This window comes from Zea mays, chromosome 5, assembly GCF_902167145.1.
Source record: "Zea mays cultivar B73 chromosome 5, Zm-B73-REFERENCE-NAM-5.0, whole genome shotgun sequence".
Classification (NCBI taxonomy): Eukaryota; Viridiplantae; Streptophyta; class Magnoliopsida; order Poales; family Poaceae; genus Zea; species Zea mays.
Window position 1 is genome coordinate 129,298,622 of NC_050100.1, and position 71,601 is coordinate 129,370,222.

At 51.9% G+C, this 71,601-nt stretch overlaps 1 protein-coding gene and 2 pseudogenes across 1 annotated transcript; 2 read left to right on the forward strand and 1 right to left on the reverse strand.

Annotated features, from left to right (window-relative positions):
* Positions 1–1,491: 1,491 nt before the first annotated feature.
* On the reverse strand, positions 1,492–22,788 carry LOC103628446 (tubulin beta-3 chain-like; annotated as a pseudogene).
* Positions 22,789–23,487: 699 nt separating this feature from the next.
* Positions 23,488–23,996, forward strand: LOC118471954 (uncharacterized). The gene is made up of 2 exons (XM_035958890.1): positions 23,488–23,795; positions 23,882–23,996. Exons 1-2 carry the CDS (start codon positions 23,488–23,490, stop codon positions 23,973–23,975), a joined length of 402 nt encoding a protein of 133 aa, XP_035814783.1. The 3' UTR covers positions 23,976–23,996.
* Positions 23,997–24,903: 907 nt separating this feature from the next.
* On the forward strand, positions 24,904–28,293 carry LOC103628448 (DNA-directed RNA polymerase 3B, chloroplastic-like; annotated as a pseudogene).
* Positions 28,294–71,601: the final 43,308 nt, after the last annotated feature.

Below are 71,601 nucleotides of genomic sequence, written 5' to 3' on the forward strand. Positions count from 1 at the left end.
CTATCTCAATTACATCCAACGGTCATAAATTTATGGATCATTCCTCATCATCACTCAATATCATCATCCGTCATAATTTAGAGAGCACCCCCAACCTCCAAGCCCCCGACGACATGATTAATGACGTCACATGATCAGTGCTGGAACTTGCCTGCACAAATCCCCAAGCCACGGCGGCGTCGGCCTTCGGATTCGACCCCCCTTTACCAAGTCGATTCGATCTTGACCGGCGGAGCCGGGGCACCAGCCACCATGTGGGCGGCACCGTGCCTGGCGTCGTGCTGCGTGGTGTGCGCGTGCGAGGCGTGCTGGACGGCAGCCGATGCTCTGCCTGCATCGCCTATTGTGGCTACTTCACGTTCTCCCTCTTCGCCTTCTGGGCGCTCCGTGAGGTCGCCGCGCCCCTCCTCCAGTTAAATCCCATGGGCACGGCGCTGACCCGAATCCCCTTACTTTCCCTCGGTTCGATTTGTCAATTCAATTCATCGAAACATTCATGGAAGGGAAGACGAAGACCTCTCTGCTTCCGTAGGGATTAACCACTTCCACAAGACCCCCGACCGCAAGTGGTTCGAGACCGACGAGGTGCTTAGGGTCAGCCTTGAGTAACTTCCTCTTCTTCACCATCCTTGCCATCATCATGGCCGGGATAAAGGACCAGAAGGACCCCCATGACAAGATCCTCCAGGGGCAGGTAGATGGCCAAAATCTTCTACTAGACCGTCATTGTCTTCCTCATGTTCTTTGTGCCCAACGACATCGTCAGCTTCTTGTCACGACCCTTGGCTACCAGCGTGCGACTCCGGGGCGTGAGCACGAAACGAGCGCGACGGCGAATAACGACGCCGAAGAAGAATGCACACACGCAAACACAATTCATGTTTTTGTTGCTAGTTTTGTCAGCCTTTCTCCATTCACAGGAAAATCGTACTTATAGCTGCTACAAAAGGTTGGCCCAATTCATTCTCAATTCGGCCCAACACCACACACGCCTATCTTTAAATCCTACCATTTCCCAGCCACCGTACTCGTCTGAAAGCCTGCACACTAAACACCTTCTTCAGAGTTCAGACAGTAACATCTTCAGTCTAGACGCTCCCCCTCGCCAAATGTTGCTTGTCCCCAAACAAGGGCATTAGAAAACTAGGCACACACACCACATGATACTAAAAGAGTAGTCTTGGAGTTGCCCAAAGAATCGCATGATCTTCGTCAAGCAAACATGCACAATTCATGTTACTCTCTACCTCCGTGAACTCCATCTCATCAAGGTCGATGTTCTCGCACAGCTCCTGGCCGTTGATGAAGTCCTGGAGCAACTACTGGACCTTGGGGATCCTAGTGGGGCTGCTAATAAGGACCACCTCATGGACGCTACTCTTGTCCATCTTTGTATCTCTTGGACATTTCTCAACATGCTCCATGCACTTCCTGAGCAGGTCATAGTGAGCTCCTCAAACCTGGTGCATGGGAGCAAGAAGACAATCCTCCTTAACATGCAGTGAACTACTCGTCGGTGCGATAGAACATCTCCTGAATGGAGGTCAAGTTGTTGATGATTGTGAAGGACATCTTCAGGCTAATGGTTGGAATATCGCACACACTAAGAGCATCTAGAGGGGGGGGTGAATAGGTGATCTTGCAAAAAATCAACTCTAAACAAGACAAACTTGGTTTATGATGAGTGTTAGTGAAAACTAAAACTAAGTTGTTATGAGTAGAGGTGGAGAGGAGAAGAGAACTCTTCACTTGATTGTTCCTTGTATGTGTGTATTAAACTTAGGAACAACAATGCAAGTGAAATATGAGAACTCTTGGAAGACAACAATCGCAATAAGGAAAATGCACAAGAGACACGACGATTTTATCACGTGGTTCGACCAATGCCTACTCCACGTTGTGGTGACCTCCTTCGGTCAAGGGTTGCACTCAACCCTTCTCAAGTGATCCAAAGATCAAACTTGAGTACCATGTTGTTCTTCCTTATATCAAATCCCTTTTTGAGGAATCTCCACAAGTTGGAGTATCTCACGCCTTACACGAATGATCTTAATCAAAGCACAAGAGTAAGGAGGGAGTAGAAACACACACAAGAACTCAATCCGCAACAACAACACACACACGAGTCAAGAAAGGAGCGCAAGAAACAAAACAGCGGAGTCACAGCTCAAGAATGCACTCAAACCTCTATCTAATGAAACAACAACGTGGTCACATAGTCTTGGAATTGTAGTATGCTCAAAGAATGCTTGTGTAGTGCTCCATGGTGCCTAGGGGGTCCTTTTATAGTCCCAAGGAACCTAGGAGCCATGGGAGCTCTGTTTAGAAGGCTCTGGTTGCCTTTTGTCCGCGGGTGCACCGGACACTGCATAGTGCAACGACTACATATATTTTGATTGGTTGTTTTTCGCTTCTAGGGGGCACTGGACCATCCGGTGGGTGGCACGGACTGTTTGGTGAACCAGTTGACCGTTGGCTCTGGCCGACGTGTCAACTATCCGTTGGTCGGCTGGCACACCGGACTGTCAGGCACTCTGCATGGACTAACCGGTGATTTATAGCCAACAAAGTCTTGATTTTCCCGAGAGTGGCCTGTTCGGCAGACCGTGCACCAAACTGTCCAATGGGTGGCACCAGACCGTCTGGTGCTACACAGACCAGTCCAACTTGCTCTTTTTCATTCCTATTCTCTTTCGCTCTTTTTGACTTGACTTCATATAGTCTCTAGCACTTAGACAAATATGATTAGTACCCAAAACAATTGAGTAAGTGTTTGGAGCTTACTTTTTTCACTTGGTACCATATAGATTTGTGGTATGCCCACTTCCAAGCCTAAAAGTGCCTTTTTTTCTCAATTTTCTTTAACTACATGTACTCATTGCTCATACAAGATGATGTTAGTCCGAACACAATGTGTTGAGCATTTAATCACCAAAACAGAATAGAAAAGGCCCAAGGGTACATTTCCCTTTCACACACGTGACTTCACATTGTTGGGGATCCACTCCACGATATATGAAGAGTTCTTGTTCTACACTTTCAACATTTTCCCATCCACTTCCTTGGTGCTCATCCTTCCACGGAACATAGCAAACGTTGTGAGATAGGGATCATGATGAGAGTCAGCAGCACACACAATGTTCTTGGAGTCCCACATCTGCTGGGTCAGCTCGGGCATAATGAGGGCACGGTACTGCTGGGAGCCCCATGAGGTCAGTGAAGTGAATCCCACCATGAAGAAATGGAGATATGGGAAGGGAATCAGGTTAATTGTAGGCTGCTGAAAATAAGAATTCTGCTGACCAGATAAACGAAGGCAACACACCACACCATTCATTGTTGCAGAGATAAGGTGGTTGAGATCACCAAAAGTTGGTGTGGCAAGCTTGAGCGTGTCATTGTGGAGCACCATGCACTCATCGACACTCTCAATGAGCTTGTGAATAGAATATATAACTGAAAGTCGCCTAGAGGGGGGTGAATAGGCAAATCTGAAATTTACAAACTTAAGCACACACTACAAGCCGGGTTAGCGTTAGAATTAAATGTGAGTCCAAAAGAGAGGGCGAAAACAAATCACAAGCAAATAAGAGCGGATGACACGATGATTTGTTTTACCGAGGTTCGGTTCTTGCAAACCTATTCCCCGTTGAGGTGGTCACAAAGACCGGGTCTCTTTCAACCCTTTCCCTGTCTCAAACGGTCACTTAGACCAAGTGAGCCTTTCTCTTCAATCAAATAGGACACTAAGTCCACTATAAGGACCACCACAACTTGGTGTCTCTTGTTTTGATTACAAGTGAGATGAACACAAGAAAGAAGGAAGAAGAAAAGCAATCCAAGAGCAAGAGCTCAAATGAACACAAATGTCTTTCTCTCTAGTCACTAATTTGGTTGGAGTGATTCCGGACTTGGGAGAGGATTTGATCTCTTTGGTTGTGTCTTTGAATGAAGTCTAGAGCTCTTGTATGAGGTTTGAAGGCTGAAAACTTGGATGCAATGAATGGTGGATGGTTGGGGTATTTATAGCCCCAACCACCAAAAGGACAGTTGGTGGAGGCTGCTGTCGTATGGCGTACCGGACAGTCCGGTGTGCCAGCCATGTCACCCGACCGTTAGGGTTCGACCGTTGGAGCTTCTGACTTCTAGGCCACCGGACATTCACTATTCACTATCCGGTGCGCCTTCTGGCGCTGCCCTGACTTCTACGCACGCAGGCGCGCACTGTTCACTTTTACTGTTCCGTTGCAGACGACCGTTGGCGCTGTGTAGCCGTTACTCCGCTGGCGCACCGGACAGTCTGGTGCTACACCGGACAGTCTGGTGAATTATAGCGGAGCGGCTCCCAGAATTCTCGAAGGTGGCAAGTTTGGAGTTGGGTTCCCTGGTACACTGGACACTGTCCGGTGGCACACCGGACAGTCCGGTGCGCCAGACTAGAGCACACTTCGGTAGTCTTTTGCTCTTTTTATTTGAACCCTTTCTTGGTCTTTTTATTGGTTTGTTGTGAACCTTTGGCACCTGTAGAACTCATAATCTAGAGCAAACTAGTTAGTCCAATTAATTTGTGTTGGGCAATTCAACCACCAAAATTCATATAGGAAAAGGTGTAAACCTATTTCCCTTTCAATCTCCCCCTTTTTGGTGATTGATGCCAACACAAAACAAAGCAAATATAAAAGTGCAAAATTGAACTAGTTTGCATAAGGTAAGTGCAAAGGTTTCTAGGAATGAAACCAATAATTATTTCTACTAGATATGCATGGATGGCTTTCTTCTTATTTAAAATTTTGGACCACGCTTGCACCACTTGTTTTGTTTTGCAATGTTTTGGAAATTCTTTTTCAAAATCTTTTGCAAATAGTCAAAGGTATATGAATAAGATTTTGAGAAGCATTTTCAAGGTATGAAATTTTCTCCCCCTGTTTCAAATGCTTTTCCTTTGACTAAACAAAAACTCCCCCTTAATGAAATCCTCATCTTAGTGTTCAAGAGGGTTTTAGATATTAATTTTGAAGAGGGTATACCAATTTAAAATTATATAAAAAATAAGATACCAATTGAAAAATCTTTTCTTAACTCAAATTTGAAAGACTACATTTTTGAAATTGGTGGTGGTGCGGTCCTTTTGCGTTGGGCTAATACTTTCTCCCCCTTTGGCATGAATCGCCAAAAACGGATACTGGTGATTGAAATATATGCCCTTTTTCAAACTTTCTCCCCCTTTGGTAAATAATATAGGAGTGAAGATTATACCAAATTGGAGAGCGGCGCGGAGTGACGGCGAAGGATGAATAATCGATGGAGTGGAGTGGAAGCCTTGTCTTTGCCGAAGACTCCATTTCCCTTTTCAATCTATGACTTAGCATAATATTCACTTGAAAACACATTAGTCATAGCACATGAAAGAGAGATGATCAAAATTATAGAAATGAGCTATGTGTGCAAAATATCAATCAAAATTCCTAGAATCAAGAATATTTAGCTCATGCCTAAGTTTGGTAAATGTTTTCTCATCTAGTGGCTTGGTAAAGATATCGGCTAATTGTTCTTTAGTGTTGATATAAGCAATCTCGATATCCCCCCTTTGTTGGTGATCCCTCAAAAAGTGATACCGAATGGCTATGTGTTTAGTGCGGCTGTGCTCAACGGGATTATCCGCCATGCGGATTGCACTCTCATTATCACATAGAAGAGGAACTTTGGTTAATTTGTAACCATAATCCCTAAGGGTTTGCCTCATCCAAAGCAATTGCGCGCAACAATGGCCTGCGGCAATATACTCGGCTTCGACGGTAGAAAGAGCTACATGATTTTGTTTATTAGAAGCCCAAGACACCAGAGATCTTCCCAAGAACTGGCAAGTCCCTGATGTGCTCTTTCTATCAATCTTACACCCTGCCCAATCAGCATCAGAATAACCAGTTAAATCAAAAGTGGATCCCTTGGGGTACCAAAGGCTAAACTTAGGAGTATAAACTAAATATCTCAAGATTCGTTTCACGGCCCTAAGGTGAACTTCCTTAGGATCGGCTTGGAATCTTGCACACATGCATACGAAAAGCATAATATCCGGTCGAGATGCACATAAATAGAGTAAAGAACCTATCATCGACCGGTATACCTTTTGATCTACGGATTTACCTCCCGTGTCGAGGTCGAGATGCCCATTTGTTCCCATGGGTGTCTTGATGGGCTTGGCATCCTTCATCCCAAACTTGGTGAGTATGTCTTGAATATACTTCGTTTGGCTAATGAAGGTGCCCTCTTGGAGTTGCTTCACTTGAAATCCTAAGAAATACTTCAACTCCCCCATCATAGACATCTCGAATTTTTGAATCATGATCCTACTAAACTCTTCACAAGTAGATTTGTTAGTAGACCCAAATATGATATCATCAACATAAATTTGGCATACAAACAAATCATTTGCAATTGTTTTAGTGAATAGAGTAGGATCGACTTTTCCAACTTTGAAGCCATTAGCGATAAGAAACTCTCTTAGGCATTCATACCATGCTCTTGGGGCTTGCTTGAGCCCATAAAGCGCCTTAGAGAGTTTATAGACATGGTTAGGGTACTCACTATCTTCAAAGCCGGGAGGTTGCTCAACATAGACCTCCTCCTTGATTGGTTCATTGAGGAAGGAACTTTTCACATCCATTTGATAAAGCTTAAAGCCATGGTAAGTAGCATAGGCAAGTAAAATGCGAATTGACTCAAGCCTAGCTACGGGTGCATAGGTTTCACCGAAATCCAAACCTTCGACTTGTGAATATCCTTTGGCCACAAGTTGGGCTTTGTTCCTTGTCATCACACCATGCTCATCTTGCTTGTTGCGGAAGACCCACTTGGTTCCTACAACATTTTGGTTAGGACGTGGAACAAGATGACATACCTCATTCCTCGTGAAGTTGTTGAGCTCCTCTTGCATTGCCAACACCCAGTCCGAATCCCTTAATGCGTCTTCTACCCTGTATGGCTCAATAGAAGACACAAAGGAGTAATGTTCACAAAAATGAGCAACACGAGATCGAGTGGTTACCCCTTTATGAATATCGCCGAGGATGGAGTTCACGGGGTGATCTCGTTGTATTGCTTGGTGGACTCTTGGGTGTGGCGGTCTTGGACCCTCATCATCTTCCTTGTCTTCATTAGCATCTCCCCCTTGATTATTGTCCTCCTCTTGAGGTGGCTCCTCTTGATCTTCATCTTCATCATCTTGAGCTTGATCCTCATCTTGAGTTGGTGGAGATTCTTGCATGGAGGAAGATGGTTGATCTTGTGCTTGTGGAGGCTCTTCGGATTCCTTAGGACACACATCCCCAATGGACATGTTCCTTAGTGCGACGCACGGAGCCTCTTCATCATCTAGCTCATCAAGATCAACTTACTCTACTTGAGAGCCGTTAGTCTCATCAAACACAATGTCACAAGAAACTTCAACTAGTCCAGTGGACTTGTTAAAGACTCTATATGCCCTTGTGTTTGAGTCATAACCAAGTAAAAAGCCTTCTACAGCCTTAGGAGCAAATTTAGATTTTCTACCTCTTTTAACAAGAATAAAGCATTTGCTACCAAAGACTCTAAAATATGAAACATTGGGCTTTTTACCGGTGAGGAGTTCATAAGATGTCTTCTTGAGGATTCGGTGAAGATATAACCGGTTGATGGCGTAGCAAGCAGTGTTGATCGCCTCGGCCCAAAACCGATCCGAAGTCTTGTATTCATCAAGCATGGTCCTCGCTATGTCAAGTAGAGTTCTATTCTTCCTCTCCACTACACCATTTTGTTATGGCGTGTAGGGAGAAGAGAACTCATGCTTGATGCCCTCATCCTCAAGGAAGCCTTCTATTTGTGAGTTCTTGAACTCTGTCCCGTTGTCGCTTCTAATCTTTTTGATCCTTAAGTCAAACTCATTTTGAGCCCGTTTCAAGAATCCCTTTAAAGTCTCTTGGGTTTGAGATTTTTCCTGTAAAAAGAATACCCAAGTTAAGCGAGAATAATCATCCACAATAACTAGACAGCACTTACTCCCGTCGATGCTTATGTAAGCTATCGGGCCGAATAGGTCCATGTGGAGTAGCTCAAGCGGCCTGTCAGTCGTCATGATGTTCTTGTGTGGATGGTGAACACCAACTTGCTTTCCTACTTGACATGCGCTAAAAACCCTGTCTTTCTCAAAATGAACATTGGTTAGTCCTAAAATGTGTTCTCCCTTTAGAAGCTTATGAAGATTCTTCATCCCAACATGTGCTAGTCGGCGGTGCCATAGCCAACCCATGTTAGTCTTAGCGATTAAGCAAGTGTCGAGTTCAGCTCTATCAAAATCTACTAAGTATAGCTGACTGTTGGAACTCGCTCTCAGCAGCAAGAAGGCCAACAAGGGTGAACGGTGGTGACAACAGGGTTATGTGCACGGGGGCAATAGCTCTGTTGATCTAGCCTCTCACGGGCACTGTGCGGGGGTATTTATAGGTATCTGAGTGCCCAGCGTCCTGTGTTAAGGACGCATGTGCCCTCAGACACCTATTTTATCCCCAGAATATTCCCATAAAGCAGGGTTACAGACCGTAATTACAAGTATTCCTTTACAAGTTAGGCCCGTAATACAGAGGCGGCCACGCGGGGCCCGTTACAATGGGCCAGATCGCACGTGGGCCTTGGGACTGAACGAGGACGCGCCGTGATAGGACGTCGCCGCAGGCCTTCGTCAAAGTGCCGAGTCCTGCGAAGGGTGTCCCTGCCCGCTTTGTCTCTGTCGGACCAGCGGCTGCAGCGAAGGCCTCGAGCGAAGGGTGGCGTCTTTGCCTTCGCCCCAACATTTGCCCTCCGAGGGACCAGTTCGACAAAGTCACCTGGTGCCGAAGACGTCACTAGATGGCGGAGACGCTGCCCTCGCTCGAAGTGGTTCCGCAGGGGTTTTTGATGTGACCGTTGATGGACGGCGTACTGTTGGATTGCGGGTTTCCCGAAGCGTCGCGGCCTGTCGGATTGCGGGTTTCCCGAAGAGCCGCGCCCCGCCTATAAAAGGGGGCGGGGGCGGCGCTTTTTGAACTCTGCCTTCCGCGCTCCGTAAAACCCTAGCCGCCCGCCGTCTTGCTGCTCCTTTTCCTCCGCTGCTCCCTTAGCTCGCCGGCGTTCTGGCTCGAGTGAAGCAGACCGTCCGCCGCCGACGACGGTACGTAGCAATGCCATCCTCTTCTTCCTCCGCCAACGCCGCGTCGTCGGCCGCCGCCTCGTCTGAGAAGACGTTGAGTAACGTGGAGGTGGAGGAGTTGCGCGCCGGCGACTCTGTTGAATTTGGTGTGTCACGGATGACGTCAGCCCGTATTGAAGATATGCAGCGGTTGGGCTACTTTGGCGGCGGGGTCGCCCGTGCTCCGGGGACGGAGGAAGTCCCCGAGCCGGAGGGCGAGTTGGTTGTTTTTGAGGCGTTCTTCGTCGCCGGACTCCGCTTGCCTGCGCACCGTTTTGTCAGCGAAGTCCTGGGTAGATTCAGCGTTCAAATACATCAGCTGACACCGAACGCCATAGTGGCGCTGGCGAAGTATGTCTGGGCGACGACTTCGTACGGCGGACAGCCGTCAGTTGAAGTTTTTGCGAAGAATTATTGTTTGCATTGGCAGAAAAGGATGGTTGAGGACGGAGTTGCCCAGTTCGGGTCGTGCACATTCACGCCGAAGACCGGCAAGACCACAATGCCAGTGGTGGAGTTGGTCCCGTGCGCCCGCAACAAGTGGGGCAATTGGAATGAATTTTGGTTTTATGTTGCTGAGGCTACTGTCGAAGGCCATGAAGGGCTCCCCGTGTCCTTAATGTGCTCTCACTATTACTCTGCGTATCCACCTTATGAAGTGGCAGAAGAGGATGCAGACGAAGGGGCCCTTCGGTGCGCCGCCGGTCAGAGCAGCGGTCGGGATTTAGTTGAAGAGTTCGTGGCGTACGGGGTCTGGCCCTTGGCGCACGGCTGGGCGCTGGGCGAAGTATGCCCTCGCCAGATGCCCTTTCACGGAGGAAGGGTGGTGCGAAGTCCTGCCTTCGCACTGAATTTGCGAAACCGTGACCCGGCCGCCTTTGTGCGTGATGCGGAGGGCTTGGCGGTGCGGCTCGTGGGGCGTTACGTGCCGAGGACGGAAGGCCAGCGCAGCTTTGACATCCGCGGGTCAAATGAACGTTTGAACAGGGTCTTCGAATTAAATCAACTACCGTACGACGGTTACCCTGGTCAAGACGAAGCGGACCGCCGTGGGAAGAAGCCGGCGGTGGAGACTGGAGGCGACCCTGCGATGGTGGCCGCCGCCTCCTCGAAAAAGAGAAAATTAGGTACTGCGATGGGAAGACTTGGGGTGTCTGATAGTTTCGCTAGAGATTTAATGAGGACGTGTGCGGCCCCGGGGGAGAGGATGTCTTCGCCCGAGCTCCGGGAGTCTTCGGCTCGGATGCTGAGGGTTACCGGGGGTTGTTGGCCTAAAAACATTCCTATCCCCTGCGCGGCTGAGGAGGACTGTTTTACATCTCGTATGGTTCATCGGTGGAAAGTTTTTCCTTATGGGCGAAATATCGGTCATGTTGTGTGGGCAGTGATGGACAAGGATCGCCAAGGCGCGGCGCGAAAACGCCAGGCGACTGTGAGGGTTCACGAAGCCCGGCCGAAAAGGCATCGGGGAACGGCGAAGGCTGAGGCCTCTGGCGGAGGCAAGCCGCCGCTGCCGACGAAGGTGGGCGCCTCCGCGCCTGGCAAGGCGCCGGAGACGACGGTGGGCGCCGGAGGCCCCAAGCTGTCGAAGGTGGTGCCGTCTGTCAGCGGGGTGGCGGAGGCTGCGAAGGCGGCCCGATCGCTACCGCCGCCTGGCAAACGCGTTGCCGACTTCGGCACCGAGATTGATGTGGATGATTATCTTGGGGGTAAGTCTATATGAATATATATATACCCCTTTTTTTTAATTTGTTGACGCGTTGCAGGGTCGGACGAGGGCCCGCTTGCTCTAGTTGTGCCTGGCGCGGCGATCGCGACGGCTGAGCCAGCGCCGAAGGCGGGGGGAGAGACCCTTGGCGCCGGAGGCGAGGTGTCTGCCCTCGCGCTGGTCAGAGACGAGGCGGGCGTGGCGACCCGTCGGCTGAAGAGAGCGACGGAGGCGCTGAGTCGAGCGACGGAGGCGCTGAGTCAGGTCCGCCGAGCTATGCATTTTTTTTTACACAACGACCTTACGTGTGTTCTGCAGGTGGCTGACTTCACCAGCCGCACTGCGTCGGGGGCCCTTACGGCAGCGTTGTCTGCCGAGGTCGAGAGACTTCGGACACAACATGCGGACGCTGTCCGTGAGAAGTCGGCCTCCGACAGCAAGTGCCGCAAACTGGCGGAGAAGGTGGCCGCCCTTGAGAAGGAGAAGGCTGACCTCCGGCGCCAGCTGGCGGGGGAGAGGAGGGAGGCCAACGAAGCCATCGCCAAAGAGCAGGCTGCGCAGGCGGAGGCCAGGCTGGCGTGGGCGGAAGGCAATATCGCCAAGGAGCTCGCCGGAGAGCTGCAGCGGCGGCTTACTGCCCAGGAGAGCCGCGCGGAGGGGGCCGAGGCCGCGATGCGAGCGGAGGCCGAACGGACGCGCACGCAGCTCATGACTTCATATCGCGAGCTGGGTGTGCGGACGGGTGACTTCGAGGTGCCGGAGCGAGAGGCCGGGCTTCGCTGTCTGGAATGGGTGCAGGAGGAACTGCAGGAGCTCCCCACTGTCTTGGCGGGGTTGATGGCGTTCACCTCCCTGGTCACCTGCGAGGCAGCGATGAACGCGCTCTCTCGCGAAGGCTGCCGGCACTTTGAGGCCCTCGACCAGGTGGATGAGGATTTTGGGCGTGATATCTTTGAGGTCGAAGACCCCGTGGTGAAGGAATCCGCCGGGGCCCTCTATGACCGGATGTGGGGTTCATGCGGTCGTGAGGTGGTCCGGACGCGGGCCGAGGCTGCGAAAGCTCAGGTAACGTTGTCGTTTGCCCGGCGTGTGCTGGATGCGGTCTGTGCGTGTGTTTGCTGAGTTTTTGTGCGTTTTGTTTTAGGCGGAGCGCGGCGAGCGGGTGGACGACTTCGGGGCGCTGAACAGCGTGCTGCCTGAGCCGGAGACGACCCCTGCGGAGGCCGCGACTGGAGTCGCCCCGGGACCGACCCCGGAGACTGCGGAAGATGCACCGGGCGCTCCTGCATCTGCCGCGGCCGGCGAAGACCTTCCCCCAAAGGTGGCCGAAGGCGCGCCAGATGCCCCCGCAGCTGCTGTGCCGAGCGCTGAGGATCCAGCAGAGGCAGCGGCGGAGGCTCCCGCAGCGGCCGGGCCTTCGCAGGTGGCATAGGTGGTGTTTAGGGTTGAGGGATTTTTGGATGTTGTACTGAATTTTGGTTGCTGCGCAGGTTCAAGATTTTGGGCCTGCGCACGCAACCGCTACCACTGAGTTTTTGGCGGCTTCGACCGCGGAAGATGGAAATGAATGTGGTGGGTCTGTTTCTGAGTTTTTTGATGTTACTGACTCTGGGAGCTCGGTTGAGTGGACTGAGGAGTCGTCGTCGGAGGACTTGGATTATTTTGCGGCCTTGGACGTGGCTGCGGCGGAGGCTGCACCACATGCTGCGGACGCGCCAGGCGTGCCCGGTCCTAGCACCGGGCACCGACGACGAAGGGCGGTTGCAAAGCGTAGGATTAGTGCGGAGGAAGGGGCTCGGCTTCGCGTTAGTAGGGCTGGCCGGCAGGAGCTGCTGTCTTTGCCGGCCGCCTCGGGTGTAGGGGAAGGGGAGCTGCGAAGCCTTTTTGCGGGTGAGGAGCTTAGGATAATGTTATTTAATTATAGAGAGATGGGGATTATTCCTAAGGTTGAGCCGATGTAGGGCGTGGTGCCCTCGCTTGTGTATGTGTAAAGGCTTGTAAAATGGAGTTGTGTGCCCTCGCGTGCCTGTGCCTGCGAGGGCGCTGTGTACTTTGTCTGGTGTGATTGATTGATTGGTCTTGCTGTCGTTTCTGCTTTTTGTTATACTGTGCTGGCTGCGCCCTTAGGCGGTTCCTGCGATAGACTTCGGATTTTTGCGCGTTTGTGCTTGGTCCGGCTGCACCTTTTAGGCGACTTCTGCGCGGATAGTCTTCGCGATGGACTTCGGATTTTTGCGCACTTGTTGTGCCGAGTCCGGCTGCACCCTTAGGCGACTTCTGCGCGGATAGTCTTCGCGATAGACTTCGTTTTTTGCGCACTTGTTGTGCTGAGTCCGGCTGCACCCTTAGGCGACTTCTGCGCGGATAGTCTTCGCGATAGACTTCGTTTTTTGCGCACTTGTTGTGCTGAGTCCGGCTGCACCCTTAGGCGACTTCTGCGCGGATAGTCTTCGCGATAGACTTCGTTTTTTGCGCACTTGTTGTGCTGAGTCTGGCTGCACCCTTAGGCGACTTCTGCGCGGATAGTCTTCGCGATAGACTTCGTTTTTTGCGCACTTGTTGTGCTGAGTCCGGCTGCACCCTTAGGCGACTTCTGCGCGGATAGTCTTCGCGATAGACTTCGTTTTTTGCGCACTTGTTGTGCTGAGTCCGGCTGCACCCTTAGGCGACTTCTGCGTGGATAGTCTTCGCGATAGACTTTGTTTTTTGCGCACTTGTTGTGCTAAGTCCGGCTGCACCCTTAGGCGACTTCTGCGCGGATTGGTCGCACGCGAGGGTGGCTAGCGCTTAGCCTCGCGGTGACTTCGAATTGGTCGAATGCCGAAGACCGTTGTTGCGGTCTTTTTTCGACACATGCTTTTGCGGGGGATTTTTTCTCACATATATTACATGGCTCCGCCTCGTTAAAAACCTCACCCCCCGGGAGGAAAAGAGTGCGGGCCGGTACAAGATTGTTTGCGGCGAATTACAAGGGCGAAATCGGCCCTAAATGGGTCAAACAAGAAATTTGCGAAGGTTGTCGACGTTCCAGGAGTGCTCTAGGTCCTCGCCGTTTGGCGTTGTGAGCCTGTAAGCACTGGGGGAAGCTTTTGACTTGACTATGAAGGGGCCCTCCCACCTGGGCTCCAATTTGCCCTTGGACTCCGTCCGAGCTGTTCGGATGAGTACGAGGTCCCCCTCGCTGAACTCCCTCGGGATGACTGCACGGTCGCGCCATGCTTTGGTCTGGGCCTGATATTTGTTCAGGGCCTGTAAGGCGAAGACCCGGTCTCCGTCAATGAGATCTTTTGAAGTTGGCTCATCCACGTCGGGGACGGCTGACGGAACTGTACGCGGGGACCCATGCTTTATTTCTTGCGGGGTCATTGCCTCCGATCCGTATAGAAGGCGGAAAGGAGTGAACCCGGTCGCTCTGCACTCGGTTGTGTTTAGCGCCCAGACTGCCTCTGGTAATAAATCGGTCCACCTGCCTTTTCTTTCATCGAGGAGCATCTTTTTGACAGCTGTGAATATTTTCCCATTGGCGCGCTCCACGACCCCGTTGGACTGCGGATGATAGACTGAAGCGAAGGCAAGCTTGGTGCCGATGGAAAAACAAAAATCCTTGAAATCTTGGCTGTCGAACTGTTTGCCGTTGTCGACTGTTAGCTCGGACGGTACTCCGAAGCGGCAAACGATGTTCTGCCAGAAGAATTTTTGGGCAGTCTTTGATGTGATTGTGGAAACAGCCCTCGCTTCAATCCATTTAGTGAAGTATTCGACAGCCACGAAGGCGAACTTAAGGTTCCCCTGAGCGGTGGGCAGGGGCCCGACGATGTCCAGGCCCCAGCGCTGGAGAGGCCATGTATGGGCAATCAGCTTTGTATATTGCGAGGGGTTGCCTGACCGAGGGGAGAACTTCTGGCAGGCTTCGCAGGACCTCGTGACCCGATTTGCGGCGCAGATCATTGCGGGCCAGTAAAACCCTTGACGGATCACCTTGGCAGCCAGGGCCCTTGGCCCTGCGTGCGAGCCGCACGTGCCGCTGTGGACTTCGCGTAGGATCTGCATGCCTTCGGTTTCGGTGACGCATTTGAGCATTGGCAGACTGACCCCTTTTTTGTACAGTTGGCCCTCGATCAGAGCGAAGTCCCGGCTTCGGTGTCTGAGGCGCTTTGCCTCACTGACGTCGGCTGGATGATAGTATCCCTGCAGGAACAGGGTTATTGGTGCCCTCCAGTCTTCTGTCATGATTAGGTTGACTATACGGTGGCCTTCGCTATCATTAGTTATCTGGAGCCCTTCGGGGCTCCGGACAGCTGGGGTGCCGATGGTGTGGAAAAACACGTCGGAGGGCAGGGGCTCGCCCCTGGCGGCGGCCTTGGCTAAGGCATCGGCCTCCTCGTTTTTGGCCCTATCCACATGCTGCAGGGTGAATCCCTTGAATTGTCTCTCGAGACTTCGGATAGCCGCGAGGTATTGCATGAGGGCGGGGTCTTTTGCTGCATAGTCCTTCTCGACCTGACCGGCAACTATCTTGGAGTCTGTTTTGATGATACATGTGGTGACTCCGAGGGCCCTTAGCTTGCGGAGGCCGAGGATGACTGCTTCATACTCTGCTATGTTGTTTGTGCATTTGTCGGATTCCAGAGCGAAGCTGAGGCGTGCTGCATATCTGTGTTTGACTCCGGCTGGCGAGGTGACAACTGCAGCGACGCCTGCCCCCGCATGGCACCATGCACCGTCGCAATGGATGGTCCAGACCTTTTCTGTGGATGGGTCCGGTTGCGTTACTGGCCCAGTCCAGTCGACGACGAAGTCTGCCAGGACTTGCGACTTGATAGCTGTTCTGGGCTCGAAGCAGATGTGGTAGCCGGAGAGTTCGGCTGCCCACTTGGCAATCCTCACTGATGCCTCCGAGTTCCTGAATAGTTCGCCGAGCCCCCTGTCTGAGGTGACTCGGACCTTGAATGCTTCAAAATAATGACGCAGCTTGCGCGAGGACATAACAACTGCGTAGGCTATCTTCTCCAGCTCTGTCATGTTGCATTTGGACGGTGTCAGGACTTCGAAGACATAGTAGACAGGGCACTGTCTGACTGTGCCCTCGACTGTCTGCTCCTGTACCAGTGCCGCGCTGACTGCGTGCGGCGAAGCCGCGACATAGAGCAATAAGGGGAGCGAGGAGTCGGGGCTCGTGAGGATGGCCAGCTCCGACAGGTACTGTTTTAGTGAGGCGAAGGCCGCTGCTTGCTCCGGTCCCCAAGCGAAGTCCTTCGCTCCGCGGAGTGTTTTGAGGAAGGGGAGACTTCGCTCGGCGGACCTGGAGATGAATCTGTTGAGAGCTGCCATCCTGCCTGTCAGGCGCTGGACGTCCCTGGCAGACTGCGGAGGCGACATATCGACGATGGCCTGGATCTTGGTTGGGTTGGCCTCGATGCCGCGGCGGGACACCAGGTAGCCCAATATCTTGCCCTGGCGAACACCGAAAACGCACTTTTCCGGGTTTAGGCGGAGTCGTGCATCTCGCATGTTCGCGAATGTCTCTGCTAGGTCGGCGAGATGGTCCTTCTTATTCTTGCTGGCGACGACGATGTCGTCCACATATGTGAATATGTTTCTGCCGACCTGCCCCTCGAGCACTGTTTTGGTGAGTCTGGAAAAGGTGGATCCGGCATTCTTGAGACCCTCCGGCATTCTGACAAAGCAATAAGTGCCGAAGGGTGTTATAAAGCTGGTGCTAGCCTTGTCTTCCTCCTTCATGTATATCTGGTGATAGCCGGAGAAGCAGTCGAGGAGGGACATGACCTCGCATCCGGCCGCGCTATCGACTATTTTGTCGATCCGCGGCAACGGGAAATTGTCCTTTGGGCAGGCCTTATTGAGACTGGTGAAGTCTATGCACATGCGCCATTTTCCGCTTTTTTTCTGCACCATCATGACATTGGAGAGCCACGTGGGGTAGGCCACTGGCTCGATGAATTTAGCCTCCAGGAGGCGATGCACCTCCGCCTTGGCGGCCTCTGTCTTTTCGTCTGACATTTTGCGAAGCTTCTGCTTTTTGGGTCGCACCGAAGGGTCAATGCCCAAGCTGTGCTCAATTATGGCTCGGCTGACTCCGACCAGATCGAGGGCGGACCAGGCGAAGACATCTTTATTCTTGGCCAGGCAGCAGAGAAGTTTCTCTTCTTCAAGTGAGGTGAGGTCTTCGCTGATGGTTACTGTCTGCTTGGGAGTGGCCTGATCGAGGGGGACAGTCTTGGTCCCGTCTTGGCACTGCAACTGCGCCTTGTCGTGCTGCTTGTCGGTTGGGCTGGCCGGCGCAGGGACCTCGCGCTGGGTCGAGAGACAGTGTACGTTTCTCTGACCGGGCACGAAGTCCCGCTCAATGTTGCGCGCCGTCTGCTGGTTGCCGTAGACTGTGATGGCGCCTAGCGGGCCTGGTATCTTCATACATAGGTACAACCCGTGGATGGCAGCTTCGAACTTGTTGATGGAGCCCCGGCCCATGATGGCGTTGTATGGATATACCATGTCGACAATGTCGAAGGTTACTTGCTCACTTCGGGCATTGGGCGCTACACCGAAGGAGAGGGGCAACTCTATCTTGCCAACTGGAAAGGTGCCCTTGCCGCCGAAACCATACAACGGGTTGTCCGAAGGCTTCAGCAAGCTGTGGCTTATACCCATGCGGTCGAAGGCGTGGAGGAAGATGATGTCCGCCTGACTGCCGTTGTCGACTAGGACTTTGTGTAAGTCCCAGCCTGCCACGCTGCAATTGATGACCATAGCGTCGATGTGGGGGGCGCTGCGCAGGTCGACGTCTCGTGCGTCGAAGGTTAGCGGTATGTGAGACCACTTCGTCTGCACGACTGGGCCAGTGACGGCGACATGGTTGATGCTGCGGTAGTGGTCCCGCTTCTGCCGCTTGGTGTCGAAGTCAGTGCTAGACCCCCCTGTTGTCATGTGAATGACTCCGCGATATGGTTGATCGGCGAAGTCTTCCTGCTTTGGGGCATGGGGGATGTTCTGATGTTGCTGGTGTGGTGGTGGGGGTGGAGGAGGTACGATTTGTACTTCCTGATGGTGTTGGTAAGCGTGGTGCGGTGGATGCGGAGCGGGAGCGTGAATATATGGTGGAGGGGGTGGCTGGTAGTTATGCGCGACAATTCTGGGATTGTCGGCTGGCTGCGCCCGCGCCATTCTGTCTCTGGTGGCCTTCGTCTCGGGGCAGTCTTTGGTCTGGTGGGCGCAGTCTTCGCCGTGGAAAAGGCAATAGAATCGGCGCGGCGGCTGTTGCGCCCGCCCTCGACCCCTGCCGCGAGTTCCGTTTCCGCGGCCCTGAGGGGGATATTCCTGGCGGCGAGGGGGATCAGCAGCAGGCTGTTGGTTGATGATGTTGTGCACTTGCTGTTGACTGCGGCCATCTCGGCCGGAGTCTGGTTGCGGAGTCCTCGTCCAGGTGCGGCTGGACTGCGGGGCATCTTTGGGCTTCCGCTGTGACTCAACCTTGCGCTGGTGGAGCTCTTCGGATTTGGCATATTTTTCGAAGAGCTGATATAGCTCCTGCAAGCTCTTTGGTGGATCTCTGATACAATGGCTGTAGAGGACGCCAGCCCGAAGGCCATTGATGGCATAGTGGATAGCGATCTGATCGTCGACAGAGGGCAGCTGTGACTTGAGTGTTAAGAACTTGCGGTAATACTCACGCAGAGTCTCTTTTTCCAGCTGTTTGCAAAGCGAGAGCTCGGCCAAAGCGTCGGTGTCTGGACGGTAGCCTTGGAAGTTGAGGAGGAACTTGTCCCTGAGACTTCTCCACGAATCAATGGACAGCGGAGGCAATCTGGTGAACCAGGTGAGTGCTGGGCCCTCTAGTGCGATGATGAAAGATTTCGCCATTGTGGCGTCGTCTCCTCCGGCTGATGCAACGGCGACCTGATAACTCATGATGTACTGCGCCGGGTCGGTGCTGCCGTTGTACTTGGGGTATGCCCCCGCTCGAAAGTTAGCCGGCCAAGGCGTCACTTGTAGGTGTGGCGCCAGGGGACTTCGCTCGTCGAGGTAGTTGACCCCTTGGAATGGCGCGCCGTGCTGGGAGACGTAGTCATGCTGGGGGAAACGCGGGTTCTCCGGCTGCGCCCGGTGTTGCAGGGGTGGGCCATGCTGCCGGCCGAGGTGGCCTTTGCGCGTGTCCTCCGGTTGTGTGCGCTGTTGTAGGGGTGGCTCTTGCTGTAGACCGAGGTGGCCTTCGCGCTGCATCAGCGCGATCTCGCGCTCGAGGTCTTGGGCTTTCTGCTCCTCGTCGCGTATCATTTGCCGCACTTTGGCTAATGCGGACACACGCTGGCGCTTGGCCTCCAGTATCTCTTTCTGCCTCTGGAGATTGCGGTTCCTGAGGCGCAGGGCGCGCAGCTGCAGCTGTTCTTCTGTTGAGACGCTGAGGACCTCGCCGTCCTCGGTGAGGTCCGCGCCTTCCAGTGGGGCGAAGCCTGGGGGCAGCTGTGACTGTCCTTCGGTTCCGCGGGTGCGGAAGGTGTCGTCTTCGCCGGTGTGGGGAACATTGTCTTCAGTGGGCTCTTGGTGGGTGGATTGGGTGAGGATGAGGGCCTTGCCCTTTCTTGCGGCCAGCAGTGCTGCCTTCGCAGCCTCGTCAGCCTTGGGGTTAGCTCTCTTGGGTGCCATCGCGGGTGGTTTTGTCGTAGCACGAACGGTGGGCGCCAAATGTTGGAACTCGCTCTCAGCAGCAAGAAGGCCAACAAGGGTGAACAGTGGTGACAACAGGGTTACGTGCACGGGGGCAATAGCTCTGTTGATCTAGCCTCTCACGGGCACTGTGCGGGGGTATTTATAGGTATCTGAGTGCCCAGCGTCCTGTGTTAAGGACGCATGTGCCCTCAGACACCTATTTTATCCCCAGAATATTCCCATAAAGCAGGGTTACAGACCGTAATTACAAGTATTCCTTTACAAGTTAGGCCCGTAATACAGAGGCGGCCACGCGGGGCCCGTTACAATGGGCCAGATCGCACGTGGGCCTTGGGACTGAACGAGGACGCGCCGTGGTAGGACGTCGCCGCAGGCCTTCGTCAAAGTGCCGAGTCCTGCGAAGGGTGTCCCTGCCCGCTTTGTCTCTGTCGGACCAGCGGCTGCAGCGAAGGCCTCGAGCGAAGGGTGGCGTCTTTGCCTTCGCCCCAACACTGACCCTCTAACACTCCCTTAAATGCTTCTGAAGCATCACTTCTTCTAAAGACAGTAACACCTATATCCGTAAAAAGACAGTAACACATATACAATAACAGAGTGTATAGAGATAAATGTCGTAAAACATCAGAGTATTTATTACATAGCGGAAGACTTATTACAAAATAAAATAATAATTATAAAACGAACTAAGGATCGTCGGCGCCAATGTCAACTGAGAAACGCCACCTAGATCAGATCATACTCCTCGCCTTGTGGCTCCTCCTGAACCACCTGTTCTTCTCCTGTGGGGGGTGTGAGACAGCAAGAGTGAGCTCACATACGTTCATCGCTCAACAAGTTGTGGGGAATAATGTGGCATGAACTCACCAAAGGTGGGAGTTCATGAAGTGTAAGGCTGATCAATGAAATAAAGGCTGAAGCTGAGCATTGCTTTTAAGTTGGTCAAAATTTTATTAGCAATTACTAAGTACAAGTAAATACCAACCCTTAGAAATAATAAATAAAAGTAATAATGAAATAATCCTAGATGCAATGAAATGACAGATTGAGTTTAAGTTCCATAATTTAATCATGTGAGTGTCCGAGCCGCTCATGACCGTGAGCACGGCTAGTATACCAGTTTTACACTCTGCAGAGGTTGCGCATCTTTACCCACAAGTCGTGTTACCCATTTGCCACGGAGTTGATCAGACCCCATACACCTCTACCAAGGAAGCGAGGCAGGGTACCACTACGAGGCCTTTACAAAGTTCCACTAGCTTCAGACTACCCGCTACAGTTTATAGGAAGCTCCAGTGCAGGGTTCTTGTCTGACCGCCATCGCAGCAAAATCAACCCAAGGACCTCCCTACACTGACCACTCCCCTACTGCCCTTGCCCCTTTCGGGTAAGGTAGCCCTCCACTAGCTTTCCTAGTTAATCAGCCAAGGGCGTCCCATTAAACCCTTGTGGTAGCACTGTTTTCCCGGGTGGTTCTCCATGTTCCCATTAACATAATGATCTTATCATGAACATAGAATAATGAACAAATAATAACAAGTGTAATCACGAGTAGTGAATACCTCTATACCCAAAACCATATAAAGCAATAGCATGTACTACCCAAAACCTTAGTAGTAAAACCAGTGGTGAATCAAGGTATAAAGATAGTCAAAATCTAGGGTATCCTATTGGGTCCCAGCAAAATTATCCTATGCAGATCATTATGAATAATAAGAACATGAATGGGTAAAAGAAGTGATCAAGGACACAACTTGCCTTCAACGAGCTCCTGCTCAGCTATCTCTACTTGTTGAACCTCAGATTCCACAGTGGCTTGCTCGTCTACTCGCATCAACACAATACATACATAGCATAGCATAAATTAACATCACATCAAACATGCAAATATAATATACAGTAATAAACTAGACATTAAAATAAGATCACAGGAACTGGAATCATAATTTTTGGAGTTATAGATTTTAAGATATGAATTCTTAAAGGTTTTATGTGCTTAAAATAGGATTAAGTGAGAGATTAAATTTCTTATTGTTTTCATGATAAAACAGAGACTCTAAGTGGTAGAGAATAAAATTACAAAATTTTAGAAACTGAAATGGAGTAATTTGGAGCTCATATGAATTTTCTATGAATTATCAAAGTTCTAGCATATATTTTCACATTAAAAATCCTTTTATAATTCAATTTCTCGGATTTTATAATACTCTGGACTAGGCCTCAATAATTGCGAAGCATAGGGGTCCCTGCGCAAATTGTACTACGACTCAGACGACATACTCTGTAGACAGCGGGTTGATAACTTAATAACGGAGGGGCTCATGTGCAAAAAGGCCTGGGCGAAGGGGTACAGTGGGATATCAGCCGCAGGATCCAGAATCGAGGGCTAGGATTAGATTTCTTTCTAAACGAAACGGTACGCGTTCTGTGCCGCGAGATCGTCATCCAACGACGCAGATGCCTCCACGAACTACTCAAGCGATCTAACCATTGATAGTAAGGCCAGCGGCTCAGATTCTATCTCCTACTATCAGATAGTCCCCCCACCATCATGGCCGTTGCTGAGTGGATCAACGGCCCAAATGCTTAGCCCGAGAGATCCCAGCGCTCTTCCCCCCGCACAGAGCGCACGGCGGCGGAACACACAGCAACAGTGGCGAGGGACACCGTCGACACGATTCTGGTACTCCGGTTCCCATTAACCTAACCAACTCCCTAAATCGCAGCGGAATAATACGAAATACAGTAGGGAGGGATTTTTACCGGAGGTCTACGTAGCGATAACGGCATGCGGCGAAGAGCGGGTCCGCAGCGATTGCGTCGCGCCGGTGAGAAATTCGCCGATGCCAGTGCACAATCCTACCAGCCCCGGACGCGAGCACCTTCCCACTAATCCAGCGGAGCACCTGGAGCTAGCAACGCAGAAATGGTGGTGGCGGTATGGTGAATTTGGCCAGCGACCGATCTCTCTCTCTCTCTTCTCTCGCTCCGCAGGTATAACCCTTTCTCTTTTTTTGCGCTAATGCACGACGGTCTCCAGGTCACGGGTAGGCGACAGGTCATATGGCCTAGGTGAATCAGGATCCACAAATTTGTTGCAGCGGTCTCCACGGATTTCGGCGGCAGGGCGCGACCGGTGAGCCCGTAGCGGCGGAAGGGGCGGAACAGAAGACGCCGAGACAATGACCAACGGGCCCATGTTGTCAGCCGCAAATCCCCCGGTGTAGCGCAGACTTGGTCCGACGTGGGCGCGGGGAAAAGCGGCTGCCAAGTGGGGACCACACGTCGGTGTGAAGGGAGTGGGCAAGCTGGCTGGCGCCCCGGCCCCAGCTGTCGGCGCACGGACAGGGGTGGGCTGCGCGGATGGTGCTAGGTAGTGGGCCGAAAGTCGTGGAAGCGAGCCCAATTAGGTTTTAGTCTTTTTTTTCTTTTCTCTCTCTTTTCAAATTCAAGTTGTGTTCAAATTTAATTCAAACTCTTGTGACCAAATATTCTCAGATGATATTGTGCCATAAGCAGTACTACTTTGAAGATATATTATTATTTATATTATTTTTATATCTTTTCTCTTTTTGGTTTCACTTCTAGAATTTCTTTTCCAAACTCTAGAATTTCTTTTAGGATTTAACTTCCCATTGGGGTATTAACATAATTAATAATATTTTTTTTGTTTACAATATTTTTATATCATCACAAAATGCACACAAAGTAAGATCCAACATGATGCACAAGTTATTTAGGTGTTCTTGGCTCTAATTACCCACTTTTAACTAGTGTTGATCACATGCAATGAATAGTAGAGGCCACAAACTAATGGGTTTAACTCTATCCACTTTTATTACACTTTTGAGTATTACATCGTGCCTCCCAAATCTTCCCATCGCTGTCCCACCGCGAAATGCCACCTCCCTTCCTCTCGAAGCTTTGTCTGCAGACGAAGTCGCCGGCTCTTCCCTCGGCGCTGGTGTCGGTGGGTTGCCAGTGGCGGTGGGTGGGTGGCCGGGTGGTGGTGTTGCTGGGATGCCCGCCGCGACGGCGACCACAGCCCGCCTTCGCGTGCCGCTGCCAAAAGTCGCCCACCACTCGCCCTGCTCGAGCCAGCGCCACCCGACTGCCGCCGTCGCTGACGAGACGAGCGGCCACACGCTTGGCGCACGCCATGGACGCCTTGTCCCGCCCTACTGTCGTCATCGACAACGGCACCGGGTACGCCCCTCCCTCTCCCTAGATCTGCGCGTGGAGGCTCGACGGCGGTGAGCCACGCTGCTGATCTATTCCGCCTCTCGCGACAGGTACACGAAGATGGGGTTCGCGGGGAACGTGGAGCCCTGCTTCATCACCCCCACTGTCGTCGCCGTCAACGATTCCTTCTCCGGCTCCGCCTAGCCGGCGGCGAGGGGCACCCCCGCCAGGGGAACTGGTTCGCTTAGCACAGCGCCGGCGTCATGGCTGACCTCGAAGCGCTGGCTCGATCCCGCGCCAGCAGCTCGCATAGTTTGAGCTATCCCATCCGCAACGGCCAAGTGTGTACTGCAGGTGTGTACTGTCGTGTCCAGTTGCTGGTTTTTTTTCGCGACCTTACTTATGATTGATTTGGGCTGGAGCGAACTCTTTCAGGTGGAGAATTGGCATAATCCTTACTCTATTTTCTTTCCCATTCTGTTTCTTCCCTTTCGCAGCATAATCCTTTCCTCATGTTGGCATTGGATAATGACTCACTATATTATGTAGCTATCTATAAGGTACAGACAAAGATGTGGTATTTGAATCCAAAGTAATTCTTGTATACGAACTACTTTTTGTAAAAACAAATACTACTATCAACCTTCCTGTAGAGCCATCTAGGTGATTCTGGCAGCATTAGCATCAATACGAACTGGACCAGGGCAGGAACCCCTGCAATGCCAAGCATCCACCGCCAGGTCCCTGGCACCTAACATAGGCAATGGATGTAACATCAATTATTCCTTTTTCTTAATGAAAAGACAGGAGCTCTACCGCTCAATTAAAAAGAATAGAAGTTCAGATAAAGATGTGACACAGACTTTGCAAAACAATGTTTTCCAAATTTGTAGAAGATGGCAAGAGTTGAATGTTTAGTTGAGTGGGTACCTTAGTGAAGGCTAGATTGATGAGGTAGGCCAAGAACTGGCCACCAGTGATGAGAAGCCCATTTGTGCTCACTAGAGCACCTCTGATCCTAGTAGGGGAGGCTTCAGAGATGTACAGAGGAGATGTCATGGAAGCCATTCCAACACCAAGAACAACAAATACCCTCCCAACAATGATAACTCTAGGTGTCGGGGAAAACGCCATGATAACGGCACCTCCAAAGAACAGTGCATCAGTAAGTATGATGGAAGGCCTCCTTCCAAACTTGTCATTCATCCAGCCACCAAATGCAGCTCCAAATATAGCTCCAGCAACAGCCATACTGACTATTGTCTCCTGTTATTTGGACTAAACAGTGAGTCCGTGACATCAGATATCAACCTTGCTAGAATGTTAGTATTGTCTGAAGAAAATGTTAGATGAACTGAAGTTAAACTTGAACCACCGTGCATAATGGGAAATATTGTCATGTACCCTTAATACAGTGCTCTTTTCCACCGCAGCAAAGTCGTCTCTAATGTACAGGAGGGCTCCCGATATGACACCTGGCAAGGAAAATGTCAATAAGGTGATAAATCAATCAGCTATACTCCACTTCTTGAGTACATAAATGAGATGATATGGCAGGCGGGAAGTAAGGATGTCAAAACATTTTTAAGCACAAGCACAACATGCAAGATGTACTACAGGATTAATATCATCATGATAGTTGTAAATAAAAAGGAAAATCTTCTGGATTTTCATCAGAATTTCAGGGTGTTGGATAAAGGTTAAAAACAATTCCTCTTGATTTCTTCAGTAATTTTAAGAAAGATATATTGAGCAATTGGTGATTCATAGTTGAAAATAGAACATTTTGCCCTTCAGTATATATTCATGTCATTTGGCAGGTTTATTGTGTCTCAATGCAGTACTAAAATCTCAACTATGAGAAAACCAATCACAGGAGTGGATTGAAACATCTATATATACCAGCTATTGCTACAACTAAATGCCTTGAAACAAAAGTCCAGCTGACCTCAAAGCGCTGGCCCGATCCCACGCCAGCAGCTCGCATAGTTTGAGCTATCCCATCCGCAACGACCAGGTGGGTGCTCCAGGTGTGTACTGTCGTGTCCAGTTGCTAGTGTTTTTTTCGCGACCTTACTTATGATTGATTTGGGCTAGAGCAAACTCTTTCAGGTGGAGAATTGGGAAACCATGGAGAGGTTCAGTGCATCTTCAATTACCTCCGGTGCGACCCAGAAGATCATTATTTTCTTCTAACTGAGAGCCCTCTGACTGCCCCTGAGACCCGGGAGTACACCAGAGAGATCATGTTCGAGACGTTCAGTGTGCCCGGCCTCTATATTGCAGTCCAACCTATCCTTGCGCTGGCTGCTGGGTACACTACAACCAAGGTTAGTCATTGGAGCTTAGCCCTGCACTTTTGCATAGGAATCGGCGGCACCGTGTCACACCGGGAATACCAGATTGAATTATTACTAAATTCAGCATTTGTGCAGCCACCAGCTGATCAAACACCAGATAGTTCTCCACCTGCATTTAAGCATGTGCTACGTTAGCCTATAATAGAAAATGGGTAGGGCTGTGTTTTTTCTTTACAATCGTATTGCACTGTTCCATGTGCTGTTGTTGCACTGGGATGCCTTGTTTCATCACCATCCTATGCTTGTGCAGATGCATGAAGGGTCCTTTTGTGATATTTCTCTTTAACCTGCAGGAGGCTAAAGAAGAAGCATTGGGTGATAGACCATCTTGTGCATGAGGGGTTTGAAAGCACTGTAAGTTTACTTTGCTCTGCCAACCACATCAGTTTTTTTATATAAAATAGATTTATTGATCATGGCAACCAAAAGATTAAATGGAGAACAATTCTATCATCTTCTTTCTGTGGGCATTGTCTCATATGCCAAAAGCAGGGATGGCAAATTGCAAATTTCTTTTTCTAATCGATACCTTTTTTTAGTTTGCATAAATGGAATTTTAGGATTATTTTAATTCAAACTTGCAGGCTCGGCATGTTGATATACCCTACCTCCCTATGCTGGTACCTCCGAAGAAATGGAAATGGTATGTTGGTGTTCATTTTTTGTACCTTTCCAGCAAACTCCTTACATGTTGAGACTGTTTATGATTGTATTAATTCATAGAACTTACTGCTTGTTGCGGGTGATTTGAATGTGCCAACCATAATTTGCTGCAGTTATGATAAAGGCGGTCACCTTTTTCTACCCTCATACATTATGAGGACACATGGTGTGAAGGACCAAAAGGATGCAATTAATATTGTTCCTAGAAAACAACTGCGAAAAGTATTTGAGGTTTACTGATCTCCCATCTATTTCACAATGTACATTTATATTTATTACTGTTGTTCTCTGCATAAAAAGTACTTCACATGGGTTCTCTGTTGCTCTACCGAACATAAGCCTGGCAACATGAGGTGTTCTAAACCATGATAACCATCGTTATCTTTACCAAATTCTTTTTTATTTTGTTCAAAAGATAAAACCATCAGGACTATGGATGCACTCCACGCTTCACAAGTTCACATGATGTTTAACGTGATCATATCCCTTTGACCATTATTTTTTTCAAGCTTGCTTAAGTATTAGCATGTTGCCAGGCATAAGATATCCTTGGGAGTACTAAATGGAGGGTGAATAGAAGAGTTCATGATGTTGTTGAGACTATCTGGAGTCAAGGTGGAGGCATTGCAGGGCTGGTGGACAAGGCAAATGTGAGTTCCTGCGTATGATTAATATTTTTGGATCTTGATATTTGTACTCTATTTTCTTTCCCATTCTGTTCATTCCCCTCGCTTACCTTTTTGAACATACTGTCTATTTATTCTTATTTTTTATAGATTCCTTTGCCTGAACGACCAGAATCAGAGGACCCTGATGAAATGCAGAAATTGAAGTACCAACATAAAGAAGGCAAAGAAAACTAACCATGAGCTGCATGCTGAGAGATGTGACACTAAGTTCAAACTCTCGGTATGCAGCATAAATAATTACTGTTCATTCTTGCTGAGATACTGTGGTGCAGTTTATATGCTATTGCATTGCTGGAATTATACTTGTTCCTTTTCTGTAAATAGGTTGCTCGTAAAATGAGAGAGGAGGATGAATTTTATTACCCTCACAATTTAGATTTCCGTGGGCGTGCATACCCTATGCATCCTCATTTGAGTCACCTAGGTTCAGATCTTTGTCGGGGTGTTCTAGAGTATGCTGAAGGGTGACCACTAGGAAAGTCTGGGTTGTGCTGGTTGAAGATACACTTGGCTAACAAATATGGTGGTGGCATTGAAAAGCTTTATCACGAGGGCAAGCTAGCTTTTGTGGAGAACCAACTGTTTGATATATTTGATTCAGCAGCAAATCCTGTTGATGGGAACTACTGGTGGACGAATGCTGAGGATCCCTTTCAGTGTTTAACTGTATGAATGGACCTTTCTGATGCCTTAAGAAGTCCATCACCTTACCATGCTGTCTGTCACCTGCCTATTCATCAGATATTGATTTTTTTTGCATGTCCTAGGACTGGCCTTTCACAATATTATTTTTCTTGGCATCGAAAATGAGACATACAATCTAGGATTTTAGTATTAATTAATCACTTCTTGTGTGGATAACTATTAAGAGGGTACTATAGACTTGCCCCCACCTCCCTACCCCGCCCGCCTGCCCGCGAACGCCAGGATTTTCGCATCGCGCCTCCGCCTCCCAGGATTGTCGCGCCGCGCCTCCACCATTTTCGCTGTCACGCCCTCGACACCACCTCCTAAGGATCCTCGTGCGTCACATGGAAGATTGGAGGAGGCAAAGGAGGTGCGGAGGTGGATGATGTTTCGGGAGTTAAGGAAGGAAAAGGGATGTAGTTTAATCAACAATTGAGAACCAAATCTGATGCTTATGTGCCGATTCAACGAGGCTAAAGCCACGCATTTCATGCAACTCTGTACAAATTGTAAGTTTGTTTTGATCATGATTTTCATGGATGTTCTGGTGTAAATTTAATATATATTTTTTCTCTATTAATTTCTTGAGAATTAAAGCTGGAGGTTTTTCTTGTTTGTCCTTAATAGTTTATATTTGTCGGGGACCATAATTAGGGGTACCCTCAAGACACCTAATTCTCAGCTGGTAACCCCCATCAGCGTAAAGCTGCAAAGGCCTGATGGGTACGATTAAGTCAGGGATCAGTCCACACGAGTGACTCGATCATGCTTCGCCCGAGCCTAGCCTCGGCCAAGGGCAGCCGACCTCGAGAGACTTCCGTCTCGCCCGAGGCCCCCCTTTTTACGGCGGACACATCACCGGCTCGCCCGAGGCCTTGGCTTCGCTCAGAAGCAACCCTGACTAAATCGCCACACCGACTGACCAAGTTGCAGGAGCATTTAACGCAAAGGTAGCCTGACACCTTTATCCTGACACGCGCCCCCCCGGCAGAGCCGAAGTGACCGCCGTCACTCCACCGCTCCACTGACCAGTCTGACAGAAGGACAGCGCCGCCTGCGCCACTCCGACTGCGGTGCCACTCGACAGAGTGAGTCTGACAGGCAGTCAGGCCTTGCCAAAGGCGCCACAGCGAACTCCGCTCCGCCCGACCCCAGGGCTCGGACTCGGGCTAAGACCCGGAAGACGGCGAACTCCGCTCCGCCCGACCCCAGGGCTCGGACTCGGGCTAAGACCCGGAAGACGGCGAACTCCGCTCCGCCCGACCCCAGGGCTCAGACTCGGGCTAAGACCCGGAAGACGGCGAACTCCGCTCCGCCCGACCCCAGGGCTCGGACTCGGGCTAAGACCCGGAAGACGGCGAACTCCGCTCCGCCCGACCCCAGGGCTCGGACTCGGGCTAAGACCCGGAAGACGACGAACTCCGCTCCGCCCGACCCCAGGGCTCGGACTCGGGCTAAGACCCAGAAGACAGCGAACTCCGCTCCGCCCGACCCCAGGGCTCGGACTCGGGCTAAGACCCGGAAGACGACGAAACTCCGCCTCGCCCGACCCCAGGGCTCGGACTCCACCCTGGCCTCGGCCGAACGACCTCCGCCTCGCCCGACCCCATGGCTCGGGCTCGGCCTCGGCAACAGAAGATAGACTCAACCTCGGCTTCGGAGGAGCCCCCACGTCACCCTGCCTAGGGCACAGGCCCGCCACGTCAACAGGAAGCGCCATCACCGTCCTACCCCGAATCGACTCGGGTTACGGAGAACAAGACTGGCGTCCCATTCGGCCAGCTCCGCCGGATGGGCAATGATGGCACTCCACAATCTCTGTGACGACGGCGGCCCCCAGCTCTCTTACGGAAGCAGGGCGACGTCAGCAAGGACTCGACCGCTCTAACAGCTGTCCCTCCGCCAGGCTCCGTCGCACCTCCGACAGCCACGACATCACGCCAGCAAGGTGCCAAGACCTCTCCGGCTGCCACATTGGCATGTACCTAGGGCGCTAGCTCTCTCTCCGCTAGACACGTAGCACTCTGCTACACCCCCCATTGTACACCTGAATCCTCTCCTTACGACTATAAAAGGGAGGACCAGGGCCTTCTTAGAGAAGGTTGGCCACGCGGGACCGAGGACGGGACAGGCGCTCTCTTGGGGCCGCTCGCTTCCCTCACCCGCGTGGACGCTTGTAACCCCCCTACTGCAAGCACACCTCTCTCACGCTCGGCTCCGGCCACCTCGCCTCTCCCCCCTTCGCGCTCGCCCACGCGCTCGACCCATCTGGGCTGGGGCACGCAGCACACTCACTCGTCGACTTAGGGACCCCCCTGTCTCGAAACGCCGACAGTTGGCGCGCCAGGTAGGGGCCTGCTGCGTGCTGACGAACAGCTCCCTGTCAAGCTCCAGATGGGCAGTCTCCAGCAACCTCTCCGGCCCGGGACGGTGCTTCGTTTCGGGACTCTTGAGTTCATGTCCTTCGACGGCAGCTACGACATGATACTTCTTCCACCGCCGCGCGACAACGACAATGGCGGCCAACAACCCGCCCGCCGGCGGCGGAATCGACGACATCTTCCCCGCGTGGTGGAAGAGCAACATTCGAGCTCGCTCCGTTCTCTCCCCCGCCAACGGAGGAGGAGGCGGGGCCATCAAGGCCAAGCGGGAGGCCGCGCTTCGTTGGCCGTCGAGCGAATCGACGCCCCCGACGCCCCGACGGAAGGCACGCCGGACGTCGACCTCGCGTTCAAGACGGAGGCAAGCGCCGTCCCCCCGCGACACGCTGACCCCGAGCAAGAAGACGACGCCGGCGCGCTCGCGGAAAGCCTGCAGGACGTCGCCCTTGTACCTGAGATGACGGTGCAACCAGTCCCCGATGTGACTACGTCGCTCCTCGTCGACCAAAAGGTACCGACTAACTCCCATCTTGCGTCATTTCGACTCGGCCTCAACCCGCCAAACGACCTCGCTTTGGCGGGCGCTCTCATTGAGGCGAGTGCAACCCCACTGGGGTTTCGTATGCGGTCGCCTTGGGACCGGCTGACGGACGTCTCGACCTACGGGCCCTCTGGGTCCGAGGAAGATGACGATCCCAGCATCTGTTGGGATTTCTACAGACTTGGCAACCCCAGTGCCGTGCGGGACTTCATGACCGCATGTGACTACTGCCTCTCCGACTGTTCCGACGGAAGCCGCAGCCTTGGCAACGAGAGCTGCGGCCCAAGCCGCGAATGTCTCCACATCGAGCTAGGGGATCCCTCCGAAGGCAACCATCTCGGCATGCCGGAGGACGGTGATCTTCCTAGGCCGGTGCCTCGCGCCGACATCCCACGGGAGCTAGCTGTGGTCCCCGCTCCGGCGGGGGGTTACGACCCACAACTCGAGCAAGTCCGCGAGGCGCAGGCCAGGCTCAACGAGGGAACAGGAGCGCTTGAGCCGATCCGTCGGGACGTCGGGCAGGTATGGGCGGGCCAACCCCTGGCCGGAGAAATACGTCACCTGCCCCAAGGTCTCCAGCACCGCGTCGCCAACGATGCCGGGGTCAGGCCGCCGCCCGCATCCAGCGGGGTTGGTCAGAACCTGGCAGCCGCAGCGATGCTCCTCCGCGCGATGCCGGAGCCATCAACCACCGAGGGTCGGCGAATCCAGGGAGAGCTCAAGAATCTCCTAGAAGGCGCTGCGGCCCGACGGGCCGAGAGCACTGCCTCCCGAAGGCAAGGATATCGCTCGGAACCTCATGCCGCGACTTCCCGATTCATGCGGGAAGCCTCGGTCTACACCGGGCGCACGCGCAACACCGCGCCTGCGGCCCCGGGCCACCTCGGCAACGAGCACCATCGACGCGACCGTCGGGCCCACCTCGACGAAAGGGTGCGCCGAGGCTACCACCCCAGGCGTGGGGGGCGCTACGACAGCGGGGAGGATCGGAGTCCCTCGCCCGAACCACCCGGTCCGCAGGCCTTCAGTCGGGCCATCCGACGGGCACCATTCCCGACCCGGTTCCGGCCCCCGACTACTATCACGAAGTACTCGGGGGAAACGAGACCGGAACTGTGGCTCGCGGACTACCGCCTCGCCTGCCAACTGGGTGGGACGGACGACGACAACCTCATCATCCGTAACCTCCCCCTGTTCCTCTCCGACACTGCTCGCGCCTGGTTGGAACACCTGCCTCTGGGGCAGATCTCCAACTGGGACGGCTTGGTCCAAGCCTTCGCTGGCAATTTCCAGGGCACATACGTGCGCCCCGGGAATTCCTGGGACCTTCGAAGCTGCCGGCAACAGCCGGGGGAGTCGCTCCGGGACTACATCCGGCGATTCTCGAAGCAGCGCACCGAGCTGCCCAACATCACCGACTCGGATGTCATCGGCGCGTTCCTCGCCGGCACCACTTGCCGCGACCTGGTGAGCAAGCTGGGTCGCAAGACCCCCACCAGGGCGAGCGAGCTGATGGACATTGCCACCAAGTTCACCTCTGGCCAGGAGGCGGTCGAGGCTATCTTCCGAAAGGACAAGCAGCCCCAGGGCCGCCCATTGGAAGAGGCTCCCGAGGCGTCTGCTCCGCGCGGCGCTAAGAAGAAAGGCAAGAAGAAATTGCAATCGAAACGCGACGCTGCTGACGCGGACCTTGTCGCCGCCGCCGAGCACAAGAACCCTCGGAAGCCCCCCGGAGGTGCAAACCTCTTCGACAAGATGCTCAAGGAGCCGTGCCCCTACCATCAGGGGCCCGTCAAGCACACCCTCGAGGAGTGCGTTATGCTTCGGCGTCACTTCCACAGGGCCGGGCCACCCGCCGAGGGTGGCAGGGCCCGCGACGACGACAAGAACGAAGATCACCAAGCAGGAGAGTTCCCCGAGGTCCGCGACTGCTTCATGATCTATGGAGGACATGCGGCGAATGCCTCGGCTCGGCATCGCAAGCAAGAGCGCCGGGAGGTCTGCTCGGTGAAGGTGGCGGCGCTAGTCTACCTAGACTGGTCCGACAAGCCCATCACCTTCGACCAGGCCGACCACCCCGACCATGTGCCGAGCCCGGGGAAATACCCGCTCGTCGTCGACCCCGTTGTCGGCAATGTCAGGCTCACCAAGGTCCTGATGGATGGGGGCAGCTGCCTCAACATCATCTACGCCGAGACCCTCAAGCTCCTGCGCGTCGATCTGTCCTCCGTCCGAGCAGGCGCTGCGCCCTTCCACGGGATCATCCCTGGGAAGCGCGTCCAGCCCCTCGGGCGACTCGACCTCCCCGTCTGCTTTGGGACGCCCTCCAACTTCCGAAGGGAGACCCTGACGTTCGAGGTGGTCGGGTTCCGAGGAACCTACCACGCCGTACTAGGGAGGCCATGCCACGCGAAGTTCATGGCCGTCCCCAACTACACCTACCTGAAGCTCAAGATGCCGGGCCCCAACGGGGTCATCACCATCGGCCCCACGTACAAACACGCGTTTGAATGCGACGTGGAGTGCGTGGAGTACGCCGAGGCCCTCGCCGAGTCCGAGGCCCTCATCGCCGGCCTGGAGAACCTCTCCAAGGAGGTGCCAGACGTGAAGCGCCATGCCGGCAACTTCGAGCCAGCAGAGACGGTTAAGGCCGTCCCTCGTGACCCCAGTGGCGACACCACCAAGCAGATCCGGATCGGTTCCGTGCTCGACCCCAAATAGGAAGCAGTGCTCGTCGACTTTCTCCGTGCAAACGCCGACGTCTTTGCGCGGAGTCCCTCGGACATGCCCGGCATACCGAGGGATGTCGCCAAACACTCGCTGGATATCCGGGCCGAAGCCCGATCCGTCAGGCAGCCTCTGCGCCTCGGTCATCAAGGAAGGGTCGGCCTCGCCTTGACAGAGCCCGACCCTCCCTCGGGGGCTAAAAAAGGGGGAACCCCTCTGTGTCAAGATCGGGCATACTTCTCCGTGTCAAAAATTTTCAATCAAAAAAGGGGCCTCTTGCGTTCTCCCGGCTATGTCAGAAGCAGGGTCTCGAGGAGCGAACGCGGGTACATGTAAATGGCAAGGCCGACTGAGCCGAGGAGCTCCTGTGCCTCCGGGTTAGGGATACCTCACTCATCACCTGCCACGAAGAATGGCCCAACTCGAGAAGCCACCCTATTATTGACAAGCCAGGACGAACATGCAAATGGAAAGAAAGGAGAGTACGACTCCATACAAGAAAGACAAAGTGTTCAGGCCTCAGCAGCCGCGGTGAGACGCACATCCAACAAGAAACTGTTCAAACAAGAATTAGGCGCCGCCTTGGGTAGGAGTCGCGCCCTCAGCTCCATCCCCGCCGTCGGTGGGGTCCATCTCGGCCTCCGGTGACGTCGCAGGGGGAAGGATCTCCGCCTCAAAGGTGGTCGCCAGCACCGCGCTCGGACCCGCGGTGACCGCGTCGAGCCGCTGGACCTCCGCTAGGGCGGCATCGTCTTCGTCAGGAAGACAGTACCCCTCACTAACCCGCTCCAGGTCCACAACGTAGTGGGAAGCAAGCACGGCGAAGGCCCGCCTGACGCCGTGGTGTAGCGCTTCGCGGACTCTGCCGCGCGCGTGATCACCCAAGGCTCGAAGGCGGCTCTGAGGGGAGCTTCCTGAAGGGACGTCGCCAGAGCTGAGGACACGATAAAAGTCCGAGACGGCCTCGGACATGGTCGCGAGGTCCGCATCCCTCTGCTCGGCAGCTCCGGCAAGCGCCTCAGCAAGCGCCTTGGCGGACTCGTCAAGGGCGGACTCAAGCTCTGCAAGCAACCAGGAGAAATACCTCAACCACAAGCAAAGGAAACGGACAAGAAAAAGAACCAGGGAGGACCAAGACGTACCTCCGGCTCGGGCACGATGCTCCGAGGCCGCGACCTGGGCCGCGGCTAAGTCAGCCGCAAGGGTCTCGGCACGGCTTTCGGCCTCGGTAGCCCGGCCCTGAGATCGGTCCCGTTCCTCGACGACCTGGGCGAGCTCCGATCGCTGCCGTTGCGCCTCCGCACGCGCTGCTGCCGCCTCGGCTCTCAGGTCGGCGCAGAGCAGCTGGAGGTCCGCCACCTTGGCATCCTGCTGAGAAAGGCGCGCGGTAGCCCCGGCGAGCGAGGACCTCAGGGATCGCAGCGAGCCCCAGACATCAACCTCGCGGCGGATGAACGACGACTTGGCGGCGCTCCGGTCCGTCAGATCCTGGGGAAAGGAAACAGGGCGTCACGACGAGTGTCTCGCCCACAGAAGGAAAAAAGGTATGCCCGAAACCGCTAACTGGAGGATTTTGGGGACGTCTCTGCAGAAAACCTCCAGCAACGACCGGAGCGACCCCACCGTTGCCTCTGCACACTCGCGGAGCTCACCCCAGGACTGGTCCTCCTGCTCATCATCGAGAACGAAGACGGGGTCCGAGGCCTCGCGGGTCCGGAATCGGAGCAACGGGCGCCGGGCCTCGGGGCTCCGCCGCACAGCGATGAGGCTGTCACCCGGCTGGACGGATTGCGCGTCCACGCCCACCTCTTCTGAGGTCTTGGGCGCCGACGCATCAGCCATCCCGACGCTGGCGGCAACTGGACGCCCTTCGACAGGGACGACGGCAACCTCGGCGGTGGCAGGCGCCGGCATGACCGGCACGACAGGCGAACTCAGGGCCGCGTGGGCGTCAGCCGCCTCCTCAACCACGATAGCCGCCTCGGCTGAAGAGCCGGCCTCGGGAGCCCGCTCCTCAGAGATTGGCGACGCCCGAGCCCCCGGTGGTGAAGTACCCCGCGAAAGGGTCGGTGGAATGGCGCTGGCCACACAGTTCGGCGCCGTCTTGAGGGCCTTCCGGGGTGCCAGGTCGGTCTGGCCATGACTTCGCTTGCTGAATAAAAAAAGAGAGAAGGAAAGAAAGATCACGACCGAGACATATGAATGGGAAGCCAAGACGAAGACATTCCGAGATACTCACCCACTTCGGGCCATGATCCACCGCGCCTGGGGGGAGCCTTCTTGGATCCCGGCTCCCGAAACAGCCGCCGAGGTCCGCTTCGCCGGCGCCTTCGGCACCACCCTTGCTTGGGGCGCCCGGGAAGCGGACTCCCCGGGCACGGCCGCGACGACTTGAGGGTCACCCCCATGCGCCACCGACACGAGCGGCGGCCCCTGGGGAACAGACGCCTTGGCCTGGACCTCCGGAGCTGCCTCAGCTCCTCCGGCTGAGGGGTCAGGTGACCTCTCGGTTCGCCCCCGTGCCTCGGGTCGGGAGCCCGACGCCCGACTTCGGGGGCTGACGGAGTCGGCCCGCTCGGGGGCTGGCTCGACGGCTCCTGGCCACACCCCAAGCCGGGGCTGAGGCCGAGACGGGCAGCCATGTCATCCTCTTCATCATCATCATCGTCATCATCGTCGTCGGGCGTCTCCGGCGACGGCTCCCTCGGGAGTCCGTCCCTCTCCTGCTGGCGACGGCGCTTCTCCAAGGCGTCCCGATCCCGCCTCCGCTCGCAGGCCTGGGCCTTCTCCGCGTCCTTCTTTTTCTTCTTCTCCTCTGCGGCGACCCGCCGCGCTGCACGGTCCACCGCGTCCTCCGGGACCCGCGGCCGGGAGGGTTTGTGCCACCCCACATCCTAAAAGGAGGGGAGAAAGGAACCCGATCATAAGGGCCCGGAGCGACCCCATATACGAAGAAGGAAGGAGCGAACACTCACCAAAGTCACACACCCCTGGTCGGGGCGCATCCGAAGCTGGGAGAATGCGTGGGGGTCCGGCTTCCCCATCGCAGCCGACACCCGCCATTGGAGAGCGTTGAAGGGGAGGGGATCAGGGGACATTCGCGAGCCCTCCCAGTCAGCTTCCGGGGTCATCTCCCAGAGCGACAGCCGCCGCTCCGCCAATGGAAGCACCCTCCGATGGTGGATAGCGGCGATCACTCCCGCAGCGGTAAGTCCCCCCTCCCGCAACTCCTTCAGGGCCTGGAGAAGGGGTTCGAGATTTTTTTGCCTCTCGTGCGGGGTCCCGTGGCGCCAGGCATTGGTGGCAGCAGTAACAACTCGCTGGGAGAACGGTGGGAGCAACTCACCGTCATTCCGGAGGTAGAACCACCGGCGCTGCCACCCCTTGTTCGAAGACGCAAGAATGGCAGGAATGTACTGCAACGCCCGCGACTGCCTCAACAAGAGAGTGCAGCCGCCGGCCCGCACCGCAGCACGGATCCTCCTCTCCCCCGTCGACAAAGCGAAAGGCTCGGCGAGGAAGAGATGAGTCCACAAATCCCAATGAGGGGCGATCCCCAAGTACCCTTCGCATACCGCTACGAAGATAGCGGCCTGCGAGATGGAGTTGGGGGAGAGGTTGTGCAACTCCACCCCGTAGTGGAATAAGATGGCCCGCATAAAGCGGCCTGTCGGCACGCCAAATCCCCGCTCATGGAAGGAGACGAAGCTTACGACATACCCCGGCGGTGGGGACGGAGCGTCTCCGCCCACGGGAGGAATCCACTCTGGCCGCTGCTTGTCGGTGAGGGGGCGGAGCAAACCCTCGCCGACCAGCTCCTCCAGATCACTCGCCGTCACCGTGGAGAAGGGCCACGGATCGCGCGGGGGGATTATGGTCACTCGATCCGCCATCATCAAAATGAAGGAGATGGCGGCGCGGGGGGCAGGGAGAGCGGTTTCTCTCTTCTCCGACTAAAGTTTCCCGGGTTGCGAAAACCTAAAGGGAAAAGAAGGGAGCAGAGCGAAGAACCGTCACCGGACCCCCTCTCAAGTATATGAAGGCCAGGGCGAAACCGTTTCCAGCACACCGCCCGGACCGGACGCGGGATTCAAAAAGCGCGAAGCGGAACAGCCGTTCCTCGAACGGCTCGCGCACGCACAACGGCCGCCCCGCCAACCACTCGCTCCGTCGCATTAACTCCGCGGCGGGACACGCGGCGCCTCTGGCGGGAGAAGCGTGCGATGCTTCGCCTTCGCCGTAATAATCGCGTCAAAAAGAGGTACGCCACGTCGTTCGATTTCGTATCCTTTTCCTTTTTCCTCTTTCTCTATCTCTTGCAACAGGGACCGGGAAAGGGGGATACCCCGAAAAGGATCCTTCTCCGCGAAGGAACCGGGCTCCGAGCCCCCCTACTGATCAGGGGTTTGAAGACTGGCCCTCCGAAGGGTTCAACAGTCGCCTCAGATCGCGTGGGCCCGACACCCACTACTGGTCAGGGGTTCGAAGGCCAGCCCCCCGAAGGTTTCCATGGCCGCCTCAGGCTACTCGGGCTCCGCGCCCATTACTGATCAGGGGTTCGAAGGCTGGCCCCCGAAGGGTTCACAGTCGCCTCAGACACCGAGCAAGGGATGACCAGGGGTACGTTCGATACATAACCGAGGCTCGGGCTGCGCTCCCGAGGTACCCTAGGACATTTCCGAGACCAGCGGGAACGATCTTGTAACGGAATCCCATCGGAGGGAGGCATCGAGCCCTCGGACCCCGTCGCCAGGGGACCGGGTCCGGCAAATCACCCGCAGGTACTTTTGGGCGTGCCTCTGGGCCCCTAGCCGACCCCCAACGAACGGGGCACGGACGTCCACTCGGATTACCCGCTTGCAGCTCACCGGAGACACCATGTTCGGTGCCCATCGAGGGTAACATGGCGCACTCCCCCCCTCCTCCTTGCGGAAAGGCGACGTAGGGGCGTATGTAAAAAGTCGAGTCTGTCCCTGATCGTCCTCTCGCCCTGTGCAGAGGCTCGGGGGCTGCTCTCGCAAAAACCGGCTCCAGCCAAACCGTTGACAGCGTCAACATACCAACCCGAGAGCTTGGGCCCCGACCGTGCACCCGGGCTACGGCCAGTTCGCATGAGGGAACGACAAGACCAGCCAAAGCATTACGCAAGGTATTAAGACCTCGAAGGAGTGTAACCACTCCTTCGAGGCCTCGGGGGCTACACCCGGCGGGTGCGCTCGCGCGCACCCACCGGAACAAAATGCAACCGAGAAAGGCTGGTCCCCTTGCAAAAAAGTGCGACGAAAGCCTCCAAGCGAGTGCTAACACTCCCTTCGAGGCTCGGGGGCTACTGTCGGGGACCATAATTAGGGGTACCCTCAAGACGCCTAATTCTCAGCTGGTAACCCCCATCAGCGTAAAGCTGCAAAGGCCTGATGGGTACGATTAAGTCAGGGATCAGTCCACACGAGTGACTCGATCATGCTTCGCCCGAGCCTAGCCTCGGCCAAGGGCAGCCGACCTCGAGAGACTTCCGTCTCGCCCGAGGCCCCCCTTTTTACGGCGGACACATCACCGGCTCACCCGAGGCCTTGGCTTCGCTCAGAAGCAACCCTGACTAAATCGCCACACCGACTGACCAAGTTGCAGGAGCATTTAACGCAAAGGTAGCCTGACACCTTTATCTTGACACGCGCCCCCCCCGGCAGAGCCGAAGTGACCGCCGTCACTCCACCGCTCCACTGACCAGTCTGACAGAAGGACAGCGCCGCCTGCGCCACTCCGACTGCGGTGCCACTCGACAGAGTGAGTCTGACAGGCAGTCAGGCCTTGCCAAAGGCGCCACGGCGAACTCCGCTCCGCCCGACCCCAGGGCTCGGACTCGGGCTAAGACCCGGAAGACGGCGAACTCCGCTCCGCTCGACCCCAGGGCTCGGACTCGGGCTAAGACCCGGAAGACGGCGAACTCCGCTCCGCCCGACCCCAGGGCTCAGACTCGGGCTAAGACCCGGAAGACGGCGAACTCCGCTCCGCCCGACCCCAGGGCTAGGACTCGGGCTAAGACCCGGAAGACGGCGAACTCCGCTCCGCCCGACCCCAGGGCTCGGACTCGGGCTAAGACCCGGAAGACGGCGAACTCCGCTCCGCCCGACCCCAGGGCTCAGACTCGGGCTAAGACCCGGAAGACGACGAAACTCCGCCTCGCCCGACCCCAGGGCTCGGACTCCACCCTGGCCTCGGCCGAACGACCTCCGCCTCGCCCGACCCCATGGCTCGGGCTCAGCCTTGGCAACAGAAGACAGACTCAACCTCGGCTTCGGAGGAGCCCCCACGTCACCCTGCCTAGGGCACAGGCCCACCACGTCAACAGGAAGCGCCATCACCGTCCTACCCCGAATCGACTCGGGTTACGGAGAACAAGACCGGCGTCCCATCCGGCCAGCTCCGCTGGATGGGCAATGATGGCACTCCACAAGCTCTGTGACGACGGCGGCCCCCAGCTCTCTTACGGAAGCAGGGCGACGTCAGCAAGGACTCGACCGCTCTAACAGCTGTCCCTCCGCTAGGCTCCGTCGCACCTCCGACAGCCACGACATCACGCCAGCAAGGTGCCAAGACCTCTCCAGCTGCCACATTGGCATGTACCTAGGGCGCTAGCTCTCTCTCCGCTAGACACGTAGCACTCTGCTACACCCCCCATTGTACACCTGAATCCTCTCCTTACGACTATAAAAGGGAGGACCAGGGCCTTCTTAGAGAAGGTTGGCCGCGCGGGACCGAGGACGGGACAGGCGCTCTCTTGGGGCCGCTCGCTTCCCTCACCCGCGTGGACGCTTGTAACCCCCCTACTGCAAGCGCACCCGACCTGGGCGCGGGACGAACACGAAGGCCGCGGGACTTCCACCTCTCTCACGCTCGGCTCCGGCCACCTCGCCTCTCCCCCCTTCGCGCTCGCCCACGCGCTCGACCCATCTGGGCTGGGGCACGCATGTAACGCCCCGAATTTTGCAGTTGAATTTTTTCTTTTCTTTACTCGCCAAAATTCGGGCGTTACCTTTTCTTTTTCTTTTTCCCCTCGCTAAACCTTGACCTTTTCCAAAGTTCTAGCGGGATTCGGTTTGGATTTCCCGTGTAAGAAAAACCCTAAATACCTTATGTTGTTTGATGCACCATGCCGAACCCTGCATTTCTTTTGATTGCTTTGAAAGCGCAATTGCATTCATGTAGAAAGATCGGATTTCGAAAATGTGGAGAAGATCTTTTCTTTCTTTTTTTTCTCCCTCTCTTTTTCTCTCCTCTTTTTCTCTCTCTCCCGCGCCGTGGGCCGACCCCGGCCGGCCCAAGCCCCTGCGCCCCCCTCTTGGGCCCAAAGCAGGCCCAGCCGCCCCCACCCCCCCCCCCTCTTTTTCCCCAAATCCCCTCTCCCTCTCCCTCATTCTCTCCCTCTCTCCCTCCCCACCCAAGCCACCGCCCCCACCCACCTCCCTGCCCTAGCCGCCGCCGCTGCCCCGACCCCGGCTGCGCGCCCTCGCCGTCGGCCACCCCCCCCCCCTCGCCGGTGAGCCCCCTCCCCTCCCCCTTCTCCCTCCTCTCTCCTTCCCCCTCCGCTCCTTCTCCCCTTGGCCGCTGGCCCTTGGCCGCGCCCGGCCGCCCGACCGCGCCGCCCGGCCGCCCGGCCGCCCCCAGCCCCGCCCGCTCGGCCCCCTGGCCGCGTCCGCCGCCCGCTCGGCCCCCTGGCCGCGCCCGCCGCCCGCCCTGGCCCCTGGTCGCGCCCCCCCCTGTCCCGGGCCGGTTCAGCCGGCCTCGGCCCCGGCTCAGCCGCCCCCGGCCCCAGCTCGGCCGCCCCCCGCGCTCGGCCGCCCCAGCTCGGCCGCCTGCCCCCGGGCCGGTTCAACCGCCCCTAGGGCCGGTTCAACCGCCCCCCCCTCTGTTTTTTTTTATTTATTTTTTTTTATTTTATTTTATTTACTTTCTGTGATCATAATTACTGTATTTTAAGTAGGCTAATCACTGTTCATGCTATGGGAAAATAGGAAGTTTAATTTAAAATTCCGTTATGCTATTGATTCACGTAGTTAATTGTTTACCCTGTGCAATGTTGATCAACTAAAAGTGATTATGTTTCCATTAGTATATATAAATATATATAACAGAATTATTTTGTTAAAAACCAATTGTGTCATTAGTGCATAAGATTTAACCCCCTGCGAGACCTTTCCCGTTTCTTTCTAACCATAACAAATGCGTTATCGAATGTCATACTTGATGCATATTCGCTTTATTTGTTATCTTGTATGGTGTACTGTTCTTTTGTATTAAATATGTGGATGTATGTATGTATGTTTGCGCTCGCATAGAGAACGATCCGGTCGAAGAGCCCGAGGAATTCGCAGGAGAAGCCCCTGAGCAGCAGTCGGTTGGTGGAGGCAAGTGTCCTTTGACCTATCTATGTCCTATTCATTCTTTAATTCACCTCCCGCATTACATATTTATACCTAAGGATTGACTAGCTTTTGTTATCCATGTCCTTGTTTACCTATTTGGGTCGGATTATTACTACTTAGTCTGATGCTATTGCTCAACTCTAATCAATGAACATGATGTGATTATCTATGATACGCTGTTTTCCCGTTCTTCTTTATGATTATACTTGTGGTATTCAAGGGGGCTCGAGCGGTTTCTCGAGTGCCTCTCCGTAAGGACCTGTTCTATGGATGACCGCCCGGGAAAACAGTGCAACCATAAGGGTGGAATGGGGTGCCCTTAGCTGAATAATTAGAGGATCCGGGGTGTAGTTCACTTAGCCGTCGTGCCGTCAATGGGGCTCGGTGTATGCGGCTCGCTCTGCCAAGGTTGATTTGTCCCTTGGGGAGGAGTGCGGTACATTTAGGAAACCTAACGGGTGGCTACAGCCCCGGGGAATCTTTGTAAAGGCTTCGTAGTGAATCCCTGGCCATTCACCTCGGGAGTGAATAAGGGTCTTGCAAGCCCGGGCTAGAGAGGGAATCACGGCTTGTGGGTAAAGTGCACAACCTCTGCAGAGTGTTATGAAACTGATATATCAGCCGTGCTCGCGGTTATGAGCGGCCAAGGGAGCTCCAGTGATTAGTGGTACTTGATCAGAGACATTGTGGTACAGGTGGTTATGAGATTGATGGTTTTGGTTATGACTATGGTGCTGGTAAGTGGTATTCTTTCCGTTTGGAAAGGGTACATCGGGTTAATAACTTGGGTAATGCTAAAACTTGGCTTTCTACTAGTAAGTAATAACCTGACCAACTAAAAGCAACTGCTTGACTTATCCCCACATAAAGCTAGTCCACTACAGCCAAACAGGATACTTGCTGAGTATGTTGATGTGTACTCACCCTTGCTCTACACACCAAACCCCCCCCCCCCCAGGTTGTCAGCATTGCAACCACTGCTCAGGCGAAGATGAAGCTGTGGAAGGAGACTTCCAGGAGTTCCAAGATTACGACGAGTTCTAGGTGTGGGTTAGCGGCAACCCCCAGTCGGCTGCCTGTGAAGGCCGCGTTATCTACGTTTCTTTTCCGCACTTTGATTTATTGTAAGAACTATATGGACGTCTCAGACGTATGATGTAATCGACTATTTCCCTTATTAATACTATTTTGAGCACTGTGTGATGATGTCCATATTATGTAACTGCTATGTACGTGAATAACTGATCCTGGCACGTACATGGTTCGCATTCGGTTTGCCTTCTAAAACCGGGTGTGACATAAGTGGTATCAGAGCCGTGCTGACTGTAGGACCGCTAACCTAGAGTAGAATGGTCGTTCTAAGGATTATAGACCTCTGTCTCTGCCTTGACTTTGGTACCCCTTCAAAAGTTGGTCCTACTGACCAAACCTATGTTCTACTATATATTATACCTTGCTGAAAATTATGTTTTATTCCAATCCTTCATTTACTTATGATTCATTACTTGCTGGTCATATTAATTCTGTTCTCACCCTTTTGCTTGCGATGTCTTTTGTAGATGGCTCGACTTAGACACACTGCACGAAAGTCAGTCATCCCCTTCTTACCTTCCCGCCTTGCTGAGCGTCCGCTTCGCCGTCCCGTGGCCGGACAGTCCAGCCACTTGGAGAGACTACACCACCGCCTGCGTGAGGAGCAGGAACGTCGACGACAGGAGCAGCGGAGCTCTTCCCTCTCGCTCCACCAGGAGATAGAGTCTGTGAGGAGCTGCTCCCCTGTGCTTCCTTTGGAGCCGCCCCCTGCACCACCACTGGGCGCCACAGCTTCTGGAGTAGCTGCTGGAGGAGACCCAGACGACGGAGATGGCGACGACAGCTCGAGCCACGACACCGACTTCTCTGCTAATCCTGAGCCGGAAGGATGGGTTGCTCGACCCATCACTCGCGACGCTGCTCGCGGGTGTCACTTCCACGATGCGCTCGACACCCTGCTACGTCGGGCATTTGACCGGCATACTTGGTCCGTCGAGTATCGCTGTGTGGTCTACCAGCATAGTCGCGGGGTCTACCCGGACCGCTGGGAGGCGACTTGCTTGGTGCGCTGCCCGGAGGACAGTCTCCAGGGTGCAGAGGCCTGTTCAGAGCACTATTCTATCTCTGAGCGGGACTCAGCTGAGGCAGCCATGCAAGATGCTGCACGGCGTGCGCTTTCGCACTACTGCTCGGTTTTCGGCGGGGCAGCTGACGGTCTTGACCTGAAGTATTACCCCCGCCGTTCATCTGGCAGCACAGGAGGCGTGATTGTCTCACCTGTCGGTGAGGGCAATCCTAGGTTGAGCAGCACAGTCAACCTAGCCGCCGTGCTAAACACGGAGCTGGACCATGCACTAGACGAGCTGAGTAGGGCTCGTGCTGAGATCGCCCTGCTGCGGGCTGAGCGCGCGGAACGTCGTTATCTGGACGGTGGTTCCCCCGCTCCCGTTGGGACTCAGCACCCGTACCGCTCACCTCAGCGTGGACACCAGTCTTATGGCAATCCCGCCTGCAAGACCAAGATAAACCTAGAGCCATAGATCGTTAGAGTTGGATCTTGTAATTAATACGAAATAAATATATACATGGAAGCTTCAGTCTTAGCGTTAGTCTCGGTCTTAGTTAGTTTTAGTTAGACAGGGTAGTTTGCTATACCCTGTGCATTTATGTTTGTCATGATGAACTATGTTTGGTTTGGATCTTTGTAATGATTGTCACCAGAGTGTGGGTATCCCCTGCATTTTGGTTTACATACTATGTCAATAAAGTTAGTTATATAGTTGGGAAACCCATTATTCTCCTTTCCTCTTTATCTGAGAAGCTGTGTGGTCTGTGTTGGAGATCAGTGAAGATGCTCATCCGTTCAGTGCTGTTGGAGAATTCTATACTCTTTTCTTATGCTGCAAGCTTTGCCAGATCAGTTCTGATGTGTGGTTGCGTTCTGCAGATGTCAGAGAACAGGCGTAGAGGAGGAAGGCGTGCTCAGCAGGAGCGAGCCGCTCCGCAGGATGAGGTGCCCCAGCAGCAGCACCTGCCGCCCCCGCCCCCGATGTCGATCGAGCAGATGTTTCTGATGCAGACTCAGGCAGTCCAAGCCATCGGTCAGACTTTGGCCGCCATTCAGCAGCAGCAGCAGCAACAGCAGCAAGCACCACCCCAGCCTCAGATGCCTCAGATGCCTAGAGACAAGCGTGCTGAATTCATGAGAGGTCATCCACCAACGTTCGCTCACTCTTCTGACCCCATGGATGCTGAAGATTGGCTGCGCACTGTGGAGCGGGAGTTGCATACCGCTCAGTGCGATGACAGGGAGAAAGTTCTGTATGGTCCCCGTCTGTTGAGAGGAGCAGCCCAGTCATGGTGGGAGTCTTACCTCGCCACCCATGCCAACCCCGACACCATCACCTGGGAAGAATTCAGATGTAGCTTTCGTCAGTACCATGTGCCTGCAGGTCTGATGACAGTGAAGAAGGAGGAGTTCCTGGCCCTTAAGCAAGGGTCATCGTCTGTCAGTGAGTATCGGGACAGGTTTCTGCAATTGTCTCGCTATGCTCCTGAAGATGTCAACACCGACGCCAAGCGACAGTACCGTTTCTTGAGAGGCTTGGTTGACCCTCTGCAGTATCAGCTGATGAACCACACCTTCCCGACATTCCAGCACCTGATTGACAGAGCAATCATGACAGAGAGAAAGCGCAAGGAGATGGAAGATCGTAAGCGCAAGATCAGTGGACCCCAGCCTGGAAGCAGCAGCCGTCCTCGTTTCTCAGGCAATCAACCTCAGCAGTTCAGGCAGAACCAGCGTCCACCTCAGCAGCATCAGCAGCGTCAGCAGTATCAGCAGTTCCAAAGGCAGTACCCTCAGCATCAGTACCAGAACCGTCAGAGCAATCAGTCAGGAGGTCAGTTTCAGAAGCAGAATCAGCAAGCACCTCGTCTTCCTGCCCCAGCAAATCAGCAGAACAGTCAGGCAGCACCAGCTCAGGTTGGAAACAGGGCATGTTTCCACTGTGGAGAGCAAGGCCATTGGGTGATGCAATGTCCGAAGAAGGCAGCCCAGCAGCAGTCAGGCCCCAATGCCCCAGCAAAGCAGAATGCGTCTCAGCCTGGAGCAGGCAATCGCTCTCAGCAGCGCTATAATCATGGAAGATTGAATCACTTGGAGGCTGAAGCAGTTCAGGAGACCCCCGACATGACAGTAGGTATGTTCCCAGTCGATTCCCATATTGCAGAAGTGTTATTTGATACTGGAGCAACACATTCTTTCATTACTGCATCATGGGTAGAAGCACATAATCTTCCAACTACTACCATGTTAACCCCCATTCAAATTGACTCAGCTGGTGGTAGAATTCGAGCCGATAGCATTTGTTTGAATGTAAGTGTGAAAATAAGGGGGATAGCGTTTCCCGCCAACCTTATAGTAATGGGTACCCAGGGAATAGATGTCATCCTAGGGATGAATTGGTTAGATAAGTATCAGGCAGTTATCAGTTGTGATAAAAGGACAATCAAGTTGGTGTCCCCACTAGGAGAGGAAGTGGTGACCGAGTTAGTCCCGCCTGAGCCAAAGAAAGGAAGTTGTTATCAGATGGCTGTTGATAGCAGTGAAGCAGACCCAATTGAGAGGATCAAGGTTGTGTCTGAATTCCCAGATGTGTTTCCAAAGGATTTACCGGGTATGCCACCAGAGCGGAAAGTTGAATTTGCTATAGAGCTTCTTCCTGGAACCGCCCCTATCTTCAAGAGAGCTTACAGAATATCTGGACCAGAGTTGGATGAACTTAAGAAGCAGATTGATGAGCTGTCAGAGAAAGGTTACATTCGGCCAAGCACCTCGCCTTGGGCCGCCCCTGTCTTGTTTGTGGAGAAGAAAGATGGCACCAAGAGGATGTGTATTGATTATCGAGCTTTGAATGAAGTCACGATCAAGAACAAGTATCCCTTGCCCAGAATAGAAGATCTGTTCGACCAGTTGAGAGGAGCCAGTGTGTTCTCCAAGATTGATCTGAGGTCAGGTTATCATCAGCTCAGGATCCGACCTTCGGACATTCCGAAGACGGCATTCATTACCAAGTATGGTTTATATGAGTTCACAGTGATGTCTTTTGGTTTGACCAATGCACCAGCGTTCTTTATGAACTTGATGAACAGTGTATTCATGGATTACCTTGATAAGTTTGTGGTGGTATTCATTGATGATATTCTGGTTTATTCTCAAAGCGAAGAAGAGCATGCAGATCATTTGAGGATGGTATTGCAGAGATTGCGAGAGCACCAGTTGTATGCAAAGTTGAGCAAGTGTGAGTTCTGGATCAGTGAAGTCCTGTTCTTGGGTCACATAATCAACAAGGAAGGATTGGCTGTGGATCCGAAGAAAGTGGCAGACATTCTAAACTGGAAAGCGCCAACGGATGCTCGAGGAATCAAGAGCTTCATTGGAATGGCCGGATACTACCGGCGATTCATTGAAGGGTTTTCGAAGATTGCGAAGCCAATGACAGCGTTGCTAGGCAACAAAGTTGAGTTCAAGTGGACCCAGAAATGCCAAGAAGCCTTTGAAGCGCTGAAAGAGAAGTTGACTACAGCGCCCGTCCTAGTCTTGCCTGATGTGCACAAGCCCTTCTCGGTGTATTGCGATGCTTGTTACACAGGTTTGGGATGTGTGTTGATGCAAGAGGGAAGAGTTGTGGCTTACTCGTCCCGACAGTTGAAGGTTCATGAGAAGAACTACCCAATCCATGACCTAGAATTGGCAGCAGTGGTTCACGCACTGAAGACATGGAGGCACTATCTGTATGGACAGAAATGCGATGTTTACACAGACCACAAGAGTCTGAAGTACATATTCACTCAGTCAGAATTGAACATGAGGCAACGAAGATGGTTAGAGTTGATTAAAGACTATGAGTTGGAGATTCATTACCATCCAGGAAAAGCGAACGTAGTGGCAGATGCTTTGAGCAGAAAGAGTCAAGTCAATCTGATGGTCGCTCGTCCGATGCCTTATGAGTTGGCCAAGGAGTTTGACAGGTTGAGTCTCGGGTTTCTGAACAATTCGCGAGGAGTCACAGTTGAATTGGAACCTACCTTGGAGCGCGAAATCAAAGAAGCGCAGAAAAAATGATGAGAAGATCAGTGAGATTCGGCGATTGATTCTAGATGGCAGAGGCAAAGACTTTCGAGAAGATGCAGAAGGTGTGGTATGGTTCAAAGACCGCTTGTGTGTTCCCAATGTCCAGTCTATTCGGGAGTTGATTCTTAAGGAAGCTCATGAGACAGCTTATTCGATTCACCCTGGCAGTGAGAAGATGTATCAGAATCTGAAGAAGAAATTCTGGTGGTACGGAATGAAGAGGGAAATCGCAGAGCATGTGGCTATGTGCGATAGTTGTCGAAGAATTAAGGCAGAACACCAGAGACCAGCTGGATTGTTGCAACCGTTGCAGATCCCTCAGTGGAAATGGGATGAAATTGGTATGGATTTCATAGTCGGATTGCCTCGCACTCGAGCCGGCTACGATTCCATTTGGGTAGTAGTGGACCGTTTGACCAAGTCAGCCCACTTCATACCTGTCAAGACCAACTACAACAGTGCAGTATTGGCAGAATTGTATATGTCTCGGATCGTTTGTCTTCATGGTGTGCCAAAGAAGATAGTGTCAGACAGAGGAACGCAGTTCACCTCTCATTTCTGGCAGCAGTTGCATGAAGCCTTGGGCACGCATCTGAATTTCAGTTCAGCTTATCACCCGCAGACAGATGGCCAGACCGAAAGAACCAATCAAATTCTCGAAGACATGTTGAGAAGCCAGCTCAGATCCTTGAGATTGCAGATAGAGTCACCCGAAGGAAGACCGTCAGAATGTGCAAAGTCAGATGGAGTCACCACTCTGAGGAAGAAGCAACCTGGGAGCGTGAAGATGATCTGATGGCTAAGTACCCTGAGCTCTTTGCTAGCCAACCCTGAATCTCGAGGGCGAGATTCTTTTAAGGGGGATAGGTTTGTAACGCCCCGAATTTTGCAGTTGAATTTTTTCTTTTCTTTACTCGCCAAAATTCGGGCGTTACCTTTTCTTTTTCTTTTTCCCCTCGCTAAACCTTGACCTTTTCCAAAGTTCTAGCGGGATTCGGTTTGGATTTCCCGTGTAAGAAAAACCCTAAATACCTTATGTTGTTTGATGCACCATGCCGAACCCTGCATTTCTTTTGATTGCTTTGAAAGCGCAATTGCATTCATGTAGAAAGATCGGATTTCGAAAATGTGGAGAAGATCTTTTCTTTCTTTTTTTTCTCCCTCTCTTTTTCTCTCCTCTTTTTCTCTCTCTCCCGCGCCGTGGGCCGACCCCGGCCGGCCCAAGCCCCTGCGCCCCCCCTCTTGGGCCCAAAGCAGGCCCAGCCGCCCCCACCCCCCCCCCTCTTTTTCCCCAAATCCCCTCTCCCTCTCCCTCATTCTCTCCCTCTCTCCCTCCCCACCCAAGCCGCCGCCCCCACCCACCTCCCTGCCCTAGCCGCCGCCGCTGCCCCGACCCCGGCTGCGCGCCCTCGCCGTCGGCCACCCCCCCTCGCCGGTGAGCCCCCTCCCCTCCCCCTTCTCCCTCCTCTCTCCTTCCCCCTCCCCTCCTTCTCCCCTTGGCCGCTGGCCCTTGGCCGCGCCCGGCCGCCCGACCGCGCCGCCCGGCCGCCCCCAGCCCCGCCCGCTCGGCCCCCTGGCCGCGTCCGCCGCCCGCTCGGCCCCCTGGCCGCGCCCGCCGCCCGCCCTGGCCCCTGGTCGCGCCCCCCCCTGTCCCGGGCCGGTTCAGCCGGCCTCGGCCCCGGCTCAGCCGCCCCCGGCCCCAGCTCGGCCGCCCCCCGCGCTCGGCCGCCCCAGCTCGGCCGCCTGCCCCCGGGCCGGTTCAACCGCCCCTAGGGCCGGTTCAACCGCCCCCCCCTCTGTTTTTTTTTTTATTTTATTTTATTTTATTTACTTTCTGTGATCATAATTACTGTATTTTAAGTAGGCTAATCACTGTTCATGCTATGGGAAAATAGGAAGTTTAATTTAAAATTCCGTTATGCTATTGATTCACGTAGTTAATTGTTTACCCTGTGCAATGTTGATCAACTAAAAGTGATTATGTTTCCATTAGTATATATAAATATATATAACAGAATTATTTTGTTAAAAACCAATTGTGTCATTAGTGCATAAGATTTAACCCCCTGCGAGACCTTTCCCGTTTCTTTCTAACCATAACAAATGCGTTATCGAATGTCATACTTGATGCATATTCGCTTTATTTGTTATCTTGTATGGTGTACTGTTCTTTTGTATTAAATATGTGGATGTATGTATGTATGTTTGCGCTCGCATAGAGAACGATCCGGTCGAAGAGCCCGAGGAATTCGCAGGAGAAGCCCCTGAGCAGCAGTCGGTTGGTGGAGGCAAGTGTCCTTTGACCTATCTATGTCCTATTCATTCTTTAATTCACCTCCCGCATTACATATTTATACCTAAGGATTGACTAGCTTTTGTTATCCATGTCCTTGTTTACCTATTTGGGTCGGATTATTACTACTTAGTCTGATGCTATTGCTCAACTCTAATCAATGAACATGATGTGATTATCTATGATACGCTGTTTTCCCGTTCTTCTTTATGATTATACTTGTGGTATTCAAGGGGGCTCGAGCGGTTTCTCGAGTGCCTCTCCGTAAGGACCTGTTCTATGGATGACCGCCCGGGAAAACAGTGCAACCATAAGGGTGGAATGGGGTGCCCTTAGCTGAATAATTAGAGGATCCGGGGTGTAGTTCACTTAGCCGTCGTGCCGTCAATGGGGCTCGGTGTATGCGGCTCGCTCTGCCAAGGTTGATTTGTCCCTTGGGGAGGAGTGCGGTACATTTAGGAAACCTAACGGGTGGCTACAGCCCCAGGGAATCTTTGTAAAGGCTTCGTAGTGAATCCCTGGCCATTCACCTCGGGAGTGAATAAGGGTCTTGCAAGCCCGGGCTAGAGAGGGAATCACGGCTTGTGGGTAAAGTGCACAACCTCTGCAGAGTGTTATGAAACTGATATATCAGCCGTGCTCGCGGTTATGAGCGGCCAAGGGAGCTCCAGTGATTAGTGGTACTTGATCAGAGACATTGTGGTACAGGTGGTTATGAGATTGATGGTTTTGGTTATGACTATGGTGCTGGTAAGTGGTATTCTTTCCGTTTGGAAAGGGTACATCGGGTTAATAACTTGGGTAATGCTAAAACTTGGCTTTCTACTAGTAAGTAATAACCTGACCAACTAAAAGCAACTGCTTGACTTATCCCCACATAAAGCTAGTCCACTACAGCCAAACAGGATACTTGCTGAGTATGTTGATGTGTACTCACCCTTGCTCTACACACCAAACCCCCCCCCCCCAGGTTGTCAGCATTGCAACCACTGCTCAGGCGAAGATGAAGCTGTGGAAGGAGACTTCCAGGAGTTCCAAGATTACGACGAGTTCTAGGTGTGGGTTAGCGGCAACCCCCAGTCGGCTGCCTGTGAAGGCCGCGTTATCTACGTTTCTTTTCCGCACTTTGATTTATTGTAAGAACTATATGGACGTCTCAGACGTATGATGTAATCGACTATTTCCCTTATTAATACTATTTTGAGCACTGTGTGATGATGTCCATATTATGTAACTGCTATGTACGTGAATAACTGATCCTGGCACGTACATGGTTCGCATTCGGTTTGCCTTCTAAAACCGGGTGTGACAACGCAGCACACTCACTCGTCGGCTTAGGGACCCCCTGTCTCGAAACGCCGACAATATTGTCAGTTTTACAAGAGCAGATATCTCATTACACTAGTTGTTGTTCTTGGATTTGAAATTTCTATTGGCGTTGTCTGAAACTCTGGATAGCATGATGTGGTAAGAGCAGCTGATGATAAGATAATATATATGTTGCTCATGTAAAGGAGAAGTGTAGAACAAAAATGTCTCGACTTATAGTGAGTTCGTTTTCCCATTGTTCTGTAATCTTTCAGTTGGTTTGACCACGGTTGAAGGAATCTGATACTGCTCCTGAGACATGAGAGACTATGCACGAGGCATGCAAATTAACAAGACTCATACAAGCGCGGAACAGTGTGCTGATGGGGCATAAGGGTAACACATGCACAGGTCTTAACATATTTGGCTTCCGAGTAAACTTTCTCCAGACCCCAAGGAAATATAAGATACGATTATATATATGTCGATGCTCATTCCAGCATACTCCCGTTGCAACGTACGGACACACACCTAGTTATTCAATATATTTTAGGTTGTTGTTCAATTTCGACCCGTACCAATTACGTTAGCTTCGTAATAATGCCGTTTATATGTTAGAAACAATATTTTGCTGCGAAACAATCTTTAATTAATTAGTTAGTCAAGTAATTGGTTTTTCAATGGTTATTTAAACACTTATCTAGTAAAACTATTTTATAGTTCCTAACATACGCTTTCATAAATAAATGTTAACATGATTAATGTGACTCAAATGTCTTGATTCAATACGTGCTTAGGGTAATCGTGATGTGTGTTTAGCAGTTCTCACTAGCCGCGTATTTTGTAATCCACAAATAGATATTTATTCAATATATTATTCATCGTAAATATGTTTGGACTTGTTTCAGTCGCGTTAACTTCGTAGCAACGTCTATTTAGTATTAGTAGCATTTTTTTGTCGTAATACACATTTTATTTATTTAATTATTTATTTATCCAATAATTATAAAAGTAGTAATCTAGTTAAACTAATTTATAGTTTTAGTTGCGCTTTATAAATACATGTTAATATGATTATGCCTACTCGAATGTTTCTAATTTATACTTGTTTAGTATAAACATGATATCTGTTAGTGACTCTAGCGTGTCGCGCGCTGTTTACTCGTTGTTCGCGTGTATTGCGCTCGCCATCGTCGCGCTGTCCGCGCGTCGTTTGCATGATGTTCGTGCGCCATTCGCGGGCGTTGTTGGCGCGCTGTTGCGTGCGTTGTTTCACGTGCCGTAGTGCTATTTCGCGCGTATCGTCGCGTGTCGCTCGTGCCGTTCGCACGCGTCATCGCGCGCTGTTCGCGTGGGTCACGCGTATCTCGCGTGACGATCACGTGTGTCGCACGACGTTTGCGCGTGATAATAAATTGTTTTTCTTATAAACACTCATGTTAATAACGTTAATTAGTCAGCTCACATATTTTAGATAATTGACTTAAGGTTTGCTCGACTAATATTTATTAGATTAATATTCCAATTAGATTATATGTGTAGTGTTCAACTTGCGCTTTTATAACAAACATTAACATGGCTAATGTGAACTTAACTACTTTTTATTTATTTACTATTTGTTTAGTATAAATGCGTCTTCTATTTAATATTTTCTCGCCTATTGCGCGAGCTGTTCCGCACGTGGTGGCGTGTTGGTTTGCGTGTCGTTTGCGCTGGTCGCGCGCACTATTTCGTGTGTCGTCAGCAATGCTATATCGTGCGTGTCTGCACGTCTTTTCGCACGCTGTCGTGTTGGTTCGCGCGTCATTCGCGCTCGTCGCGCGTGTTGTTTCGTGTGTCGTCAGCATGCTATGTCGCGCGTGTCCGCGCGTCATTTACACGCTGTCGTGCAGTTTCACACGTCGTAAATTCGTCTCGCTTAAAATCTCTCGTTTTAATTAAATTACTTAATTAACTGTTGGGACCATGCTTCGTCGCCGAAGGTCCTGCAGGAAGAAACACCTTCGACAAAACCTGTTTATACGTGATACCGAAGCTACCGCTCATGAAGCTTCGATATTATAGCGTATCCGAAGATGAAGGATCGAACCGACTTAAAGATGGAATGACTTTTTAGTCCATCAGGGTCTGAGTCATAATTGTAATCTTTTGTAAGGGGTATGATTGTAATTTCTTACAGGCTGCGTCCTGTGCCTATAAATAGTGAACAGTACTCATTTACTGTTCACGGAATCCTGTAATTGCTAACGCATTACTCTGAAATTATTGTTTTCCGCCAAAGCGAAGGTATAAATGTAACTAAACATCATGTTTTAATATTTCAATTTATATTATAAAATAAGTAAATAATGTTATTTATTCTTGGTATTCTTTAACGTTTTATATTTTATATTTCATTTCGCATTATTTTATCTCTGAACGCGAAGGTAGGACCCTCGTGATTTATCATCCATAACCTTCGTTCGAAGCTCATTAAATCCTCAGGGAAATAATGCTTCAGCGGACGAAGGGCTTTAACATTTAACATTCTATGTTGCCTTGTTCTTAATTCATAGCATTTGAGAACAAGTTCCCAACATTGGCGCCCATCTCCGGTGAACTCACTTCCACTTTTTTGAGACGATGACTTCGTTCTAGAACCAAGCTGGAACTGCTTCGGCTCCGAAGCTGATCCTCCCGATAACAGCAGTTCATGCTCAGAGCCGGCTAACAAGAAACAGAAGAAGGAGGCACAGAGAAGAGTACAACATGTAGAGGTACAAGGACCCTTCATCAAGTCAAGATGGTCTCATATTCCAATTACCTTCTCTCAAGAGGATCTTCAGCTCAAGGATTACCCACACAATGATGCTATGGTTATCTCTTGTGTGATCAAAGGATTTCTGGTCCATAATGTTTTGGTTGATACAGGCAGTGCAACAGATATTATATTTGCTAAGGCCTTCAGACAAATGCAAGAGCCCGAAGACAAGATTCATGATGCTACGCACCCTCTTTGTGGCTTCGGAGGAAGACAAATTGTAGCGCTTAGTAAGATTATCATGCCAGTGACCTTCGGATTCGTCAACAATACAAGGACTGAGCAAGTTGTGTTTGACATTGTCGACATGGAGTATCCTTACAATGTTATCATTGGTCGCGGAACACTCAATGCTTTCGAAGCAATTCTTCATCCAGCATATCTTTGCATGAAGATACCTTCGGATCAGGGACCTATTGCTATTCATGGGAGTCAGGAAGCTGCTAGAAAGGCCGAGGGGAATTGGACTGATTCAAAAGCAATCCACAATATAGATGAAGCCGAAGCTTGTGAGCAGTACAAGTACAGAAGGGAGAAGGCTGCTTCGGCCGATCAGCCGAAACCCATGCTTTTATGCGAAGATATCGCAGAGCAGAAGGTGCTGCTGGGATCTCAATTGTCTGAGCAACAAGAGAAAACCCTGATAAGGTTTCTCTTCAACAACAAAGATGTCTTTGCATGGTCGGCTAACGATCTCTGTGGCGCCAACAGGGATGTTATTGAACACTCACTCAATGTTGATCCATCTTTCAGACCCAGAAAGCAGAGGCTTCGGAAGATGTCTGATGACAAGGCCGAAGGTGCTCGAAATGAAGTAAAAAGACTCCTCAACACCGGAGTCATTGGAGAAGTGAAGTATCCAGAATGGCTGGCTAACACTGTTATGGTAAAAAAGGCTAATGGCAAATGGAGGATGTGTATTGATTTTACTGATCTCAACAAGGCCTGTCCGAAGGATGAGTTTCCATTGCCAATGATAGATTCCCTAGTTGATGCAGCAGCTTCATCAGAACTTATGAGTCTGTTGGATTGTTATTCAGGCTATCATCAAATTTGTATGAAGAAGGAGGATGAGCCAAAAACCAGCTTCATAACCCCTAGCGGAACATATTGTTACCTTCGGATGCCTGAGGGGCTCAAGAATGCTGGAGGAAGCTTGAGCAGAATGACAGCAAAGGTTCTTCATTCTCAGATAGGCAGAAATGTGCTAACTTATGTTGATGATATCATTGTAAAAAGCACGAAGCAAGAAAATCACATTGCTGATCTGCAGGAGACTTTTGCTAATTTTAGACAGGCTGGTCTAAAACTGAATCCAGAAAAGTGTGTTTTCGGAGTGAAGAAGGGGAAATTCCTTGGCTGTCTAGTTTCAACAAAAGGGATTGAGGCTAATCCAAATAAAATCGAAGCTATCCTTCGAATGGAACCACCAAACACAAAGAAGGGGGCTCAACGATTGACAGGAAGACTGGCATCTCTCAACAGATTCATATCTAGATCAGCAGAGAGAAATTTACCATTCTTCGAAGTGCTGAAGTCAGCCGAAGTTTTTCAATGGGGACCAGTTCAGCAGAGAGCCTTCGAAGAGCTGAAGCAATATTTGATAGACCTAACGACGCTAACTCCACCAACGCCAGGGGCTCCTCTGTTGTTATATGTGGCAGCTTCGCACTCAGCGGTAAGTGCGGCACTTGTCCAAGAGAAGCTTGAAGGGCAAGTCAAAAAGCAAGCCCCAATATACTTTGTATCCGAAGTTCTTAGTTTATCAAAGAAAAATTATACAGAATTGGAGAAGGTGTTGTATGCTGCTTTGATGGCTTCCAGGAAGCTTCGGCACTATTTTCAAGCATACAATATAATTATGAGAAATAGAGAAGCTACTGGAAGGGTTGGAAAATGGGCTGCGGAACTCAATGAGTTCTGTATTGATTACATGCATAGATCTTCGATTCAGTCCCAAGCGTTAGCAGACTTCATTACTGACTGGACGCCAGGGGCTCAGGAAGAAGAAGCGAGTAAAGATGCAGAAGTTTGGACAATATTCTGTGGCGGAACTGCCCGAATTATTCCAACTTAAGTGCCTAAGCCCCGCCTTAGAGGCTAGACCACACTTAAATGGGAATAACCCGTCAATCCCTCGGATCTAATCCGACACGGCCACTGACAGGATCAAGTACCACAATCTCACTCGATGGTGAGTCACAGAGCAAATACAATAAGGCATAAAACCATACATGTCAGAGCATTAAATTATTACGTCATCACCATCATCGAAGTTTTTGCAAAAGTAACCATCATTGTTCGAAGTGCAGCGGAAATAAACTAACGGTAAATAAATAGAGAGATGGGGAAGCCTGTCCCATCACTCCTCATGCTCCTCCTCAGCCGAGGCAGGGTCCCACTCGACAGTCCAACCCGGTGGCAAGGTGGACGGCCAAGTTAATCCAACAACCATTTCCTCCAGAGAACCTGTAAAAATTATGCCACAAGCAAGGCTGAGTATACTAATACTCAGCTAGACTTACCCGGTGTGAGGAGTCTACTCCTCTACCTCTAGACATGCAGCTGTTTGGCTGTGGGGTTTGGTTGCCAAAAGCACTAGCTGAGTTTCTAAATCAAGATTTTAACTTGGTCAAAATTAAGCGTGACTCTCTTAAGGCTAAAAAGTGGACTATCTATTCATACATGGTAGCAAGAATTATTAGCAATCAACATCTTATATCGACTCATCATATTTCCACTTGTTACTCAATGCAGTACAATGAATCAAGCAGTCTCATTAGCTGCGAGAAGCAGACGATTCGAATCGAGTTTTTATCCTTGCAAGGCAAACCTAAACACACGACATGTAGGGGCACTCCGTCCCCACACACATCAACTGTCCCCATCGATTCCCTGGCAACAGATCAGGGCTCACCGCCTTGGCGTACAATGCCTCACTGACCCCGACTGGCCGTCGTGCAGTGACCGCACTTGTACCCACCATAACCGGAATGGGAGACCTCGTCTCAGGTCGCGTGAGGGGATATGTCTGCGGGCAGGTTCACTCAGGTACTAGGCTTACCGATTTACCATATTTCTCGGTATGTGTTTAGTACGTTCAAACGCTTGACACAGGTATCCACACGTTAATCCTTATTCCATTTTCCATCTCATAAACAACCAATCCCCATGGATTGTTGTCCACCAACTAGTATCATGATAGTGTGAAAGTGGGTACAATCAATTTCCTGATCTCGCGCGAGTGCTAGAAAAATCACTCGTCTTCTACCGAGATCCTAATTAAATAAAGCAACTACTCGTCCTATCATACTAGTATTCATCTCAAAAGGATTCCTGAGATCATGCAACTAGGGTTTCAATCAACTCCTACACTTAAGTGCACATTACAATCCTACAAACATTAAGTGCAGTAAAATAGCATATAGAACAGGTTATGCATAAAACTGGGCTTGCCTTCTAAAGCAGTGGCAGACAGGTCCTCTGGTGCAGGCTCGGGGGCTGGATCCGGGGCTACCTCCTGAGCAGCTCCTTGCTCCGGCACGAGGATGTACTCTCCGTCAGCAATGTTACAGTCTATCGAATGCAATGAACATGTATGTCATGATTATGCAGGATTTAATAACATTATGCTAAAAAGAAACTAAGTCAAGAAGTAACTTAGGGTTTTCTTGGTTATGTGGGGCTTTTAGTGGGTTAGACTTATCACCCTTAGGCTTAGGTTTTTTGTTGAGGATAAATATAGGGAATTTGTATTGCTCTTGTACCCTTCAGTGGATAAGATACAAAGGATTTTAGGATGGAACCATTTTCTATTATCCACTTTTCCCTTTCTTTCATTTTCTACTTATGGTTTCTAGGGTAGGTTTGAACTATGACAGGGGTTTAATATTTTCCAAAAATTCTGTAAAAAGTACAGTGGGTTTTCATTTGCTATTCTAGCCTGTTTTAAGAATTTGAGGCTTAAAGTACAAAGGCTAGGCTTTAAGCAAAAATAACAAAAGTTATGCAAAATGGGCCACTTTACACTACATCTCTTAGTTAGGGGTGGGTTCTGTCCTAAAGGTTATTTTTGCTGGCATCCAATAGTAATAATAGGCTTCTGTGCTAAAAATCACAGAAAACTAAGGGGTGGTTATTTAGTTATGATTTTCTTAAGTTTAATGTCAAAAAGGCACTTTCTACTACATTATTATTTGAAAAATGTCAAACAGCAGATTTCATATTTTTCCTAAGTTCTTATTAATAAAACATTAGTTATCCCAAGGGTGGGGGTGTTTTTACCTTGAGGTTATTTTTGTAGGGTTTTTCTAAGTTATCCTTATTTTATTAAAATAAAAGGTATCCTACTTATTTTATACTAAACCAGGGTATGATAGATTTTTCTAGTGAACTATATTGAATAAGTATCCTAACAAAAATAGAGGTGCTCTCTGGTTCATTATTTATACCCTCTTTTCTATTTTTCTTAATCCTAAGCATAGTGCAAAATAAGGGGTAAAGACTAACCTTTTGGGGTGGACAGAGAGGTTTAACATTTTTAAACAGGTCAGTAGGTAGATATAAACTTCTCCAAATTTTTCTAACCCTAGTCAAATAGCACAACTATTTTTCTTTCTATTATTGAGCTTTTGGCTAAAACTAACATTAAATCAGAACTTTAAAGTTTTCTATAGTACATAGGGGGTTTTATATTTTTCTTAAGTAGGTTACATTAATTAAAGTCTGGCAAAATTGGTTTGACCAAATTTGGATGAACTAAACAGAAGTTATGGATTTTCAAAGTTTCTGTTCAAATTTTAAATCAGGTTTAATAAGGTTTTCTGAAAAAAAAACAGTTTACACCGAGGTCCCTGGGTTTAAACTAAATCAACCTTCGCAACTCTACCCTTGCGCCACTATTCCCCTGTGTCTCTGACATTTCACAAAACCCCCTGACCTTCTCTCCCTCTCACCCGCAGTCCTTCCCCCTATGTAAACAGTAACCGCAGGAAAGAAAAGGGTGGCGCGGCTTACCGGCGGCGAGGGAGGTCCGGCGAAGGGTGGGGTTGGCTCGGGGAGACTCTGGCGGTCACGTCGAGGTACGGCTTGACTTCGGGGATGGCCGAAATCGCCCGGTCCACGCGCGCAGGCGGGTGTTCTCATCGGCGGCGAGTGTACCGGCCAAACCACGGCGAACTGGTTCAATCTAAGGGCACGGTGAGCTTCATGGGGTAATGTAGTGACCGTGTGCACAAGGAATCGAAGGATGGTTGAGTGGATTACCCGGTCCACGTACTCCGGCGGGGTTGAGAGCTCCGGCGAGCGTGGACTGGCCTCTCCGGCGAAGCAAACTCCGATTCCTCGCTCGAGGAGCTTCACGGAGGTGTGCACAGTCTTCTCCGAGGGCTGGACGGAGTTGGGAATGGCTCTATTGGCCGGTCTACGGTGACAGAGGGATTGGGCGGCCGCGGACACGCTGCGCACGGGCAAACGGCGGCGAGCTAAACTCCGGTGAGGTTTGAGGGTGCGCGGAAGAGTGCAGTCGAAGCCTGGGAGGGCTTTATAGGCGCGGGCGCGGGCCATGGCGCTGGCTTGGCTCGGGCGCGGCGCTGGGCATGCGGGGGCGCGCGTGAGCGTGCTCTGGCGCGGGCAGGAAGCGTCGAACACGTGGAGGTGTGTTTCTTCCATTGTTCAAACGTCTCCAGAGATCGCAAACGTGCGAATCTTGCCATGAATCCAGCGCAGACCTCTTCCTGGCACCTAGGGCTATCTCACATGTGTGAGTTCCAATGGAGGATACGCCCTAGATCAGGAGATAGACGGGCGCCAAATCTGGCTTGTCTCACTGCCCACCTCGCGACAAAACTGATGCCAATACCTGTCAAACGTCAAAGTCTCGGTTTCCACTTTTTCCAGGGGGTGCCTTAGGTGGTATACCACATTTTTGGTATAGAACCTAAGTGGTTTTGGTGCCATCTTCAAGGTGAACACGGTTGGTCTTTGGATTAGGGTTAGAATTTGACTTAGAGGGAAATAGAGAGCTCTAGCTCTCTCTCCACTTGGAGATTTGAATTGGAGTTTCTCTAGGGGTCTTTTTGCAATATTTCCCTCCCCTAATTGCTGGTTATAAGGTTACTTAAGGTTTGGGTAAAAGTTACTCATGCTTTGCACACTTGCTCACTCTCTTTTCCCTCTTATCTAGGGTTTTGGGAGATAGGGTTTAAGAGAGGTCTAGGGTTCTTCTCCCCTCTTATCCAAGGTAGTAAGTGTGCAAGGATTAGAGTAATGCTTCTTAGGTCATTGGCAACTTGATTAGCACATGATCTCCAAAGTTCTTATGTGTTGCCCTAAGCCTCTTCCACATATAATTCACAGTCCTTAGTGCCAAGGTGTGCTCTAGCCATGGTAACACCTGGGGTGTTACAGCCCTCCCCCCTTAAAGGAATCTCGTCCCGAGATTTTAGGTAGAGTCCCTTGGAGGGTGCTTGAAGGTGGGTTGGTGTTATTTTTCCTTTACACTTAAGTTTCTCTTATTAACTGGTCTTCGAATGTCATTCTCTTTGCAACTTCAGAAGGAAGCCCTTCTTAAGTTAAATTCACAACTTAGACTACCCTTGTTATCTAAGTTTTTCTCATAATTGAATTCAAAGGGCAGGTGGGGGTGGGGTTTTGGGGTTACGTACCGACTCCTTTGGGCAGAAAGTCGGGAAAGCGAGAGCGTAGAAAATCTTCAGTCTCCCATGTAGCTTCTTCTGCTGAATGGTGACTCCACTGAACCTTATACATTCTGACCGACATTGCCCGAGTTGATCTTTCCTTTTGATCTAATACCATGACGGGGTACTCTTGGTAGGACAAGTCTGGTTCTATCTCAATGTCTGGTTCTGGTAACACTTCAGTGGGTAGGCGAACACATTTCCGTAGCTGAGATACATGGAACACATTGTGAACTGCTGACATGTGAGGTGGTAATTCCAACTGATAGGCTACAGGTCCACAACTTGCCTTGATATCATAGGGTCCAATGTAGCGAGGGGCTAACTTGCCCTTGATCCCGAATCTCTGGACACCCTTGGTGGGTGATACCTTAAGATAGACATGATCTCCCACCTCAAACTGTAGAGGCTTCCGCCTCTTATCATGATAGCTCCTTTGCCTGGCCTGAGCAGCTTCTAGGTTCTTCTTGATGATCCTGACCTTTGCCTCTGCCTCAAGTACTAAATCTGGCCCAAAAATTTCCCTCTCTCCTACTTGAGACCAATTCAGTGGGGTCCTACACCTTCTCCCATATAATGCCTCAAAAGGTGCCATCTTCAGACTGGACTGATAGCTGTTATTGTAGGAAAACTCTACCAAGGAAAGACACTTGTCCCAATCCTTCCCATAATGTAGTGCACATGCTCGCAACATGTCTTCCAAAATCTGATTCACCCTTTCTGTCTGGCCATCTGTTTGAGGGTGATATGCTGAGCTTCGGATTACTTGGGTCCCAAGTGATTCTTGCAGTTTCTCCCAAAAGCGTGCCACAAACATTGCTCCTCTGTCAGATATGATGGTCTTTGGAATACCATGCAATCTTACTATCTGATCAACATAAATTTCTGCGTACTTCTCTGTCTTGTGGGTGGTGTGCACTGGCAAGAAATGAGCAGTCTTGGTCAACCTGTCCACAATAACCCAAATAGAATCATGGTGCTTGGAGGTATTGGGTAATCCCACTATGAAGTCCATGCAAATGTCCTCCCATTTCCAAGATGGTATGGGAAGGGGTTGCAAAGGGTCGGCTATGGGGGATAGATATCCCCCGGGTCCACTAAAGAAATAAAAGACCTTCTGAAAGGCCCAAGGGCCCAATAAATCGTAAGGTCGTTCTTTCGTGGGCCTGGGGAAAGACGATCAACAAAGCAGAGAAGACGTAAGGCTGGATTGGAGCAAACCCGGACGGCCCACAACGTCGAACAAGTAAATCCCAACGGAGATCCGACTTTCCCGCGCTGAAGCCCCCATGCAATGGAGCCGTGCGAGGATAAGTCGGCGAGGGTTACGTAGGGATAAACTCAAGAGGTTCACTACCTTTCAGCTACTTGTTGTTATCATATCCACGTGTACTGCCCCACGGTCGAGTATATAAGGCCTAGGGGGCACCCCTTCAGATCGATCGACCCTATTTTTGACCAAGCCACTTACGTAAACTCTCTGTGCCTTCAATCCAGAGAGCCCTCTTGTAACCACACTCGAATACTCACCAGGACGTAGGGTGTTACGCATCTCTAAGCGGCCCGAACCTGCAAATCTTGTCCACTGTCCCTCGTGCAATCAGGCACGAACCATTTTGCTAAAGTCGTTGACACCGTCCTACTCCTAAAAACACCTTGAGGGGTAACCCCGGGTGTGCGGTCGGACCCAAAACACCGACAGCTGGCGCGCCAGGTAGGGGGTGTGTCGACGATCCAAGCTAGCTCAATGGCCGTCACCTTCCACAGCAAGATCATCATGCGTCCTGGATCCATATTCTGCTTCGGGACAATCTCATCTATAGCGGATGAAGAGGGAATTCTACACCGCATCGCGGGCCCGCCGGAAAAGAAGTCTCCTCCAACGAACTCCGAAAAAGCTGGAGAAACGCAACTTCCGACCCTTCGGAAAAAGATCGTCTCCGGAAAGGCTGGAGCTGGAAGCTCGCCGACCCGGGAGACTCCGCTGTCTACTTCCCCGACAAATGAATGGACACGGATCGCGAGGAAGAAGGAGACCAGGGAAAGGCAAGTCGTTCTTTCCGTTACTCCGGCCTCAAAGGAGAACGGAAAGAAAGTCGCCACGACAGCAGCACCATTCTACCCTGACGTCCTCTTCATCGGGAGAGTGGAGTCGCCCGTCGTCTCTGACGATGAACCGACCGCACCTGGAGAAGAACCACCCCAACGAGAATCCCGCCGACGGAGGAACCGACGCAGGAACATTCGACGACATCATGCGGCCGGAGAACGGGATCCGGAGCAGCCTGTCTCGTGAGACGAGGTCTCGGAGATAGGAGAAACTCCAGAGGAACGCGCCTTCAGAGAGCGAAGGAATTCCCGACGACGTGATCGCTGACGGACTCAGGAGCAAGCCGAACAAGATGCAAGGCAACGCCGGGAGAATCCGCTCTTCGGGCGCAACCTGAACCCCGACTTCGCCCGAGCTATGAACACGCCAAGCGAAGTCGGAGGCGTACTAGCTCGGATAGCTGATGGACTTCCTCGGACTCCCGACGCCGAAGGATACCGACGACTATTCACTCAGGCGGCCAACCATCTTCTACCGCTCGCTCACCCACCGAATGACCTACGACACGCCATCAACAGTCGCCGAGACGCGCGAAGCTCTATCAATGCTTCGCGCGAACGGCGGCATGAAAATGAAATTCGCCGTCGGGAGGAGTATGATCGAGATCATGGCTTTCCGACTCAAAGCCAGGCCACCAGGACTGAGTCGGCAACAGCTTCAACTGGCGGTACCACCCGGGGACGGTCGAGGAACCACCATCGCCACTCCCCTCCCCGGGATAAACATCGTCCCCGACGACAGGAGGACACGTGCGGAGTATCCGCTCTTACTCCGCGCCTTAGGGCCATCCAATGGCCTCCCAACTTCAAGGTATCCAATGTCGACAAATATGAACCGAAGCAGGATCCAGAGGGTTGGCTAGCCGTCTACACCACCGCTGCTCGGGCTGCCGGGGCATCTGAGGACGTCATGACCGCGTATCTGCCCATTGTCCTTGGGCAAGATGCGCTGCAGTGGCTACGACATCTACCCCGACATTGCATCGACGACTGGGGAGACTTCAGTCGACGTTTCACCGCCAACTTCCAGTCCCTCTCCGACAAGCCAGCGCAACCATGGGACCTCAAATCCATCAAGCGCCGAGGGGACGAGACTCTGCGGTCGTACCTCAAAAGGTTCCAGACCATGAGAAACCGCATCCCCGAGGTCACGGAGGCGGCCGTGATCGAGGACTTCTACAGAGGATCCAATGACTCGGTTTTCGTCCGAGCCATACTACAAAAGGCGCCGACTACCTCCGAGGAGCTGTTCCGGGAAGCCGACCTCTACATCACCGCCGACGAGCGGGCCCAGGATCTCATTGGAGGAGCAAAGCCCACACCGGCAGCACCACGACGTGACGCGAACCAACCGCCCGACAAACGCTGGGAGAAGAGGCCTTGTGAAGAAGTACACATCGCCGGACCACCCGCCTCTCGCGCCCGAGGAGGACCTCGTGGAGGCGAGCGCACGCTGGACGACATCCTCGACGCCCAGTGCCTGTACCACAAGGACATGTGCCACACTCTTCGTAACTGCCGGGACTTCAAGCACTCCGTCGGGCACGGCCGACCCTTCCAACCTCTACCGCCTCCTCCGCCGAGGGGAGGACCAGATGAACCACGACAGCCCCATCAGCAGGAGGAGGGGGGAGGAGGAGCCTTCCCACGCGTTGACAGGGAGGTCAACGTCATCTTCGGCGGACATGGGTCGCAGGAGAACAAAAGACAACAAAAGCTCAACGACCGCCAGATACTGGTGGCGACCACCGGTCCTCCCGCCCCATACCGGTGGTCGGAGCACCCAATCACTTTCACTCGGGAGGAACAATGGCTCAACTTCGACCATCCAGGCAAATACCCGCTCCTCGTCGATCCGGTGATCCGAGAGAGCCGGGTAAAGAAGGTGCTAGTGGACGGGGGGAGCAGCATCAACGTCACTTCCCCCGGACACTCCAAGGCTTGGGAGTTCACCTCAAAGAGCTCCACGAGTCGGACACTCCTTTCTTCGGCATCGTGCCGACGGAAGGGGAATACCCGCTGGGCCACATCTACATGCCAGTCACCTTCGGAACTCCGGAGAACTACAGAACCGAGTTCCTGAGGTTCGAGGTGGCGAACTTCGACTGCGGGTACAACACCATCATTGGGAGGTCGGGGCTGGCTAAGTTCATGGCCATTCCACACTATACATACATGATACTGAAGATGCCAGGACCGCAAGGAATCATAACTGTGCGCGCCGACTTCCAAGGCGCCGCAGAATGTTTCCGAGTGGCCATCCAAGCAGCCCTCACCACCAAGCCGTCAACGGTTCCTTCTACACCGGCAAACTCTAAGCCTGAGGAAGACCTCGTTGTACCGGCAAACGAAGCTCAGGCCATGACCTCTATGCGGCCGACTGAAGAAACCAAGCGGATCAACCTGGGGTTCGCTGATGAGCGCAAGACGGCCATCATCAGCTCCAGTTTGAATGACAAATAGGAAAGCGCGCTCGTCCAGTTCCTGCAAGATAACCGAGACGTATTCGCATGGCAACCTGCGGATATGCCGGGAGTCCCAAGAGAACTGGCCGAGCACAAATTGAAGGTCTATCCCCAGGCGAGGCCGATCCGGCAAAAGCTACGTCGTTTCACGCCCGACAAGAGAGAGGCCATTCGTGCCGAGTTAGCTCGCTTGGTCGCGGCGGGATTTATTAGAGAAGTATTACACCCCGAGTGGCTAGCCAACCCTGTTCTTGTACTCAAAAAGAATAAAGTGGATTGGCGCATGTGCGTCGACTATACTGATCTCAACAAACACTGTCCGAAGGATCCCTTCGGGCTCCCGAGGATAGATTAGGTGGTGGATTCCACCGCTGGGTGTTCTGTGCTGTCTTTCTTAGATTGCTATTCCGGGTATCATCAGATTAGTTTGGCAAAGGAAGACGAGGAGAAAACGGCGTTCATCACTCCGTTTGGTGCTTTCTGTTATACCTCCATGCCGTTCGGCCTCAAAAACGCTGGAGCGACTTATCAGAGAGCCATTCAAACATGCTTAGCCGATCACTGGGGCAAGCGTGTGGAGGCTTACGTAGATGATGTGGTAATCAAAACAGAGAATTCGGAAAACTTCATCGAAGATTTACAGCTAGTTTTCAACAGCCTGAGAAGATATAGATGGAAGCTCAATCCTGAAAAATGTGTTTTCGGGGTACCAGCAGGAAAGTTGCTCGGGTTCATCGTCAGCAACCGAGGAATTGAGGCTAATCCGGATAAGATTGAAGCTATCATGAAGATGGAAGCTCCCCGTTCACAAAAGAAAGTTCAGCGACTCACTGGATGTATGGCAGCTCTGAGCAGATTTATATCTAGGCTGGGAGAAAAAGGTTTGCCATTTTACAAGCTACTCAAGAAGGTGGATAAGTTTCAATGGACTTCAGAAGCACAAGAAGCTCTAGACGCACTGAAGAAATTCTTGACAACACCACCAGTATTGAAACCACCCCGGCGAGCTACGCCGATTCAACCGGCTGAAGATTTGTTGCTGTATATCTCTTGCACGACTCACGTGGTAAGCACCGCGTTGGTAGTCGAGCGAGTAGAAGAAGGACATGCCTATCCAGTACAACATCCTGTTTACTTTATCAGTGAAGTTCTAGGCCCCTCGAAGAAAAAGTATCCTCAGGTTCAGAAGCTAGTATATGCCGTACTTCTAACTGCCCGCAAGCTGCGTCACTACTTTGACGACCACAAAGTCATAGTAGTCACTGGTTTTCCAATAGGGGACATTCTTCACAACAAGGAAGCCATTGGCCGAATAGCCAAGTGGGCTTGCGAGTTGGGATCCCACGATATCGAGTTCCGACCTCGCACTGCCATCAAAACTCAAGCACTGGTTGACTTCGTATCAGAGTGGACAGAGCAGCAAGTACCAGACAATCCAGAAACTGCAGAAGTATGGCGAATGTATTTCGATGGCTCGCTGAAGCTGCAGGGAGCAGGAGCAGGGATTCTCTTCACCGCACCTGGAGGCGAGCACCTCAAGTACGCTCTCCAGTTGCTATTCCCGGCCTCTAACAATGCAGCCGAGTATGAAGCTTTGATACACGGATTGAACATCGCCATGTCACTGGGCGTCAAGAGATTGATGGTATACGGAGATTCTCTGGTAGTCATCAGCCAGATAAACAAGGAATGGGATTGTTCAAGTGATTCAATGGGAAAATATTGCGCTGCCGTCCGAAAGCTGGAAGATAAATTCGAGGGTCTGGAGTTTCATCATATAGAAAGAGATCGGAACACGGCGGCCGATGTACTGTCCAAGCTCGGATCTGGTCGGACTCAGGTCCCGCCCGGGGTCTTCGTGCAAGAAATTCTCCAGCCGAGTATCTCAATGGATCAAACAGAAGAATGCAACATCATAGATCAACCCGAGTCAGACTCTGATGACTGGAGACGGCCGATTATTAAGTATATAAGGAATGGAGAAGAACCAGATGACAAGAACTCGGCTGAGCGCATTACCAGACAATCAACTCACTATACACTCATTGGGGAGGTATTGTACAGGAGGGGCGCGTCAGGCGTCCTCATGAAGTGCGTTCTCCCGTCCACCGGGAAGCAACTTCTGGAGGAAGTCCATGCAGGGCAGTGTGGAGTACATGCAGCATCCAGAACACTAGTCGGGAAGGTTTTCAGGTCAGGATTCTATTGGCCGACGGCGAAGAACGATGCAGCCGAGTTAGTTCAGAGATGCGAAGCTTGCCAATACCTATCAAAGCAACAGCACATGCCAGCACAGTAGCTACAGACCATACCAGTAACTTGGCCTTTCGCATGCTGGGGACTGGATATGATTGGACCTTTCAAGAAAGCTCAAGGAGGATATACCCATGTATTGGTGGCGATTGACAAATTCACTAAATGGATAGAGTTCCAGCCCATTGCTTCTTTAACCTTTGCTAAAGCCGTGGAATTCATACAAAGCATAATATTCAGATTCGGGATACCAAACAGTATCATCACTGACTTGGGATCCAACTTCACCAGTTCAGAATTCTTTGACTTCTGCGAGCAAAAGAGCATTCAGATCAGGTACGCATCTGTAGCACATCCAAGAGCCAACGGGCAGGTTGAGCGAGCCAACGGAATGATATTGGAGGCACTCAGGAAAACGGTCTTCGATAAGAATGAAAAATTCGCAGGAAAATGGATAAGAGAACTGCCTTATGTCGTTTGGAGCTTGAGAACCCAACCTAGCCGAGCCCTGCATGGAAACACTCCTTTCTTCATGGTCTATGGGTCGGAGGCAGTGCTACCTGCTGATCTCAAGTTTGGGGCGCCAAGATTGATCTTTGAAAGCATAGCAGAAGCCGAGGCCACCAGGCTGGAGGATATTGATATACTTGAGGAAGAACGACTGAATGCAGTAATCCAATCAGCGCGGTACCAGCAAACTCTAAGGCGCTATCACGACAAGGCTGTGCGGCAATGCTTCTTTTCGATAGGAGACCTCGTCCTCCGCCGAATTCTAACGGGGGAGGGACGGCACAAGTTATCACCCTTATGGGAAGGGCCTTTCATAGTAGCAGAGGTTACTCGGCCCGGATCGTATCGCCTCACCCAGATGGATGGCACAGAAGTTGGGAACTCCTGGAACATAGAGCACCTCAGAAAGTTTTACTCCTAGTTGTATTTCAAAACAGCTGGGGCGACCATGTATTCTGTAAAATGGAAATACGTCATCAATAAAGAGAGATTTCAAAGATACTCGGCTCGTTTACGATTGACTTGCATTCTTACTTAACTCGGGGTGACCACTATGCCCTACAAACGGAGCAATCGACTTAAGTCGGCAACGACTTAAGGCGGTGCAACATGCTCACGCTTACTTAACTCGGGGTGACCACTATGCCCTACAAACGGAGCAATCGACTTAAGTCGGCAACGACTTAAGGCGGTGCCACATGCTCACGCTTACTTAACTCGGGGTGACCACTATGCCCTACAAACGGAGCAATCGACTTAAGTCGGCAACGACTTAAGGCGGTGCAACATGCTCACGCTTACTTAACTCGGGGTGACCACTATGCCCTACAAACGGAGCAATCGACTTAAGTCGGCAACGACTTAAGGCGGTGCAACATGCTCACGCTTACTTAACTCAGGGTGACCACTATGCCCTACAAACGGAGCAATCGACTTAAGTCGGCAACGACTTAAGGCGGTGCAACATGCTCACGCTTACTTAACCCAGGGTGACCACTATACCCTACTAACGGAGCTATCGGCTAAAGTCAGTGGTGGCTTAAGCCGGTGCAGCTTACTCGCGCTTACGCAATTCAGGGGATGACCTCCATGTCCCGCAAACAAACTTCATAATCATCATGCAGCGTTACCACAAACTTGCGAATTAATAAATTCTGATACGATAAGAGAGTGATCATGTCATTCGAATGATAGGCTGATATCCTCTAACGAATACTTGATCATACTAACCGCGCGCTCATAGCACGAAAAATGTTTCTCTATTTTCCAATGTCTTTCTCAGGAACGACTGACGAAGAAGGGCGATTCGAAGAATCGGGGGCAGCATTCACATCGGCTTTTATGTCTTCAGGGACAACCACGCCGGGTCTCCTCATCAAGATTCGTCCCGCCCGAATAGCCTTGTCCATGGCTTTATCGCGCTGGGCTTTGAGAGTAGCAGCAGTCTCTTCGGCAATTTTAGCAGCCAGCTGAGCAGCTTCTAACTCCTGGGCAATGGTTTTCTTGGAAGCTCGGAGTTCTTTGATGGTGGCATCCTTCGCTGATAGCAATCGCCTAAGACTGGTCACTTCATCCACGGATTCTTGCAACCTACAACGCTGATTGTCTAGTTCCTCCATTGTGAAGCGGTGACTCCTCTCTAAGATGGTCAGCGAGTTGTTAGAATCTCGATACAATCTGTCCAGATTGTCGCGAGAAGCAGCAAGGATACGTTTTTCTTCCTACAAGCAAAAATCAACTCCTTCAGAATCCAAGCAAGTAATAAGAGCATAGCAAGACGAGGCACGGTTTTGTAAGTTACCTTTTCAGAGTCAAGCCGAGCATGAAGAGAAGAACTCAGAGCGTTGGCGTCATCCAAAGCAGCGGAGACCTGATTCAGTTCAGTCTGGCTCTGAGAATACTTCTCCTCGAAGTCAGCACACCGTTGAGCCATTTCAGTTTGATCTCGGGAATGTTTTTCCTCAAGAACTGCAATCTGCCGAGTCATTCCTATCAAGAGGTAATCAAACGAAAGGAGGTTAGAAGGTAAAATAATCTACGAATAAAGGCAAGGAAGAAGAAGAAGGGCACTAACCAGCATTAGTTGCCTCCAACTCGGATACACGACGATGAAGCGACACCGGATTCCAACGCTCAAGAGATGAAGCCACTTCTGGGATGGAAGCACCCTGCGATCTCAGCTGGCTGGCCATCCCATCCACCAAAGCCTGATGAGAAGAGCGGATGAACATAATGACAAAAATTCATGCAACATAAAGATCAAGCTAAAGTACAGCACAGTACCTGGAGGTTGGAAAAGAACGAAGGGATCCCCAAGTCAGGAGAAATCAGCTGATAACCAGGTGCCAGACCACCACCCGAAGCAGTTTGCAACAGACCAGCAGGAACGAGCTCAGTACATTCAACAGAGCCTAACGCCAGACCAGCGGGGATGCTGCCCTCTAAAGCGACTTCCTGATCCAGAGTTTGGGCCACCACCATACCGCCAGAGTGTGGAGGTGAACCCGCATGAACATCCATGGAAGTGCAGGAAGGAGACCTTGCTCGGACACCCTCGGGGGCTGGGTCACAGTTGGCACTGCCCACTTGAGCCGGATCATCCCCGGCAACACCCTCGGGGGCTGGGCAGTGGCTTATACTCTCCACCCGAGCTAAGTCTTCCCCGGCGACATCCTCAGGGGCTGGGCACGTGTCAGCACTATTCAAGGGGTCCAAGCTCTCTGCCGTAACCACCTCTAAGGTTGACGGGCCTTC

Bases quoted from the DNA above. Each gene is read 5' to 3' on its own strand.
- LOC118471954 (XM_035958890.1), top strand. From the start codon at position 23,488: ATGCCACCTCCCTTCCTCTCGAAGCTTTGTCTGCAGACGAAGTCGCCG. The intron at 23,796-23,881 runs GTACGCCCCTCC...CTCTCGCGACAG, and splicing joins GTCATCGACAACGGCACCGG to GTACACGAAGATGGGGTTCG.